This window comes from Aegilops tauschii, chromosome 3, assembly GCF_002575655.3.
Source record: "Aegilops tauschii subsp. strangulata cultivar AL8/78 chromosome 3, Aet v6.0, whole genome shotgun sequence".
NCBI classification, from domain to species: domain Eukaryota; kingdom Viridiplantae; phylum Streptophyta; class Magnoliopsida; order Poales; family Poaceae; genus Aegilops; species Aegilops tauschii.
In genome coordinates, this window is record NC_053037.3 from 8403718 (window position 1) to 8475806 (window position 72089).

General features: G+C 44.5%; 3 protein-coding genes and 1 pseudogene across 3 annotated transcripts; 2 read left to right on the forward strand and 2 right to left on the reverse strand.

Moving 5' to 3' along the window:
- Positions 1–3729: 3729 nt before the first annotated feature.
- On the reverse strand, positions 3730–7724 carry LOC109756752 (receptor-like protein EIX1). Its single transcript, XM_020315587.3, has one exon. It carries the CDS (start codon positions 6622–6624, stop codon positions 3796–3798), a length of 2829 nt encoding a protein of 942 aa, XP_020171176.1. The 5' UTR covers positions 6625–7724; the 3' UTR covers positions 3730–3795.
- A 4059-nt stretch (positions 7725–11783) lies between these two features.
- On the reverse strand, positions 11784–13284 carry LOC109756756 (non-specific lipid-transfer protein 2P-like). The gene has a single exon (XM_020315592.4). The coding sequence runs from the start codon at positions 13208–13210 to the stop codon at positions 12917–12919; it is 294 nt and encodes a 97-aa protein (XP_020171181.1). The 5' UTR covers positions 13211–13284; the 3' UTR covers positions 11784–12916.
- Positions 13285–14737: 1453 nt separating this feature from the next.
- LOC120972564 (small nucleolar RNA U3) lies at positions 14738–14860 on the forward strand (annotated as a pseudogene).
- Positions 14861–15427: 567 nt separating this feature from the next.
- On the forward strand, positions 15428–18416 carry LOC109756754 (protein GID8 homolog). The gene is made up of 5 exons (XM_020315588.4): positions 15428–15791; positions 15909–16015; positions 16837–16968; positions 17134–17290; positions 17951–18416. Exons 1-5 carry the CDS (start codon positions 15629–15631, stop codon positions 18070–18072), a joined length of 681 nt encoding a protein of 226 aa, XP_020171177.1. The 5' UTR covers positions 15428–15628; the 3' UTR covers positions 18073–18416.
- The last annotated feature ends 53673 nt before the right edge of the window (positions 18417–72089 follow it).

Consider the following 72089-nt stretch of genomic DNA (forward strand, 5'->3'; position numbering starts at 1 on the left):
ATAATTTTTTCAAAAGATATACACCAAAATTTTGAATCTTTAAACACAACAGATCATATGGTATACAATTTTTAGAAAGAGTTTGCATAGTAGAAACTTTTTCATGTAGAGTTTTTTTAAATTTAGTCGTCGTTTTATGAGTAGTTTTTAAGAATGTCAAAAATGATGCTGTTTTTTTTCTTCTGTTTTTTGAACATCTAACTCATGGATTTTCATAAACTTCAAACTTTTGTGTCTTTTTAATTCGAACTTCATTTTTAGTAAAGATATTTTATTTTTCAATAATCATCTAATTGATCTATTTTTAATTTTGAACTTCATGCTTGTATTCAATAACAATGAGAGATATCTGAGTTTTTTTATAACCATTGAACTGCTTAATATTTTAATTTGACCTTTATTAGTTTTATTGTTTAGTAATGAAAAATATTCTAGTATGTTAACAAACATCGAACTTCTTTGATATTTGAATTTGAATTTCTATGTTCTTTTATGGAAACGGGAAAAGTTACTTTTATATTCTTTCTTGAACTGTTCCATTATTTTTAACTTGAACTTCTTCGTTTTATTCTTTAGTAAAGAGAAAATCTAAGTTTTTATCAACTTCGAACATCTTTGTTTTTTTAAGTTGAAGTTCTTTGTTTTGTTCTTATAAAAGATGTTTTTAAATAAATATCAAACGTTTTATTTTCTGAATTGAACTTCATACTTTTATTTGTCGAACAAATGGGAAGAATTTGTGTTTTTCATATACATCCAAGCACTCCATTATTTTTAATTTGAACTTGATTTTTTTTCTTTAGTAAGATGGAAAATCTATGTTTTATAAGCATTGAGCTGCTCCATTTTTTTATTTTGGACTTCTTGGTTTTATTCATTAGTAACGGTAAAAGTTCTAGTTTTGTAATAAAAATCGCCCCGCTCCATTATTTAAATTTGAACATCTATATTTCTTTTAGAAATGAGTAAAATCTGTTTTATTATAAACTTTTTGAACTGCTATGTTTTTTTTATTTGCCCTTCTTGGTTTTTGTGATAAAGAACTAACCCCTCCAGTATTTAAATTTGAACCTCTAGTTTTTTTTAGAAAGTGGAACATCCATTTGAATATGTACGAAAAAACTAGTCCTCAAACACATTTAAAGAAAAATTAATTATCTATTTAGAAAATATTAAACATATTTAATTGTTTTTGACAATTTATACAAAAATGTAGTGTGTGGATAAAAGAAAAGTAGACAAAAAAACATATATTTGCAAATTAATTTGAATAACTTATTTGAAAAACCAAGGAAACAAAAAAAAATGGAAACTCAACAAAATAATACAAAAAAGTAAACTGTGAAATCCGGGACGAAACAAAGAAACAAAAAAAGCAAAAGAAAAACATAGAAAAAAATGAAAAGTATAAAAACCATGGAAACCCGAGAAAGAAGCAAAGAAAAACGAAAAAATGTGAAAGAAAATAAAAATCAATAAAGGCATGAAAGAAACAAAGAAAACCAATAAAAGGGTGAAGAAATGTATGAAAAAAAGAAAAAAAAAAGGAAAAACCGGAACACAAACCAATACATTGACCTATGAGCGAGCCACACAAAAGACCTGCGTCGAGCTACCTGTAGCAAGCGAGTCACCTGAGCTGATGTGCTGACCCTTTATACGCGCGCTTCAGGCGAGACGAGAGTTATACTAGCTATAAACAAGATATGACTCATCAGTTGGACCTTTAGTACGACGCCTTAGGCGTCAGTTGGCCCGCTGGCGCTCATGCGCATGGTTAGTTGGCCGGCCATTAAGCAGAACGCTCACTTGATGGTCCGTAGACCAGCAGGTTTGCTTGCGTGCTTGATTTTTTCCTGGCTCAGTCGCTTGTTGACTGGTTGATCAGTTGACCATTGACTCTTCAAAATGTAATTTTTATGAGGAATTTAAATAAAGTTTAAGAATTTCAAAAATAAGTTTATGAGTTTGAAAAAAGTTCATGAAATACGAAAAGTTCACAAGCTTGGAAAAAGTTCACAAACACAAAAATTTCACGGTTTTGAGTTTTTACATAAAATAGGAAAAGTTCATGAATTTGAAAAAAGTTCACAAATACAAAAAGTTTATAAGTTTGACTTTTTCAAATTCCAAGAACAATTTATGGGTCTGAATTTGTTTCATGAATTTGTTTCATGAATTTGAAAACAATTTTGCAAAATAGTTCATGAATAGACACAAAGTTCGCTAAAATGAAAGTAAAAATAACGAAAATTGAATAAAATGAAACCCCAAAACTTAGAAAAAGTCGGTACCAAAAAAAACATAAAGAAACCTGCCAAAAAAAAACGATTGGAACCTGGAACATTCCAAAAATTGGTGCAAAGGCTGACATTTTCTCAAAAAAAGAAGAAGAAGGCTGGCATAGGCGTTCCATTTAACTCACCTACCGTTGAAAGTGTGTGCGCTAATAACGGACAAGGAATTGTTCGAGACCTTAAGCGCCGAATAGGATGCACTGTGTATGGGTCAGGCAAACGTCATGCTTTGGGCAATGGGCACCATTCTATTTAACATTATTCTGTCTTTATTTATTTTTCTTTATTAGTTTAGATCAAGTACGTGAATATATTTTTAGCACGTGAACTATTTTTAAAGCATAAAATATCTTTTCTGAGATACATGAACATTTAGTTAGAAAATTGTTTATCATGTATTTAAAACATGGTCAGAATGTTTCAAAATAAATGTTGACGATGTATTTAGATTTGGAACACTTTAGAAGAATGTTCCTGTAATTTCTAAAAGTCATTTTGGAAAATATTGCTTGAATGTTTGAAAAAGGATCGTCGGGTGATTCTTTATATTATGTGTTTAATAAAATTGTTTACATATTAAAAAACATCATCGTGTATTTTAAAAGAGTTCATCGAATATTTAAAAACGTTCATCATGTATTTAAAAAATCATCATACTGTATTAATAGAAATTTAATTTTGAAAAATATTCACCATGCATATAGAAAACAATGTTGAACACGTGTTTAAAAAAGATTCATTGTATGTTTAAAAAATGTCCACCGAGGATGAGTAGGGCATGGGAGGCGATAGGGCATTGTGTCCCAAGTGGGGCAGTTCATCTCCCATCTTCTACTCTCGTCGCCGGAATCCGCACCTCCACCTCATGGGCCTTGAATCCCGCCGCCTTTATGGAACGGCAGATGAAGAACGTAGTCGTTGATGCGGAATACAAAGGAAGTGGACAACGGCTGCCGTCGTAGGATAGGTTTAGGACCGGGCCGCTTTTTTTTCTCTAAATGTTCGAAATGTAATGAATTTTGTCCTGTTTATAAAAAATTCGCCGTGTTTGCATGAATTTCGTCCGTTTAGTTCAAATAATGATTGAAATATATGCAGGCATCGTTGGATGGCCGGCTCCCGCATCCGTGTCCGCCTGTCCGGATGCCGGAGCTAATTGGTGGGTGAGTGTTGGAGATGCCCTTAGTCACAAGCTAGCTACAACTGCTCGTTCTTGTATTGAGACAGCGGTGTGGCTGCGTTCAGGCCCGGACGACATTGCAAGCATGTGCGCTCTGGATCACTCTGATAGGTTTATTCATTATGCATAAACTTGTACATAGCGAAGGTAATACCAAACTCGGTCGACTGGGTACATACGCCCGGCCCCTTGATTACATACATGTAACATGTTTATTAATACACTTGTACAATACTTACATCAGATGATATTACATCATAAAATCCCCACACATGACAGCATATACCAGAAGAAAAACAGTGATAGCAATATCACGTTCTACCCATCTTTCCTTGTCCAGGAAGCCCAACTAACAGCCACCTTCACATAAACTCGGTTGTACAAGCTGTCACAGAATGCGAACCAGAAAATTCTCCATTTCCTCTTGAACAAGAAGGTGCAGAAGACTACCCAGAGGCCCATTACATATCCAGAGCTCATGGCGATGTAAAACGAGATCATATTGCTTGCATCTTCATGATGTTCCAGAGTAGCTGGAATTAACTCAGTTCCTGGACATTTCTTGGAGATCGTGGGACCACAAAGACCTGGATTGCCCACATAAATATATTCCTGGTCATCAAGTGTTTGAAGTTGATTTCCAGGTGGTATCTCTCCACTCAGATTGTTGTAGGACAGGTTCAAGTGACTCAGTGAGGTGAGAGCCGATAAGCCTGTAGGGATTTTACCGAACAATTCATTATGTGATAGGTCAAGAGACTCGACTTGCACCAAGGCGCCAATCTTCTCAGGAATTTTTGCACTGAGGGCATTCCATGATAGGTTCAGGCTCTTCAGCGCCACAAGAGCGCCCATCTCTTCAGGAATCTCTCCTGTTATGTTGTTACACGACAAATCAAGATTTACCATGTATATGACTTCTCCTGTATATAATCTCTCTTGGCCTTTTGTGACTATTGTGAAATTCTCTGTGTAGTCAACGTCGGAGCGATAAACAACATCTTCAAAATTGAGTACTCCGTTGAATTCATCAGATTTATCTTTGCTTAGAATCATCTGCGTGAAGTTAGCAATAGATTTTGGTATGCTTCCTGACATATTGTTGTTGGAAAGGTCCAAATATTGAAGATTAGCTAGCTTCGTGAGCCCCAAAGGAATGTGGCCATGAAACATATTATATCTCAACCGTAAGAATGCCAAAGATGGCAACTTCTCCCCAATCCATGATGGCAAAGTCCCAAACAATTTATTGTGTGCGAGATCAAGAAATATGAGGTCGGGACAATTTTTGAGGAATAAAGGAAAAACACCAGAGAGGTTGTTGTTTCTTAAGCTTAGATTACTAAGACTTAAACTTTCTGTGTTTGTAGTGGATTGATTGACTATGCAATCAGGAGCTGACCCAGTGAGCTCATTTCTTGATAGGTCTAATAGCTTCAGTGATGTCAACTTGCACAGAGATGATGGAATGGTGCCAGAGATTGAATTGCCAAATAGAAGAAGTACTTCAAGTAGTGGAGTTCCAAATTCTAATGGTAGCCCTGATAGTTTGTTTGTACTAAGATCCAAGTAGGTTAGGTTAATAGGAAGCTTAGGAATTGGACCACTGAATTGATTGGAACTGAGATCCATTGCAGATGTCCTCATATATTCCATTGTAGATGGTAGAAACCCACGAAGTTGATTTTGTTGCATTCTAACCGAGTCCAATGAGGAAACCATTATCCAAAACCAATCCGGAACTATGTCGGAGATGCTTGCATTTGAGATGTCGAGGTATATAGGTGTTTGCCACCGTAGCCACAGCGGAAATTTAGGTCCGAGTAGGCACAACCGGAGTCCAATCATTGTCAGATTAAATGGAGGAACCCAAGTTGAATTCACTGTGATGGCTACTGAATTACCTGACAACAACAACCTCTGCAATCTTGCTAGGCTTGAGAAATGACCTTCATGTATAACACCATCCAGGTAGTTGTTCATTAGGTTCAATGCAGTTAGCTTTCTGAGCTCTCCTATCCATAGCGGCACATGACCTGTGAGTTTGTTTCCACCAAGATAGAGAAAGGTCAGATTGAGCCAGGATTCTTGCAGCTTGGTTGGTAGGCTTCCTGTCAAACTGTTGTTAGATAGATCCAAGGCTGAAAATTTATTCGATGAACAAGAAGGCAACCGTTGAAAGAATTCCGTTATGCTTCCATTGATACCGGCATCATGTATAAACAATGTTTCCAAGTTACAAAGTTTTTTCAGGTTTGATGGTATCATGCCCACAAGATTATTATGTGACAAATAGAGCTCCACCATGGAGCTCATATTCCCAATCTTGTCAGGAATCGGACCACTAAATTGACTCCATGAGATATCAAGCAGCTTAAGGCTAGTCAAGCCCCAAAACCAGTTGGGTGCTAGACGCTTTGGGGCAAGGTTGAAGGAAATGTCGAGAGTTTCAAGAGATGTCAGGTTTGAATGCACAAGAGAATCAGGACTGTTGTTAAGCTGGCAGCTAGTAAGAAGAAGAACTTTGAGGGAAGGAAGCATATTCACGACTGGCAACCAGTTCGGAATGGCACTGAGGTTCACAGAGCTCATGTCCAGGTGTTCAAGGGAAGATAATCGCGACAGCCAGGTGATATCCGTGGAGTATGTGTCGGCGTTACCACCAAGACTCAAGTAACGTAAGTTGGAGAGATTACCCAGCTGTGGTGGTATCCTTCCAACAAAGCCCGAGCTGGACAGGTTTAGATACCTCAAATGGTGGAGAGACGGCAAAGTCTCTGCTAGCTGAAAGCCGCTAAATGCGTTGCCGCTGAGATCGAGGTACCTTAGACGTTCTAGACCAGCCAACGAGGAGCTTATGTTGCCTCCTAGATAGCTGTCATAAGAACCTTGAAGATCGAGCTTGATGACATGGCCGGTTCTCTTGCTGCAGCGGACACCCTTCCACCGGCAGCAGTCGTCGCCCCGCCACGTCGAAAGGAAGTTTGCAGGGTCCGACAAGCCCGCTTTGAAGCGGACAAGGGCGGATCTCTCACTCGCAACACAGCTGCCCGTGTTGTTGGCATGGGTTTCGGTGGAGCTGGTTTGTGTGAGCAGGAACAAGGCTATGGCTAGTTGCACGCACAAGCATCTAAGGACGATGCTCATTGTGTTTAACTTTGTAACAGAAACAACTTTGTATGTCTTTGCCTATGGCGACTTTGTTGTTCGATACTGCTATATATAGCACAGCCCAGCCAGTATCGTTTGCTGTTGAAGTACTAGCATGCATGCATGCTTTTGGCCTCACGTCATGCAGGACTCATGCTTGTGTGGAAAGAACTCTTGAGTTTTTCCTAATGAATACATCTTTGTTTCAACGTTCGACGAGTCTGGGTGAGTGAGACGTGGGCAGATTATCCCAAGTGTTCGTCACCTTTGACAACTGACCTGAAAATACACCACAAACAAATTGCATGGTCAGACCTGTAGACTGTAGTCAAGTCATCTTGGGTGGCCTAGCTTGAATAGATGCGTTCGTCCGTTTCTTTGTTTCTTCCACGATAAATACATAAAGTGCGTGAAATTTCAAGTGAGTCAGAGAGTTCAACTGTACAACACGCACACAACTAACGAATTAGATCGTGAGACCGTCTCGAGATTTCCAAGTGCTCTAGAGCTGCCAGAATAGTCACGTCATAGAAAAAATTGGTTCCTAAAACGTGCGGTGCAGAATTCAGTTGGACCAGACATTCTTTTCATCTTCGTATGCACTGCATTTTATTCCTAGATTCGCTCTGGTATTTCTTGACAACACGGTTGAGGTGGCGCTTCTGTGTATCAAGATTTTTTTTAAAAGATAATATATTAATATCAAGCTGATATCATGTACATCCGGCCTTTGCAACAATACAATGTCAAAATTATTCAAGATATCAAGGATGCACACAACAATAACAAAAAAAAAAGACACCAAATGTCATGGTGCAACAACCGACCGACATGCAGTACCAAACATCAACATCAACTGCCATCTTTGACAACATATTGACTTCGATAGAGATTCTTCGAAAGCAACACATCTAGAAAGGTAATGACACACACGCACAAGCTCCGTTGTCGTCTGATGCAACCATCAATGGTTTTCATTCTGAAGAGCAGGTCTGAATAATATCCAACCAATGCATTCAATAAAGGCACGACCCTTAAGCATTTCCATTGTCAGGTAGAACCAAAGAAGGACGATCCAGCTACTCAGGGCATCTACAACGGGGGACTCCTATACATGCGCTTAGAGAGATAAAATAATTTAAAGAATCATCTAAGAGTCCTTGGCTACAACGCTTGACGCAATAGGAGGCGCTAAAAACTCCACCAGTTATGCTAATCCAGATTTAGCACCAACGTACACTTGTGACCAAGGCATCGAATCACCTGAGTGTCTCCAGTGTGAGGTTATGGCGGTACCGTTCTCTCTCGTCACCTGATGTGTGACCAGCATCATGTGTGCATGGTCGAATGCCAAAGGATCCGCGGAGGGCTATTGGCGGATGGGCTGCCTGCTTGGTGCGTGTATGGTTTTTGGCCACGTGGATGTGTCCTTGTCAAGATCGTTCATGCTTGCATCATCTTCATTGGGTCAACAATTGGTGGAGACATCACATGTGGACTGTGGTTTGGGGTGCTTTCCGTAGCACCTGGTCTCAAGCTATGGGGTGAATACTCTAGGACTGACCTTAATTGTTTGTATCTGCTAATAACGATGTTTTCACATAGTTTCATTGTTGAAGACATTGCTTTGAGTTTCTATTAGAGTTGATCTTTGGGATGAAAACCCATGATCTGACTTGCATGCGTCAGTTTTGGTAACGATGATGCTGACATGTCGTTCTGTTTGTGAAGGCGTTGCTTTTGAAGAACCATGCTCGCAGTCTTGGTTGTGTCAAAGGTGGTTGGTTTGGCTACTTGGCATGGACCACTGCTTTTTTTTTTTATAAATAATTCTGTCTATATGCATTCTTAGTGTGTGGAGTAGCGCTTGATATTGAGTTGTTACATAGGTTAGGTGTAACTGATATCATCTTGATATTGATATATTTTCTTATTTTCTAGAAAAGAGGGGGTCATAGTTGGTGTCCAAATCAGCATTGTGATTCCTCGTTTGGTAGATGATACTTGTCCATTCTACAATATGTAGCTGATACCGTTCTATTCATGGGTTATGAGTTGGAACCCAAAAAAATCTTAAGTTGATCATATGTGCTTTTGAGCAACTTTGTACAATAAAAAGTCAAATTACATAAGAGTGAGTTTGTTTTTTCACTTGGGTGAAGCAAAAAAAATAATCTGAAATGTAGTATGCCGACATTTTCGATTGCTAACAGGGCCAATTTCCTGTTTGGTACTTGGGTACTTTAACCATCATCTAGAAGTTTATAATAAGGAATGAATCATGTGGAAAATATGGAACTAGTGATAGCTTGAATATTTTTTGAGTATTGATCTGACTCTCGTATGGGGTATATTTTTTGATAAAGGCACTTTTATTAACTCAAAACGTAGCATCACGCGGATACAAATCATGATTAGTAACACCCGACCTCTCCATAACTAAGATGCACACAGCTAAACACTAACAATCTGACAAAAGATAATAAAAAAATAGACATATCGACAATAATAAAATATGGGGTATATATAGAGTATAAGACAAATTACACGTAGTTTAAACCTATTCTATCGCTACATCCTTATCTCTAACTTAAACACAATATACATCTAACTTTCCCATTCAAAATTTTCCCAAGTCATAGCGGGAGTGAAGCAGACTATTGCGACTGAATTCGACGTCTTGCGCTTCTGTTGACTTCTTCACTGTGCCATCGTCGACTTTTCAAGCTATCAACAGTTCCACAGAAGAAAGATAAGAAAAACGATAAAGCAGTCGGAAAGACAAGAACCTGTCCTCCTGTCATCATCGACTTTTCAAGCTTATCAACAGTTCCATAGAAGAAAGAAAAGAAAAACCATAAAGCAGTTTGGGAAGACAAGAACTTGTCCTCCGGATGGATGCTTGGTCCTATATTCAAAATTCGTTCTCGTCAGCGTGGTCTTGTACGTATATCTACTTTTTCCAAGCGCTAGAAGGAGTCTTACAAATTGCATAGCCAGACCTGCAGACTGCAGTCAAGTCTCGCCGTTGCTGTATTCATGGTGCCTTGAATCGAAAAGATGCGCGTGTTCATTTGTCACCACGAAACAAGCTTAAAGTGCGTGAAATTCCAAGTGATTCGGAGAGTTGACCTCTGTACAGCACGCACGCAACGACTACTAGCAGATTGGGCTAGTCAGACTGACTAGGGTTTTTCATGCGCTCTTGAAATTGCATGAGCTAGACAGTACGACAGGCAGGAGAAAGTGGTTTATTCGAAACACGTGGTGCAGAATTCAACTAGAGTCAACAATCCTTGCATCATCTTGTGCACTGCGCTTCTGCTTGGTTTTGTCCGCATTTCCACTACAACACGATTGATGTGTCACGGCACTTATATGCCTATATATGACTGAGCTAGAAGCCTCCAGAAGAGGCTTGGGTCAAGGCTTTCCATTAACCTAAATATAAGACGTTTTTAGGTTAAACTAGCCTACAGAAGCATCTTACATTTTAATACAGAGGGAGTAACTTACAAACATATAAATCTATAAATATATGCAGTAGGAATTTCCTACCGTTTTCCTTCAAAAGGAGGCTGCGGACCGGATCTGTAGGAATAGTTTAAGAAACCAGACTAGTGACTGAACTGCTGGTTCAGATTTTCATCGGTCGAACCGTCGGTTGACCATTTCACTGTCTAGGTTTTAGTCCGTAAAATATATGTTATGTATATTAATATAGTATTAATAACAGGACAAATTACGTAATATTCTTTCTTTTGACAGCTGTGTGAGCAATGTGGATTTGGCTATTGGGATGACATGAGGTTTTCATCCTATTTTATGTGTCACTGGATCAAATCCTGATTGTTGCAAGTTATTGTTCTGTTTTACAAATAGCCTGCACCTGGTTCGTCTGGTTTGTTGGCGGATCAGTCCATAGAGATTAAAAGACCTACAAGTGTCTTCGGTCCCATTCTTTTGTGATCTAAACGTTGATCCGGTCCGGTTTGCAAAACTATGCAACCTCTTAAACACATCGGAGATGGGCTCATAGCATGTTCAACTGTGTTCATCTAGAATGCCCCCTCCCCCCCCCCCCCCCCCCCCCAACACACACACACGCAAAAGCAACACAATTGCACACGCCTCCATTGGATCAACATGGAGGGCGGTTGCTTTGCAGCCCAACTGTGATGGTTCAAAATTTTTTTTTGTACCCGACCCTCTGACTTTGGTCCCCCCGCCCTATTCTCATGAGCACTTGCACTGCCATCTCGTTCGTCCTTCGTCGTGAAACGCCCCACCTCCCTCCTTGATACAATGATTCCCTAACCGAGACCAGGGAGCACATACCATCGTTGACACTATCGCCGACCTTAGGGCCCTCGGGTCATGCGAGACAATGCCCTTGAGGTATAGCTAGAACTACATTTTAGAGATTTTAGGTAATGTCAGTTGTAAATATTTTTTCCCTTGTTAATAGCTTCGTTAAGTACATGCATTAAACCTAGTAGGATATCCTCGAGTTAGACTAAGTTGATTTAAAAATAAGTTGTAAATCAGCGACAATTAATATGGATCGGAGGAAGTATATATTAAAAATATTATTATGATACCTTGCATTTTAAAAATATTATGTTTCACAACAATTAATATGATCATAATATGCAACATAAAGAAAACAATGTGTGCAAGATATGATAGTTTATCATTTTATTCACTTATTATGAACACTAAGGATGTTGCTTGCGCATCTGCGTTGACGACTGTGCTAGTTACATTTAGAAAGCACTTGTGCACATGCATACCAACTAACCGATCAATCAGCCTCTAGCCTTTATTTGAACATGTACATTGTGATTTTTTTATTGACATCAACTGCAGTCTACAATAAAAACTTCTTGAGCGATTCTTTTTCATACATATATGTAGTGTTATACTCCCTCCTTTCCGGTTTATAGGGCTTATCTCAAAATTTTAGTTTTTCCATTTTATAAGGCTCAATTTGGTTGTTTCCCATCACATGTTCAGATTTCAAGGTGCATTAAATCATTGCATGCAAGTATTAAGAGAAAATTGACCAATGCATGTAATTTATGCATGCATGCATTGCAATTAATACATTGGTAAACATACTTTTTTGAGGAAAACAAGAGCATTAATTGGGTGCTTTTGCAAACTACAAAAAGTATTCCACCACTCACCATCTACCTTGGTTGGTGAGATTTTTGAATTGAGCCTTATAAACCGGAAAGGAGGGAGTAGATGGAACGGACAACATTTTTTCTTCATCTTCCTCACGGGCATCAAATGCAAGAATTGGCAGGGGAGCAAACCCAGGGCATGTCCATTGAAAGTATGAAAGGAAGTTTAGGGTTGCCAGCATTCACTACGGATGGTATAGGCCAAGGAAATGTCTGTTAAGAATGGGGTGGAAACACGTTGAGATTTTGCACGACGGATGTCCATTATTCATGGACTTTACGAAATTTAAGAAGGAGGACAAAATACCTGCAAATATGTTCAACAAAATCGACAAATGCCATGAACCATCCTATGGTTGGATGTGGTTAGGAGGATAGTGGTATCCCAGTCCACCAGGGTTCAAGTCCTAAACTCGGCATTGATGCTAGCAATTTCTTGGATTTATTTGAGACTTTCTGGCGATGTCCGTCCAGTGGAAAGAGACGTTCCCGCTGACTACAGGGCGTCTATGGTGTCTTCGTCAATCTTAAAATGTTATGCCGGCTTAGTATCTCATATGTGCTCACTAAGGTTCAAGTCCTAGACTTGGCATTGATGCTCGCAATTTTTTCTTGGATTTATTTGAGACTTTCCGGCGATGTTCGTTCAGTGGAAAGAGACGTTCCCGCTGACTACAAGGTGTCTATGGTGTCTTCGTCAATCTTAAAATGTTGTGCCGGCTCAGTATCTCATATGTTCTCATAGCGGTAGAGTGTGCATGCGTGCATTCATAGAGGTAAGTGTATGCTCGTGTTTGTGAGCATCTACGAATGTACCGTGTTAAAAAAATAATAAATTGCACAAATACCCATCCATAAGCTCGCCAGTCGGTACATGATCAATCTTATTATATCAAAACTAAGGCAGCAGCGGCAGCAAGAGCCACACCGCCCTCCATAGATCATCTTCTTATTCTCATAGAGAAGGCATCAAATCATACGACACATCCATACACACGAGCTGACAGCACAGAGTTGCCGAGAGTAATAATAAGCAGTAAAACGTACGTACACAGTGCACACACACACAAACGACCAGCGGTATATGTTGGATCGAGGCACTAGCAGTGTGGCAGGGCGATGCCGCAGGTTGAGACGGTCTGGCGGGTGTAAGGGCTTTGGATGTAGCGGCCGTAGATGGGGTTCTTGGCGAACTGGCAGAAGCAGCCCTGCTGGGCGCGCAGGTTGGAGCAGCACGCGGCGCTCGGCTTGGACCCCGTCATGACCGGCGACGCGCACGCAGCCAGCAGCCCCGCGTTGCACGGCGCCGCGGCCGCGCTCGCTGTGCTTCCCAGAGCCACCAGCCCCAGCACCATCATAGCCGCCACCACGGCCATGTCCTTCCTCACCGCCATGGCTCTGGGTCTCCTAGCCAGCTGCTTGCTCACTCGATGCCGTGCGCCGGGATGAAGTTCTGCGGCGAGTGATGCAGTGGTCGATGGCGAGAACTGTCGAGAGAGTGCGGAGGTAGCTTCGGTATTTATAGCCGCGCTCGCCAGCTCCGTCCATCATAACCGTTCTACACGTTTTCGTCGAAGAAAATTCCGTAGAAACTATGGCGACTATGGGCGAGATCAGTATTACTAGTACTGCTGTTTGTGACTTCCACAGCTCCCACGCCGGGATTGTCATCGTTAATACGGTCCATCAGAACCACTCTACGAGCCGGCATCTTTGATTCTGCAAATTTCGACAAGAAATTCAGAGTCCTTACTAGCATATTTTCTTTTTTTCATTTGGGCTGTTTGATTCATACACAAGTGCAAACTGAGTCCTCGCACACAGTTCAGAATCACTGTTGCAAACAGTTTAGTGAACTATCAACTTATGTCATTCGGGTGCAACTAGCGAAAGATGGTAGCACGAGATACGGACAATCAGTTTGGATGACACAATAGTAAGCTATGTGTGGGTATATATTCCTATTTGGCACTTGAACTCTAACATATATATATATATATATATATATATATATATATATATATATATATATATATATATATATATATATATATATATATATATATATATATATATATATATATAGACACACACACACATTAGAGGAGGGATGGGTTGCACATGGGTGTGACTTAATAAGAGCATAGCTAATAGTAGGGCCGGCTACTGGCTCTACAATCTCAAGATAATAAGAGCATAACTCGAGATATCAACTTCCCCCTTGCATGCCAGAAAAATCTCAAGACAATCAAATTCAAAGATAACATTGGAGCATCCCCACTGGTCTGCTAGCTCCGTACCATTCTTCAACACAAAGCTTCCACAGTGGCACCAAGCACATGTGTAAAGAGAGTTGTTGACCAAGCAAGAGCCTCACCCAGTAGTTCCAAAGAACCTCCGTTGTGGCTCCGATTCCATCTTCTATGAATGATGCATCCACGTTCATTTGATAAAGATTTTGAGCAGGTTTAGACCATTTAACAGCAGGTACACTAGTCGCACTCCTAGCGCCAGCATAATTGGCCGTTATCGCATGTATGGCGAGTGTTGTTTTGGAAGGAGTCGCCACACCTTTGCCCTTCACACTTTCCTTCTCTGTCCCCAGATTTACCAAGCTCCAACCAAGATAGCCTCTTGGAAGCCAAGATGCTCCAATGTGGTTGAATTACGCCTTTGATCTCTGATGATATTCTCAAGCACGTAACTGCTAGATCAGCCCGACATAAGGGCTTGGGCGATCGCTTCCTGAAGACCCAATGTTTTCCGCACTTCTTTAGCTCGAATACACGTATCTAAATTTTCAATCTAAGTGCAGAAGGACAATACATGGGGGATACATGATTTGGGAACAGTACTTTACACTTGCCATCACAGAAAGCACTTGTAATACCTGGTATGAACAAATAAGAAGGTATGAAAAAATGACCTTACTTGAACAAGATCTGTTCTATAGGCTAGTACTGTTGCCTCCTTTACCAATAAGGAGGCAAGCACTCAATCTGGTTGATGCATTCTGACCACTGGGCTAGAACCGGATACAGAGACACACAAAAAAGAAGATAGGAAATAACATACAAAAAAAAACATGAGCAAACTTTTTATACATGATGGGCACTAAAAAAATACATGGTAAAATTTTTTGTATGGGGTGCTCATTTTTTAATACAACAAGATAAACCCTCTTTTGTACGATTGCATTTTTTCCAAAATATGTGAGGGACATTTTTAAAGTATGATGTATATTATTTTAAACCACTATAAAAAATATTTATACATTATAAGCATTTTAAAAAATTACACAATCAACATTCTTTAAATAGGCATTGAATAACCGGGTTGAATTTGTTCTAAAACAAATACAAGCCAAACAATTTTGAAAGCAATGAATTTAAACAAATAAAATAAGAACAAAGATAAAATAAAATTTATTAACTCATAGAAAGGAAAACAAGAAAAGAAAAGCAATATTAAAAAAGGGAAGAAAAAATAGAAAAAGGGAGAAAGCTTGCCAACCGTGTAAAGGTCAGTCAGAGTCCAGGCAGTCAGCCCAGCCCACCATCTGAAAGAAAATTAAATTACCAACCCAACCTCCATCGTTTTCCCCTGCCAACCCAACCAAGCCCAGGCGGTTCTACAGTCCGCCGCCGCCTGCCCTAGCCCCGCCGCCGCGCCGTACCTCACCGCCGACGCCCCAATCCCGCCCCACGCCCCCCTCCCCCAAACACCTCATCCTCTGGCGCGCATCGCCGTCGCCGCCCTCGCCGTTCCCCTCTTCCCCTCATCTCGGCGCAGCCAACCCCTCCCCCGCCCCCATGGCGACCTCGAAGAAGGTGGTGACGCGCGAGGAGTGGGAGGGGAAGCTGCGCGACGTCAAGATCCGCAAGGAGGACATGAACCGCCTCGTCATGAACTTCCTCGTCACCGAGGGCTTCGTCGACGCCGCCGACCGCTTCCGCGTCGAGTCCGGCACCCAACGTACTGTACGCCATTGCCCGCGCGCTCGCACACAATCGAGCCCCTCTCGCTCTCCCGTTCTGTGATCAATGGATTGGGCACGGAGTGCGGTCTGATTGATGCGGTTTCGTGTTGCAGCGGAGATTGACCTGGCGACCATCACGGACCGGATGGAGGTGAAGAAGGCGGTTCAGTCGGGGAACGTCCAGGAGGCTATCGAGAAGATCAACGATCTCGACCCCACGGTTCGGTTCTGCCTCTCTTGCTTGCAGTTTCAGTTCGTATTTCGTTGTTGGACTATCTGAAAAGTGAGATTGGGAAAGGTAGTTTTGGGTAACTTTGCTGTATGCCTGTATGCAACAATCAATTTCAGATAAGAGAAATAATACTCCCCCCTAGCACAGTGAATCAATGTGTGAATTCAGTACCGATGATTGATGTGCTTTGTCTTTGGACTGTACTTGATTACTTGCTTTTTGCTAGAAGTTGTTCTTTTTCTATGTGGAACTTAGGAATATGCGGTTCAGAAATTACATCTTTGTTTCATCGAGAAAACTGCGTTTGTGGCTGGTTTTGGCCTCTGCTTAAAAATTAACTGCATTTGTTGCTTAGAATTTTAGTAAGAATGGAGGAGGGGCGACTATCTTGCAGTTTTTGGGTACTTCGCTGTATGCCTGTATGTGCAAAGGGCATTCTGGGTTCTCCATTATGTGTTGCTGGTGAGCAATGATGTAACAATAATTAATTTCACATTTCATGGTGGTCCAAATTGTTAATCCAGTACTGGTGATAGATGTGGTTTCTTTGGACCATGCTTTTATTTTTGTTAGAAGTTGTTCTTTTCCTTTGTGAAGCTTAGGTATATGCGTATCAGAAATTGCATCTATGTTTGATTGAGAAAACTACATTTGCTTGTTTTTTCAGCCGGTGGTATATTTATATTGTTTGTATACTGCCGAGTGAAGTTTTGTGTTAGTTCTAGAAAGCAGAGGGTTCATTTGTGCATTTTCACAGTGGGGTTCGTTGAATTTTGACTTCATATCCTGACTAGACTTATGACATGCAGATTCTGGATACAAATCCCGAAATATACTTCCATCTGCAGCAACAAAAGCTGATAGAGTTGATTCGTGTGGGGAAAATACATGAAGCTTTGGAGTTTGCTCAAGAAGAACTTGCACCAAGAGGCGAAGAAAATGTAATTTTCAGTAAAAAAAATTAGCCCCCTTACCTTGGTTAAGAGTCAGGGTTCGAACCTATATCAATCACAATGCAATTCCTCCTGGTAGCTAGTTTTTCCCGTTAATACCACTGCATTTAAGAGAATTGTGTGACCTTACTTTTGGTCTGTGAATTTTTGCAGCTAGCCTTTCTCGAGGAAATAGAGAAAACAGTAGCACTCTTGGTTTTTGAAGATGTAAAGAACTGCCCATACGGGGAACTATTGGATGTTTCTCAACGTTTGAAGACAGCAAGTGAAGTTAACGCTGCCATCCTTACAAGCCAAAGCCATGAGAAAGGTATGTACTACGCATGTATATGTTGTGATACCCTTTTTATTTGCTTATCTTTTTGATGATTTATTGTCACTGAAGTGTACCTGCATGCCTGTGTCATATGAAATGATACCATATTTCTTATTTTATAATAAGCTACCTTTTGGTAGAAAAAGATATCAGACTGACAAGTGTATTTCTTATTCTAGAACTATGCACAAAAACATGGTGTATTTAAACTAAATATACCAGAAGGTTACCTGACTTTTTTTTTAAGATGAAGGTTACCTGACTTGACATTAGTACTTCGTATAAGCAAGTACTGCCATGTTCAAAACAGTTTGCCCTTAAGCTTATCATGTGTGACCAGCGGTCAATATAGAAAACACTGATTAACATTGGTGAAATAACTGCGTAGGGATGCTACTTGTTAAACATCTTTTGAGATGTGCTGTTGAAAGAAATCAGGATGAATCTTCTCAAGTTTTTTTATATAAGGTTCATATTAACTACACAAAAATTTAAAACTTTTCATCTCAGTGCTGCTTTTCGATTGCCGTTTCATACATTTGAAGCAGAATGAAACTTTCGTTGCTGAGTTTGGGCTCTTTCAAACTGCTAGCATGCTTGTGCCAGAGTTTTTGTTTTATTGAAGATCCTTGATCTTTGCGTCCATATTGGCAGATCCAAAACTCCCTAGCCTGTTGAAGATGTTGATTTGGGCTCAAAACCAGCTGAGCGAAAAGGCAGCGTATCCACGAATCAATAACCTGTCCACTGCTGACCTAGAAGATCCAGCTATATGATGAGCTGCTGCTGCTGAGGTGTTTACTAGGGACGGGAGCTTAGGCACCAGTAGGCACCAAGTACAAACTGTCTGAGCTGAGGTCTGTTAGTTGTTAGTTACCTGCGGCTGCACTATTTGAACACACTGCTTGTTTCATCAGCGTTGGCAAAAAGCTGACATGGGAACTTTTCGCTCTCTCCTGTTGTTCATATGATGATTCAGAGGATGGTCTCGTTACAGTTTACTAGGTGGTAAGTGTTTCGTTTGATTTTCATAGAACCGCCATGTGTGGTGCTTATGTTACACAAAAGAATGATCGGGCCAAAATTTTGACGTTCAATTCATGTTCTTTCTCCTTGCAAATGATTGTGATTTATCGCACAGTGATTTAGCAGTAGGTGTTCACATGAGGCGGTTGAAATACCAAGCTCCAAATGTTTGTCCAAATTTTGTACTAGCTGAGTTATGCCTTGCACAATGCATCCGTTCTGTTAAATCTTGCACGATGCTTTGTTCTACTGGCATATCTTGCAAATATGAGCATTTTTGTGCATATGTATTTTGCAAGAAATGAAACAGAAATAACAGCTAAATATACATGCACGACTGAAACCATAAGAAACCAGGCAAGCTGGAGCAGGTTTGCTTTTCTCCTTTTAAAATGAAAGCCTTTTTTTTATTGATTCTATGCAAAATCAAAGTCTTAAGCCCCTAAATAGGAGCTTCTTTTTCGGCTTATAAGGCAAATTGGAAAAGCCAAGGGAAAACCCAACCAAACACTAGTGTGAATTTTTGGAGGCTGGGCTCCATATCGGGCCTGTTTTTCTAAATAAAATAATAATCAAAAAACATATTTAAAAGTTTCAAAAAAGATTGAAAATAATAATCCATGGAAGTATATGTCTTCTGCACAAACGTGTGAAAAAATAGTTTGAATTTTTTGTGAATTGTATGCTGTACAAAAAAAAATCTGGCCCAACAAAAAAAATGTCCACCCATTTTGGAAAATGCATATTTATCTTTTTTTGTACGCCACATGTGAAAGTATAATGTTACGGAAATTTGCGCATACATAATATATATGCGTATGTATGTTCATAAAAAAATTGTTTTTTTGCCGTGTGGAAAATGATATTTACAGAAATAAATTTATAGAACCCTGTAAACTTGAACCCAACTTACTTCAGGTTTAGGGGACGTTTTTGCTTCTGTAAACATTTGACGGCAAAGTAACCAACTGAAACTTCACGCCACCGCCCACACCGAACGCCGCCGCGTCACTGCCCACCCGTCGTCCCCCGCTGGAATGCAGCCGCCACCACTGCTCGCCCGTCTCATCGACGCGCCACCACCACTGCCTTCGCTGCAGGGCACTGACGGGCGGGCCCTAGGCCATTATCTAGTTTTGTTTAATCAAAAATAAAATAAAAATATATTTAGGGGAAGAAGTTTCGTGGATCTGCCAAAAGTAGCTCTCAAAAAACTTTCCCTAAAATTTAGGGACATAATGTAGAAGCACTTATATGGGAAGTTTTTTAGAGAAATTGTTAGAGTTATTCTTAGCTCGCTGCCGAAATCTAAAGTCTAGACTGCTAGCCATGGAGGTTAAAGAGCCTGGCCATTGTCTAGTTATGTGCTCGCACTGACTTGTGGTCCCCGCCGGCTGCTGAAGCGTAGACCAATTATGGAACTGAGTGCAGTTTCACTAATCTCAACTTCTGAGTCCCACCCATACAATTTTCCTTCCCCGAGATCCCCAATATCCTGACTCTTTCACTACCTCATTCTTCTCCAGAACTGTAGTTCGACGACCAAATCTCTGTCTCTGAGGCCACACGAGCCCTCCACCACCTGCTGCTCCTCCAAATTGGAGCTCCATAGCTGCCACGACGGGGCAGGGATGGGGAGGGGCTATGAATGTGATTGCACACTCCATTTGTTGTCTACCATCTTGAATAGAAAGAGTCTCGCCAATGCACACGTGACATGCTTTTTTGTCAAGATTCATATTTTTTTTCCTCTCTCTGTTATTTCATGGCTTCTTAGGATGATTTTGACTTGCCTCTATTTCAGGCAAGTCGATTTTTTTTCTCAGGCTGGATATTTTGCTTGCCTCGGTTTGGGGCAAGTTGATTTTCCTAGGCTTGAAGCCAGTTACACATTTCCTTTTTTTTGTATGCATTCTTTCTTTTGCTTTTATTTTTATTTTTAGTCGATTTTTTCTTTCTATATGGGTATTTTAGGCATGTTGGATTAGTCAAAATGTATACACACAAAGTACTATATGGTATGTGTGTAAATTACGCTACAGTGTTAAAATTGCACTATTATACGCTTTTCTTTGCATATTTAAAAGTTTAATTTGAGTGCAAAGTTGTGTTCACAATTTTTAATGTTTTCTTTTCCATTTTCTTTCTTCGTAAAGGGATCCATGTGAAACTTCTTTTTACGAAATTTCACAATTATATGCTTATTCTTACATATTATGAAAACACAATTTTTACGTAATTTACGTGTAATTTTGACATTTTCTTTATTTTCTTTCTACCTAAAGGGTATCAATGCCACTAATTCATTCTTTATTAGAAAACTTCATTATTTTTATTTTTGTTTTAGTTCTTATAGATGCCACAAATTCATTTCTTCTTACGAAACTTTTTTTTTGTAATAATCTCACTATTATATGTTTGTTCTTGCATATAATAAAAAAGTGCAACTTCTGTCTAAATTGTGTGGAAATTTTGTCATTATTTTTATTTTATTTATCATTAAAGGTTAATACCAATGTTATTAATTCATTCCTTTGTAGGAAACTTCTTTTTGTGAAATTCCACTATTATATGTGTATTCTTGAATATTATAAAAAGTGCAATAAATTATGTGCTATTTTTTATTTTTTCCTACAGGGTGAATTCTATGTAAATTTTGTGCAAAAATTTCATTATTTGTTTTCCAGTTTATGTCTTATAGAAGGGTAATACCAACACCACATTCATTTTTTGTTAGAAAACTTTATTATTTTGATTTATTTTTAGTTTGTATTACAATTTCTTCTTCTTTAAGGATAAAATACCAATGGAACTAATTCCTTCTTTCTTATGAAACTTCTTTTTTTTTTTAAAAATATCACTATTATATGCTTATTCTTGCATATTATATTTTTTTTCATTTTTTGTGCAAATTTTGTCATTATTTGTTTCATTTTCTTCCTCTTAAAGTATAATACCATTGCTACTAATTCATTCTTCCTTAGAAAACTTCATTATTTTGATTTTTCTTTATTTTAGTTTTTATTTTATATTCTTCATTTAGAAAACTACACACATTGTATCATAGGTCTGCCTATGCCTTGTCATCATCCTCATATGAATATTAATTGAACTTTAATTTTGTATGTACATACATATACCTTGTATCATAATTATGTTTTGTAAGGTCAATTGATAAATACATACTCATATAAGATATAGCTATGAACTTCAACACTTGTGTAGTTTTCTCAATCACCATGACAAAATATAATACTATAGCTAGGTAGCTTGTGTTGTGGAGCAAGGGCGAGGAAGACATACAGCTGAATCATGCACTATCCAGCTCACCGACGGTTAGTACGTAGGTGCACCCTTTTGTCACTGGCCGAACTTTTAAATTAATTATTTTTTAGGAAAAATATCTTTTTTTCTTTGTTTTTGTTAATGTTAATTTATATTCATTTTTTGTCTTGCATCTTACTAGGTATCGAGTCAATGTTTAGTTATGTTTCAGATCAAGGCCAAGTATCCCTTGAGATTTTGTTTTGTGATTGCAAAGGGCCGAGTGCTCCTCTAAAAAAAATCAACTTACCCAAATTGGTGCAAATCAATTTTTGATTTTAAGAAAAGTCGACATACCCAAATTGTTTTTCCAGGTGACTTATCTCTAGCCAGTCTCCTTTTGTGTCTACCCCACCCATTTTTATTGTTTCATTTACTGCAAAATGTTTTAGGAGATTGGCATCAATATATAAAATTAATAATTGCAAAGCGTAAAATACTAAATTGTATTTTTCTATATTTTTCTATATATTAAGAAAAATTATACATTTTTTCATATTTAACTTGACCTCAATTTAATCTCGATTTCTTATCGCTTTTATGACTCACACTCATTATTTATTATAACTTATTTTTGCATTTTACTTTATGCCCAATCCGGCTGCATTTTACACAATACTATATTAGATAGTAGAAATGATTTTCATTTATTTATAATAATTTTTTTACTTATTCATAACTCATTATCTCGACATACGATCTTTATCGATTTAGCTTCTCAAAAAAGTCACTAAATATTATGATAAATACTCCTGTTATACAATTTTAACATTTACCAGGCAAATTAAACTTGCACTAAATTTATAGAATATAGCATATGCGGCATTTATTGTTTCATTATTCAGACAGTTTCCCTTAAAAGCTCCTAGCAAAACAGAATTCCACCATAGCAGCAAAGAGAAGACAAAAGAGCAAAGTCACATACTTTTACCTATCGAGTGTGCCACTTAGTTAAATGGTAAGTATATCTATATCATTGTGTCTTTTATAGTATCTAAAATATCGTGGGAGAAATATCTAAAGTTGATGAGGTTTCTAGAGTGCATGTTTTTTGTTTTCAGGTGAAAGTAAATAAAAGAAATAATTACAAATCTACTGATTTACACTGTTGCATGATGCTGCTAACGCGACACATGAATCAGAGACCCTTCGACCAAACTGTGTGCGATGCATTTCGCAAACGGTGTTCTAATAAAACCGTTACCAATAAGATGAACTGTGTGCGGTGTCGGACAGCACGATTCCGATTAGAGTTGCGTGTGTGATACGTGGCATACAGTTGATCCACACGAACAGTTTGCGATGACCGGAATAACAGAAACGGCCAGCCAGATCAAGGTGTATGTGATATACGGCATACAATTCACTCGGATGAACTTTTTTGATTAGGCAACACATCAGAAACGATCAACCATATCAAGGTGTATGTGATATACAGCATACAATTACCTGCGAGTGCAGTACTTGAACACACTGCTTGTTTCATCAGCCTTGGCAAAAAAGCTGACATGGAATTTTTCGCTCTCTCATGTTGTTCATATGATGATGTAGAGGATGGTTTCGTTACATTTTACTAGGCGGTGTGGTGCTTATGTTCCACAAAAGAATGATTGAGCCAAAATTTAGACGTTCGATTCATGTGCTTCTCCTTGCAAATGATTGTGATTTATCACACAGTGGTTTAGGAGTAGGTGTTCACATGAGGTGGTTGAAATGTCAGGCTCCAAATGGTTGTCCATATTTTGTACCAGCGGTTATATCTTGCACAATACATCCCTTCTGTTATATCTTTGTTCATGTAGTAATATATGTTGAGCATTTTGTACATTTGTTGGGTTGCAACAAATGAAACAAAATAACAGTTAAATATATATGTACTGCACATACTACAAGAAACCAGGCATGTAGGTAGAGAAGTTTGAAGGCTTTTTTATTGGTTCTATGCAGGCCCACACAAAAGAGTTCAAACTCTTGGTCCGCACATAAGCCACACTACAAGCAACATAGATAACTCGGTTACAAAACCGTTGATTTTTTAATTTTATTTTTTGAAAAGAAAGATTACCCATGGCCTCTACATCAAGTGATGCACACAATCATTTTATTATGTTATTCAACAATAGCCAACAAAACAAATGCATGAATCAACCTAGAGCCACCTTCCTGACAACTATTGTTGCTACACCTATCGGCTATCGCTACACCTACAGGCTTGATGATATGCCATGACCTCGCATTGACACACACAATCTATTCCGGTGGCCTCACACTGGTACGCGTAGGTGCTATGCAAACGGTTTTTAACCCCTTTCCGCGATGGCATTTGGAACCGTCGCCTAGTGTGTGACTGCGATAGGGGGGTCTTTCCCACACGACCCAGAAACCGTTGGGGATATGCCCTCCTGGCACACACGCTTGGCAAAATGAGGTCGTGTGCGACCGGCGAGCGATCAAATATGGTTATACGTACAGTAGTGCTAAAAAAATTCAATTATACAGGCAAAATCGTTTCCGGTCGTAAGTTCATTCCACACAGTCAGTCCCCGGTAAACGTTTCCGTTCGTATATACATCCCACACAGTCGCTCCAAGGAAAACGTTTCTGTTCGCAGGTACATCACACAAAATTTCCCCTGTTAAAACGTTTGTGATAGCGTTTCCACTGCACACGGTATTAACAATTTTATCGTTTGCGTTATTGAATGCATCACATATGGTGCTTAGAAGAAACTGTGTGGCAAAGGTTGTCCATCACGCACAGTTTTTATGTGGTAAACATTTGCGCCAGGTGGCCTAATGCAAACAGTTTTCAAGAGGATGTCGTGTGTGATTGATCATTAATCCAACACGGTTTATTTCTAGAAACTGTGTGCGTTGCCGGAGGTCATCGCCCACGGTGTTTTCTCAATAACCGTTTGCAATAGAAAAACCCAAATAGCAGGCTAATTATCCTATTAATAATCCATTTATTGATCCAATTGACATTTCATATTAAGCACACAATATATTTCATTTACATAACTGAAATACATCAGAGTACAGCATCATATAGCTTCAACACTCAGCTACCCCATTACACAACTGCACCAGCACCAAGTTTCAAATGCAACATCTATAACCTTTCGAAATTAGCATCATAGACGGTACATAGACAGATGTATCTCATTTGGAAAACTGCTGGAGCAGAAGGCGAATATTGAGCCTTCATTGATTTTGAAGGTCTTTGCAACTTTAGGCCAGTGCCTGTGGATGATTGACCATCCATTCTTCGTCCTCTTCAGGAACACTTTAATATTGAACCGTGGGTGTTCTATGAATACCTTCCTCGCCTCCTGACCATACAGGTGGTTTGAGAGGTAATCATCAGTGAACTGCTTTGAAAAGGCCTTAAAATAAGGATGTGCATAAATATCTTCTCTATATTGGAAATGGGGCAAAGGAATAAAAAATGCAAGGTATAATAGTTAGCACCAACCTGTAGTGGACTGATGTCTTCTTCATTATGCAGACAAAGATCTTGTTGTTTTTTGTCGCTAATTTCTTTATCCTAACAATCTTTCTGAGTTTCTTGACTTGACTGATATTCATGGACAACTCATTTCCACATATGCAAAAAGGGTCGAACAGTGGGTCAAAACCTCTCACAACAGGACCTACATGAGCAAGACCAAATTGTTTAAAACCTAAGTATTAGAATGGTTCCTGCAATTGCACAATAATGTGCTATTAGACAAAGGACCATACATGTGCAAACCTCGATTGTAAACCTCAGTGCTTCCCATTGTTTCCCTGCAACACATATAAGGTAGTTAGTGATCAGGTTAAGTGAGGGTTCGCATGCTATTAGTAAAATATGTTGATGAAAAATAAGAACATTGTAGATTCATCAGATTAATTCAAGCCACATGGAAAACCCATTTATCCAAACCAAGCATGATTAAGAACTAGGAAATATAACAATTGTATATGTTTCTCATGTATTAAGTGCAGCCAAATTCGATTATTCCTCACATGCATAACAATACAAAATTCTACCGACGACAATTGGGCATTGCATTGCAGAATTGAACCAAGCAGTTAACTAAGGGTGTGTTTGGTTCAAGAATGAAGTGGAATGGACTGTCATGGTTCCATTCCACAGGAATGGGTCGGTTCCGTTCCTATGTTTGGTTATGAGTATTAGATAGAATGGAATGGTTACGTTCTGGTGTTTGGTTGGGGAGTTGGAATGGTATGATTTTCAGCAACAGGATGAATAACTTTAACTCTTTGTATTTTCAGCAGCAGAGTATTCAAGTTCTGAGAAATATTTGAATTTTATTTGCAACACCAACAATTTATAAATATACTCAAGCATATATCAAACATAAATTCACACTATTTTTCTATTTAACAAGACACATATATAGGCAAAAAATCATTACCCATCAATTCAACATCCACATCAAGCAAAAATCATGAAAAATTAGATGTTGCTGCTATACTAATTAATCCAACATATGCACCAAGCAATTCCTATACTACTGCTATACTCATCTCTGTACTAGCCGATGCTGCTCTTTGTTGCTGCTGCTCCGCTGCCCGCTAGCCACTTCTTGCCCAGGCTCTGCTACTCTACTCCTCCACGTCCGCTGCCGCCGAAGGCAGCCAGGGAATCGATCCGCCGCAAGCCGCTGCTGCTGAGGAGCGCCACCAGAAATCCATCTTCCACAAGCCAGGGAATCAATCCGCAACAGGGAGACGAGGCATGAGCCTCGTATGCCAGATCAGGGACCGGAGGTGGAGCAGCGCTGCAGATCGAGAGAGGAGGAGTTGGCCGGTGGTGAGGGAGGGAATCGGGGCGGGGCGGTTGCGGCGCAGATCGAGGGAGTGAGAGATGAGGGGGAGGCGGCGCACCAGGGAGGAGAGGCGATAGGACTGGTAGTGTGAGGAGAGAGCCCGTTCCGCACCGTCTGCTCGTTTTGGAGGTCTCACCCGGTTCCGCATCTGGGGAGAATATTCGGCCCGTGGGAATGAGGTGGTCATACTCTATCTGTCAACTGAACACGAGAACCAGGCTCGGGAATGGGTCAAACCCGTGACATTCTAGCCCGTTCCAGCAAGTAAACACACCCTAAACACCACAACAAATGAACCAAACATTAACTGAGGACCACATTGCACAATATAACATACTCCTAATAGAAGACCAGACAGTTAACCAAACCAAGCATGCTTAACAACTTGGAAATATAGCAATTGTATTTGTTTCTCATGTATTTAGTACAACCAAATTCGATTTATTTCTCACATGGTATACAATAACAGAATGCACCCACAACAATTGAACATCACATTGCAGAATGGAACCAAACAGTTAACTAAACACCACAACAAATGAACCAAACGTTAACTGAGCACCACATTGCACAATGTATAACATACTAGAAGATCAAACAGTTAACCAAACCAAGCATGCTTGACAACTTGGAAATATAGCAATTGTATTTGTTTCTCATGTATTTTGTAAAGAAAAATTCTATTTATTTCTCACATGAAAGACAATACAAAATTGCACCCCGAAGAATTGAACATCACATTTGCAGAATTGAACCAAACAGTTAACTGAACACGAAAACTAATTAGCCAAACAGTTAATAAGTGAGCACCACATTGCACAACATATAGAACATATACACTAGAGCAACGGATTGCATGGTAAAAGTAGAGCACAGTTCACTAGAATTTGTTAAGGAAAGGCAGTAGCTAGCAAACTGAACATGGGTCCTTATAGTGAGCTAGTAAGACAAGCTACTCCTCATTGTCGGAGATATCGATGACAATTGGCTCCTTGGACATGGAAGAGGGCGAGGCCTCCACATCGTGGGTGCCCTCATCTTAGTGGTGAGTTGCCTGAGCCGCTCCGGGCACCAACCTTCTGGCTCTCGAGTTGAGGTAAGCACGTGCACGCTGAGAAAACACCTCGTAGTCTTCGTCGAAGGCACCGAGAGTGGCCTCGAGAAAACTCCACGAACTGTCATTTAAAGCAGCCAACCGCGTCGTAGCGTCGGCGCGCGAGGCATTGATGGTGGCCTCGACGGCGAGGTGCTCCTCCAAGATCTGGGGGTTGGCACGAATGGAAGCCATCGCGACCTCATCCGCACGTGCGACCGCGATTTGCTTCTCTGCTGCCAAATGCTCCTTGAGCTCCTGGCTATACTGCGTGCACCATGGCTTAGGGCGGCGCTTATTTGGTGGAGGGGTCGGTGATTTGGGTGGAAGGTGTCGCGCCGGCGGTCGGGGCATGTGGGATGTGGAAGGAGGAGGAGGATGGGGGTCTGGTGTGGATTACCTGCCTGGATAGACGAAGCCGAGCAGCGTGAAGGAGGGTCGCCCGCGAGGGGGCAGCGCTGCAAGCAAGGAGTAAAGGTTTCAGCTTGGAAAGGAAGGCAGAAACTGTCGGCATTCTGGATACGGGGGTACCCAGACTTGCCTGCCTGCGGCCCGCGGTGTGGCTCCACCAACAGCCTGGTACGGCCCAATTTCGACATCGACAACTCAAGACCCTCGGGAGGGGCCTAGCCTCGCTAGGCGGACGACACCAAGACCTCCAGGGGGATCAACCTCCTCAGGCTGGCTCCTGAGGAGCGTAGATTTCTATGCAAGGCTCACCTCATGAGGTTCGGGTGACGTGAGCCATGACGATCGAGGCCAGGTGGTCGCCAGGGGGGCGCATGCGGACGCAGTGTACCAGTTTCCTCTTCGGTGCAAAGGAGGCGAGCAGTAGGCGCAGAGTCCCGAGGAAGCAGCTAAACGTTTCCATTCCTGTGCAACAGGACCAAGACCGCCAGGACGGAGGTCATCGCCGAGCCCACCGCAGCGTCACGACTAGAGGCTTTTGCAGTCGAAGATCATTTTAGTCAGGATAAGGTGTACTTGTTGTCTCCGTTCAAATTTGGCCATTGTGGGATCCCTTCGTGCCTCCATTCGGGAAGAGGACCAATGCCACTATAAATAGGACCTAGCCACCACCAAGGAGAGGGATCGGATCCATTCCACCCTCACCAGCTCACTTGAGCCCAAGAACACACCTCCTGAGGTTGTTCTCCACTGTACTAGTTCTTCCTCAGCCCCTCGAGGCAAATCCACCACAAAGCAGGAGTAGGGTTTTACACCGCAAGGTGGCCCGAACCTGGGTAAATTGCTGTGTCCCATTTCCTTTGAGATCGACGTGCTAGGCTGTGAGATCGGCGAGTAGGCAGGATGGGGAGAGTGAGATCTTTGCACGCACCCCAAAGTTCGAACCTCTCAAGGGTTTGCGGAACCCGTAATCCGACATTTGGCGTGCCAGGTAGAGGTGCGTCGGAGCTTCTCTTCCTTCGATCGATTTGCCACCGCTCCACCGCCTCCATGGCTGACGCTCCGAGGGCTCGCATTGAGCACTGGGTTGTTCGACTAGCCCAGGCAGCAACAACCGACCAGGAAGATCTCCACTCCGCGCTGCTCGCGGCCCGCAGGCCTACTGGCGCCGTTGGTTGCGGACGGCGTGGGCCGCCGCCGTCCTCCCTCATGCCGCGCGCTGCGCGATCTTCGAGCTATGCCATGGCGACGACACCGCACACTCACCGGGAGCAGGCGAACATGCGAGCCGCGCTCATCATGGCCCGGGAGCTGCTATGATGCAGGCTGGCGGAAGGCGGCCGCGACGCCCTGCTGGAACGGGTCGCCGAGCTGCTGGACGTCGCGTGCCAGGGAGCGGCACCGTTCTGCGCCTTGTCTACATCACAAGCTGTGGCGGGGGCGCACGCACGCCCCCGCCATAACCACGCGCCCCCTGGAGCTCCTGGGGGGCCTCTTGGCATCACCCGTCCTACTCCGACCGCGCTGCCTCAGGGTGAGGCAGACCCAGGCGGCCTCCCCTGGGGTCGCGCCGGGGCGCCAGCCTGCGCCCCTCGGGACCTGGAGCTAGGCCCGGAGGGCAGCGGCATGAGGCACACGGGCAGCGGCTCGGGTGCGGCCAGCCTGGAGGCCTACGTACCAACCGCGATGGATCTGCGATACACGTCAAGGGATGGCCCCAGCCGGCTCCCCTCACCAGGCTGGGTGCTGGAAGCGCATGAAACCGAGGCTCTCCGCAAGCCGCCCCAGAGCTTCACCGACACCTTCAACGACGACAGTCACTAGGTACAGCCGATACCTCAAGAGCACGATTACGCTAACCATGAACCGCAGGTGAACCCAGCCACAACCGTCACCAGGGCCCCCAGGGGCGATGGCCCCGTCGTGCACGGGAGGAGAGCCCTGGGGGCAGTGCGAGGGGAGCCCGGGGGCGGGGCCTCCCCCGCGCCGCATGGAGCAAGGTGCGACACGGAGGTAGGTCCTCTACCGGGGAATGCGCCGGTGATCCCTTCCCCCCGGAAGATGGCCTATGGTCGCCGAGGGTGCCGCCAGCGTCCTCCTTGCCCCTTGGTATCGTCCTGGTGTCCGGACGCCCCAATGGTGGTTGGCGGTGGCGCAGGGCGGCCCCTCATCGGGCGACATGAAGCAAGGCCCCGTGCCTTTGAAGGTCTCCGCTCGTGACACTCTCACGTAATAATGAGTGGGGCTGTACACGCTCCGGAGTCTCCTGAGTGCCGCCCTGGGGCCTCACGGGGGCTCCCACCCACGTCCAAGTGGAAGCACCATGCTCCGCGCTGGCCGTTGACACTGTCCCCCAATGACTATGCCCACATCCAGTGGAAGCACTAAGTTCCGTGCTGGTGAGAAGACCAGATGCTAGCTAGGCGTCAGACACGGCTATTTGCTTTTGCCCCTTTTTGTGTAACCCAATTTGCTGTCTCTTGGAAAGAATTTGGAGTTTCGTGTGCTTATCAAAAGAAAAACGGGGGAAACTTTTCTTGACTCGTGCCGTTTTCTCGCTTTCTGGCTTCGTGCTTAAAAGCAAGGCTCACGCCTGCTTCCCTCCCGCGAGCGCCCCGCGAGCGGGGGTTGGGTGTGGTACGCACGCATCGAGCATGTTTGGGCCAGCCCTGAATATGCTAAGGCCCTTCCCGGGGGTCAGGAATACGACCACTATGCGCATACCTTACCGTGACCCGGCAACTGGCTCCTCGCGAGGCACCCCAGGGCAGGTCGGCAGGCTCCTCGGGAGGCCAAAAACCTCGCGAGCCCGAGGTAAGCTCACCTCGGGGAAGAATGCTACTACCACATCAGGACCCACTCGAGAGCTGTAGAACCAAAAATAAGTCGCAATAATTACCCCACTTCGGAACCCGCAGGCTCGCTGGGGCACACTCCGGGCCCTACTTCAAAAGCATTGCATCATTCCATACATCGCAAGGGGCCCCCCTTTAAAAATGCTCTCACGCCCCACAAGGCTATGTCTGGAAATTCTTCATACAGGTCAAAGTAAAGAAGAAACACATGCCTAGTTGGATGCGCCGTCTTCATCGCCTCCGTCCGAGCTATCATGATCAACCCCCTCATCCTCGCCACCCGCGCCGTCTCCTTCAGCTGCAATCACGGCTGCATCATCCTCAGGAGCAAATTCCGCTACCAAGGCATCCACATGATCATCCACCCAGCCGGCCAGGTTGTCCTAGATGACCACGGGCACGGGGGCTAACACGACGTCGAAGTTGAAGTGAGGATCACAGTTTAGGAGGTGGCCGAAGACGCGCGAGAACGTGCGACCAAGAAGACCCCGACTGCTCTCTTCAACAAGCTCGCGAGCCCCCGCGGCCCAATCCTCCAGGCGGGTCACGACGTCGGTGAAGGTGCGGAGGTGGCTGCCGTAGTCGTCCTTGTGCGGGTGAGGGGAACTCTCATCACAAATGGCGCCCAAGGCTCGGTTGGCTCTGACTCTGAGGTCCTGGAGCATCAAGGCGTGCTCACGCTGCATCGTCCGGCGGCGGTTCGCTTCATCTGCGGTCTTCTCCGCAAGAGACGTGACGTCCTCGATCTGCTGCTGAAGGGAAGACAGGTCGGCGCGAGCAGAGGCCAAGGCAGACTCGGAGGAGGTCAGAGCTTCCTTGGCAGCTCTCTCGCGCTGCTCCGCAGATTCCAGCTTCGTCTTCAAGGCGGCGGTCCTGCCCTCAAGCTCGGCCTCCAGGAGCTCCAACTTCAGGCGATATTCGTCTGCAAGAGCCACGCGAACCCCCGCCACCTTCTGATTGACCTCCTGCTGAACCCTGGCCTCCCGGGCGGTAAAGACATCCTCAACAGTGGTTGCCTGACGGTCCCTCACCTCCGGTCGTTCAAGATCTAGGCTGCGCTCCACAGCGTCCAGCGCCAGCTCCTCCTCGCGCTTCTGGATTTCCGCCTCGACAGGAAGCGCCTCGCCTGGTGACGCAGCCAAGGCGGCCCTGCGCGCTTCAACCTGCCGCTCAAGGGCAGCGTTTGAGGCCTGAAGTTCCCGCTTGCGCTCCTCGGCTGCCTTGCGACGACGGTCGGCGGCCCTGGCCTCCTCCTTAGCCCGGGCGCAAGCTGCGCGAGAAATTGCAAGGGATGCTGCGGCGCTGGCGCTTGCTTGCTCATGCTAAAAACGCCCAAGGTTGATGGCAACCTTCAGTTGGTGCCATTCATGCGCCAGGTGAAGACCCTCCATCTCCAGGCGGGCATCGACGTCAGCAAGGTCTCCTCCAAGTCAAAGCAGAGCGCACATCGCCTGGCCAAAAAGCTCATGGCTGACAGCGCTGCGCCCACGCACAAACTCCAGCGCGCGGCCAGGCCCTCCCTCCATGGCGGGGGCTGACAGAGGGGCGTGGCGCGTCTCGCCTGCCTCCGGCGGGGGGCTTGGAGGCGCGGTCCTGCTGTTTGAAGATGAGGCCGGTGCCAAGAGTGCCCAACTGTCGGTGGTGGCTAACGGAGGGGCCCTTGGCGCGCCTCCTGCATCCCAGACCAGGCCGTGAAGCAAGGATGATGGAAGCTCAAGGCTGCGGCCCCCAGCAGCGCGTCAGCCGCTCGAGTTGTCCCCGTGCCTCGCGCAGGAGTTGGGCACGGGGGGCTTGGAGTCAGGAGCGGGCCAGGGGCCCCCGGATGATGCCTCTCCTGAGGTATCGTCGCCGCGGCCGAAGGGATACTGCGGAGCCTTGGTCAGGGAAAGACGCAACACGCAAGAAGTCACTGGAATAAGGTACTTACTCGTCCATGGCTATGTACTTCCTCTGCTTCAGCAGCCGGTAGGCATCACCATTGCAGCTCGGAGACCCTTTCCTCTGGCGGAGTGCTTCAAGATTCAGGCGAAGCCGGCCGGGCTTCGAGGAGCGATCCTCAGCAGCTGGAGCGCTCGGCAGGGCTCGTTGGGCGGTAGCCTCAGGAGCGCCAGGAGGCACCTGCCCCTCAGCCACCGCCTCGGGACTGCTCGCCTGAGCCTCGGTGGTGGTCGCCTTAAGGGCATCGGGTCGCACCAGCCCCCCGGTGGCCCCTTCCGGGGCCCTCACCAGGACCTCAGGAGCATCGGCCTCTTGGGCAACCGGCGGCGCCTGACCCCCGGAGGTCGCCCCGGTGGCACACGGTGGCGTGCGCCCCCCCCCCCCCCCCCGAGTCCACATTCGGGGCACGCGCCACAGGGTCGAGAAGCAAGGGATCCACGAGGATAGGATTCTCGCGAGGCCCTTCGAGGCCTGCCGGGCACAACCCCCACTCGTCGAAGAGGGGCATCTGCTTCACGAAGTCCACCTTGTTCGAGCACTAGGTACAGGAGGCAGCCCTCCCCTGGAAGCGCGGCAGGCTCTGGGTCGCCCGTCAGAAGCCTGAGCAGCATGCGCAGCGTCTTGGAAGGAAGCACAGGCACTTGGATCCTCATGGGGTCCTTGGCGCCGGTGAAGGCCCACATTGGGCGGGAATGGCGGGCGATGCGCCACTGGATGAATTCCTACACCATCATCGGCGCCGTCACCCCGAGCTTCTTCAGCCTGGTCAACCGAGTCCAGACACGGGCAAGCCGATGGTTGACAAGCTTCACGTGCCACCAGCCGGAGCTGGGCACCGCTGGCGCTCGAGGGGTCAAAAGCAGGGGGATGCGCGTGCCGGCGTCTACAAACAGCCACTGCTTCTGGAACCCCTCTACATCTGGCGAGAGCTCGAAGTCGATCCTCGAGCCAGCCATCGCCGCAACAGCCTGGAAGGCCACGCACCGCGAGCACTGGCGGGTGTCGACCAGACGAAGCAAGAAGAAATGGCGGAACAAGGCTACGGAAGGAGCGATGCCGACCATGGCTTCACAAAGGAAAGCGAAGACAGCGAGCAGGATGATGGATCGGGGATCCAGGTGCAGCGCATGGATCTGGTAGTGCGAGATTATGGCGTTGAAGAAAGGGGATAAAGGAGGAATCAGGCCCGCGAAGAGGGCGTGAAGATGGATAGGGATCTCGGTGACGTTCATGTCAACCGCGGACCAAGAGGCAGGCCGGGCAATCATTGCCTTCCACTCATAGGAATCGGCGGCAAGAGCTGGGCGGACCTTGGCCAGCCCATCTCGGTTGATCACCATCGACTGCTTGAGAGCAGGTTCCAAGACCGGCAGGGATTCGGCCGGAGCATGGGACTTCCCTTTCTTCTTCTGCTGCTGCGGGGCCATGGCGGAAGCAAGGAGGGGGAAACACTGACGCCGGATCCGCGAGAGGGATTGCAAGTTAGGGGAGAGAAGGAGCCAAGGCCAAGCGCGACAATCAACAGAGGCGGACTGCACTAGCAACGGGCGGCCGCCAGGCCTGGCGGATTTCAAGGCGGCGTGGGGAAGTGGAGACGCCTATGTCCCATCAATCGCCACGCATCGCCCAAGGCCACAGGCGGTTGGGGCCAGCGGTGCTCCGCACTTGCCCTTTGGCTTCGCCTAGAAGCCAAGTCCGAGCGCGCCTTGGGCCCGGGGGCTACTGTCGGCGTTCTGGATACGGGGGTACCCAGACTTGCCTGCCTGCGGCCTGCGGCGTGGCTCCACCAATGGACTTGTACGACACAGTTTCGACATCGACAACTCAAGACCCTTGGGAGGGGCCAAGCCTCGCGAGGCGGACGACACCAAGACCTCCAAGGGGATCAGCCTCTTCAGGCTGGCTCCTGAGGAGCCGAGATTTCTATGCAAGGCTCACCTCGTGAGGTTCGAGTGATGTGAGCCATGATGATCGAGGCCAGGCGGGTGCCAGGCAGGCGCCAGCGGGCGCAGTGTACCAGTTTCCTCTTCGGTGCAAAGGAGGCGAGAAGCAGGCGCAAAGTCCCGAGGAAGCAGCCAAAGGTTTCCATTCCCGTGCAACAAGACCAAGACCGCCAAGATGGCAGGACAGAGGTCATCATCGAGCCCACCGCAGCGTCACGACCAGATGCTTTTGCAGGCGAAGACCACTTTAGTCAGGATAAGGTGTACTTGTTGTCTCCCTTCAAATTTGGCCATCATGGGATCTCTTCCCGCCTCCATTCAGGAAGAGGACCAAGGCCACTATAAATAGGACCTAGCCACCACCATGGAGAGGGATTGGATCCATTCCACCCTCACTAGCTCACCAGCTCACTTGAGCCAAGAACACACCTCCTGAAGTTGTTCTCTATTGTACTAGTTCTTCCTCAGCCCCTCGAGGCAAATCCACCACAAAGCTGGAGTAGGGTTTTACACCACAAGGTGGCCCCAACCTGGGTAAATTATTGTGTCCCATTTCCTTTGAGCTCGACGCGCTAGGCCGTGAGATCGGCGAGTAGGCAGGCTGGGGAGAGTGAGATCTTCGCACGCACCCCAGAGTTCAAACCTCTCAAGGGTTTGTGGAACCCGTAATCCAACATTTGGCGCGCCAGGTAGGGGTGCGTCGGAGCTTCTCTTCCTTTGATCGATTTGCCACCACTCCACCGCCTCCATGGCTGACGCTCCGAGGGCTCGCATTGAGCACTGGGTTGTTTGGTGATAACCCACAAGTATAGGGGATCGCAATAGTTTTCGAGGGTAGAGTATTCAACCCAAATTTATTGATTCGACACAAGGGGAGCCAAAGAATATTCTCAAGTATTAGCAGTTGAGTTGTCAATTCAACCACACCTGGATAACTTAGTATCTGCAGCAAAGTATTTAGTAGCAAAGTAGTATGGAAGTAACGGTAACGGTAGTAAAAGTAACGATAGCAGTTTTGTAGTAATTGTAACAGTAGCAACGGTAAAGTAAATAAGCAGAGCACAATATGTGAAAAGCTCGTAGGCATTGGATGAGTGATGGATAATTATGTCAGATGCGATTCCTCATGTAATAGTTATAACATAGGGTGACACAAAACTAGCTCCAATTCATCAATGTAATGTAGGCATGTATTCCGAATATAGTCATACGTGCTTATGGAAAAGAACTTGCATGACATCTTTTGTCCTACCCTCCCGTGGCAGCGGGGTCCTAATGGAAACTAAGGGATATTAAGGCCTCCTTTTAATAGAGAACCGGACCAAAGCATTAGCACTTAGTGAATACATGAACTCCTCAAACTACAGTCATCATCGAGAAGTATCCCGATTATTGTCACATCGGGGTTGTCGGATCATAACACATAATAGGTGACTATAGACTTGCAAGATAAGATCAAGAACTCACATATATTCATGAAAACATAATAGGTTCAGATCTGAAATCATGGCACTCGGGCCCTAGTGACAAGCATTAAGCATAGCAAAGTCATAGCAACATCAATCTCAGAACATAGTGGATACTAGGGATCAAACCCTAACAAAACTAACTTGATTACATGGTAAATCTCATCCAACCCATCACCGTCCAGCAAGCCTACGATGGAATTACTCACGCACGGCGGTGAGCATCATGAAATTGGTGATGGAGGATGGTTGATGATGACGATGGCGACGAATTCCCCTCTCCGAGTCCCGAACGGACTCCAGATCAGCCCTCCCGAGAGAGATTAGGGCTTGGCGGCGGCTCCGTATCGTAAAACGCGATGAAACTTTCTCTCTGATTTTTTCTCCGCGAAAGGGAATATATGGAGTTGGAGTTGAGGTCGGTGGACATCCAGGGGCCCACGAGGCAGGGGGCATGCCCAGGGGGAGGGGGCACGCCCCCACCCTCGTGGACAGGGTGTGGGCCCCCTGGCCTTGATTCTTTCACCAGTATTTTTTATATTTTCCAAAAGTAATCTCTGTGGATTTCTCAGTCATTCCGAGAACTTTTGTTTCTGCACAAAAATAACACCATGGCAGTTCTGCTGAAAACAACATCAGTCCGGGTTAGTTTCATTCAAATCATGCAAGTTAGAGTCCAAAACAAGGGCAAACGTGTTTGGAAAAGTAGATATGACGGAGACGTATCAACTCCCCCAAGCTTAAACCTTTGCTTGTCCTCAAGCAATTCAGTTGATAAACTGAAAGTGATAAAGAAAAACTTTTACAAACTCTGTTTGCTCTTGTTGTTGTAAATATGTAAAGCCAACATTCAAGTTTTCAGCAAAGATTATGAACTAACCACATTCACAATAACACTTAGGTCTCATGTTTACTCATGTCAATGGCATAATCAACTAGCGAGCAATAATAATAAATCTCGGATGACAACACTTTCTCAAAACAATCATAATATGATATAACAAGATGGTATCTCACTAGCCCTTTCCGAGACCACAAAACATAAATGCAGAGCACCCTTAAAGATCAAGGACTGACTAGACATTGTAATTCATGGTAAAAGAGATCCAGTCAAGTCATACCCAATATAAACTAATAGTAATACATGCAAATGACGGTGTGCTCTCCAGCGGGTGCTTTTTAACAAGAGGATGATGACTCAACATAAAAGTAAATAGATAGGCCCTTCGTAGAGGGAAGCAGGGATTTGTAGAGGTGCCAGAGCTCAATTTTAAAATAGAGATGAATAACATTTTGAGCGGTATACTTTCACTGTCAACGCAACAACTATGAGATCTCGATATCTTCCATGCTACATACATTATAGGCAGTTCCCAAACAGAATGGTAAAGTTTATACCCCCCACCACCAACAAGCATCAATCCATGGCTTGCTCGAAACAACGAGTGCCTCCAACTAGCAACAGCCCTGGGGGAGTTTTGTTTAATTATTTTGATTTTCTTTTGATCTTTGTGATCATGGGACTGGGCATCCCGGTTACCAGCCATTTTCTCGTGAATGAGGAGCGGAGTCCACTCCTCTTGAGAATAACCCACCTAGCATGGAAGATACAAACAGCCCTAGTTGATACATGAGCTGCTCGAGCATACAAAACAGAATTTCATTTGAAGGTTTGGAGTTTGGCACATACAAATTTACTTGGAACGGCAGGTAAATACCGCATATAGGAAGTTATGGTGGACTCATATGGAATAACTTTGGGGTTTATGAAGTTTGGATGCACAAGTAGTATTCCCGCTTAGTACAGGTGAAGGCTAGCAAAATACTGGGAAGCGACCAACTGAGATAGCGACAATAGTCATGAACATGCATTAAAATTAATCAACACCGAGTGCAAGCATGAGTAGGATATAATCCACCATGAACATAAATATCGTGAAGGCTATGTTGATTTTGTTTCAACTACATGCGTGAACATGTGCCAAGTCAAGTCACTCGAATCATTTCAAAGGAGGATACCACCCTATCATACCACATCACAACCATTTTAATAGCATGTTGGCACGCAAGGTAAACCATTATAAGCTCCTAGCTAATTAAGCATGGCATAAGCAACTATAATCTCTAATTGTCATTGCAAACATGTTTATTCATAATAGGCTGAACCAGGAACGATGAACTCATCATATTTACAAAAACAAGAGAGGTCGAGTTCGTACCAGCTTCTCTCATCTCAACCAGTCCATCATATATCGTCATTATTGCCTTTCACTTGCGCGACCGAACGGTGTGTATAATAATAATAGTGCACGTGCATTGGACTAAGCTGGAATCTGCAAGCATTCAATTCAAGGGAGAAGACAAGGTAATATGGGCTCTTAGTTAAATCAACAATCATGCATATGAGAGCCACTAAACATTTTCATTATGGTCTTCTCCTCTCGACCCCCAAAGGAAAGAAAAGAAAATAAAACTATTTACACGGGAAAACTCCCAACAAGCAAAAGAAGAACGAGAAATCTTTTTGGGTTTTCATTTTAATTACTACTACAAGCATGGAAATTAAACTAACTATTTTTTTGGTTTTTCTTAAGGTTTATCAAACACACAAGAAGAAAGCTAGAAAAAAAATAAACTAGCATGGATAGTACAATGAAAGAGTATGAGCACCGACAACTAGAATAGTGCGTGAACATGAATGTAATGTCGGTGAGAAATACGTACTCCCCCTAGCTTAGGCTTTTGTCCTAAGTTGGTCTATTGCCAAGGATAACCTGGCTGATATCCGAAGTTGTAACTGGGGTTGTACTGAGATGCAGCAGCCATTGCCTCCTGAGCTGCGGCATGGCGGCGAGCTGCCTCCGCTCTCCTCTCGTATTCGGTTGCCTCCTCCCTAGTTACAACATATCTTCTTTTTGCCTGGTAATCAAAAGGAGCAGGAGCAGGGAGAGTAACATGGACAGAGCGACGTCTGTAAAAAATTAGTCGATACTAGAGGAATTGTTCATTCCTCACAAGAAAATGATGGCTGACCATAGCATCGTAATCTAAATAAGCGGGAGGCAACTCTCTATCACCCTCACGTGGAGGTATACCAAGATAATTAGCAACACGGGTCGCATAAATACCTCCAAATAAATCTCCAACTAAACCATTATTATGCAACCTACGTGCAACAATTGCCCTCAAGTTGTAATCTTTATTGCCTAATATAGCACTTTTGAGAACACAAAGATCAGGGACACACATGTGACATGCCTCATCCTTACCGTTAATACATCTACCAATGAAGAGAGCAAAATAATGTATAGCAGGAAAATGAATGCTCCCTATGGTAGCTTGTGCTATATCTCTAGATTCTCCCACAGTAATACTAGCAAGAAAGTCTTTATATTCAGATTTACGGGGTTCATTAACACTACCCCACTGTGGGAGCTTGCAAGCAGTAGTAAAATCTTCTAGGTCCATGGTATATGATTGATCATAAATATCAAACAGGACACTTTGAGAATTACGCGAAGATGAAAATTTAAACCTTCTCACGAATGAATCAGTCAAATAGTAGTACCGAGGACACTTATCTTGCATGAAGTCCTCAAGACCGGCATTACGCACATATGCATCAAATTCATCCTTGATACCTGCTTTGACCATAAACTCTTCTGACGGCCATTCATAAGGCCACACGTCGGCTTCCCTTGGTGGTTCATCGTCTTGCTCACGCATAGCGTGCCTGGGTCCTTGCTTTCTTGAAGAACCACCTTGGTACATTTTCCTAGACATATTTCTTCCTCTGAAAAATTTCTGAAATTTTTAGTAACTCAAAATAAAAGTGAATCAAACTAAACACGATTGATAACAACTACTCCCATAAGTGCCTAGAGCCTATATCATGCATTAGAATTACTTGGGACCTCATAAATTTGACATGCAAGCTCAAGAACAGGGTCACCTAGGCAGCAAAAATTTGCAATGAATAAAGCATTAGAACAAAAACTAATTGGACCATTGGAGGAGTCACATACCAAGGAACAATCTCCCAAAGCGGTTTTGTGAATGGAGCTTTGAGCAAGGAGATCAAAAATCGCAGCAAAATGAGCTAGAACTCGTGCTTGAGCTGGATGGGGATTTTTTGGGAGGAAGATGGAGTGTGTGGGTGCAGGAATAAGTCGAGGGGGGCCACCATGGGCCCACGAGGCAGGGGGCGCGCCCTGGACCCGCGTGGCCAGGTGCTTGCCCCCCGTGCTGTGTTCTCAGTGCCTAAAATCCTCAAATATTCCAGAAAAAATCATACTAAATTTGCAGGGCATTTGGAGAACTTTTATTTTTGGGATATTTTATATTGCATGGATAATTCAGAAAACAGACATAAAATACTATTTTTGCCTTATTTATTCTAAATAACAGGAAGTAAAAAGAGGGTACAGAAGGTTGTGCCTTCTAGTTTCATCCATCTCATGATCATCAAAAGGAATCCACTAACAAGGTTGATCAAGTCTTGTTAACAAACTCATTCCGAATAACATGGAATCGGAGAAATTTCGAATAACACTAGGTTACCTCAACGGGGATATGAACATCCCCAATAATAAGAATATCATATTTTTTCTTGATAGTAGGAAGAGGAAATTCAAAACCTCCAATAATAATCGATGGAATTTTTCCAATAGAATTGATGCTATGAACTTGAGGTTGTTTCCTCGGAAAGTGTACCGTATGCTCATTACCATTAACATCAAAGGTGACATTGCCTTTGTTGCAATCAAGAACAGCCCCTGCAGTATTCAAAAAGGGTCTACCAAGGATAATCGACATACTATTGTCCTCGGGAATATCAAGAATAACAAAGTCCGTTAAGATAGTGACATTTGCAACCACAACAGGCACATCCTCACAAATACCGACAGGTATAGCAGTTGATTTATCAGCCATTTGCAAAGATATTTCAGTAGGTGTCAACTTATTCAATTCGAGTCTACAATATAAAGAGAGAGGCATAACACTAACACCGGCTCCAAGATCACATAAAGCAGTTTTAACGTAGTTTATTTTAATGGAGCATGGTATAGTTGGTACTCCTGGATCTCCAAGTTTCTTTGGTATTCCATCCTTAAAAGTGTATTTAGCAAGCATGGTGGAAATTTCAGCTTCCGGTTTCTTTTATTTGTGATGATATCCTTCATGTATTTAGCATAAGGGTTTACTTTAAGCATATCAGTTAAGCGCATACGTAAGAAGGTAGGTCCAATCATTTCAGCAAAGCGCTCAAAATCCTCATCATCCTTTTTCTTGGATGGCTTAGGAGGAAAAGGCATGGGTTTCTGAACCCATGGTTCTCTTTCTTTACCGTGCTTCCTAGCAACAAAATCTCTCTTATCATAACGTTGATTCTTTGATTGTGGGTTATCAAGATCAACATCAAATTCAATCTCTACATCATTATTATTGCTAGGTTGAGCATCAACATGAACATTATCATTAACATTATCACTAGGTTCATGTTCATCACCAGATTAAGTTTTAGCATCAGAGATAGAAATATCATTGGGATTCTCAGGTGTGTCTACAACAGGTTCACTAGAAGCATGCAAAGTTCTATCATTTTTCTTTTTCTTCTTTTTAGAGGGACTAGGTGCATCTAAATTATTTCTCTGAGAATCTTGCTTAATTATCTTAGGGTGGCCTTCAGGATACAAAGGTTCCTGAGTCATTCTACCAGTTCTAGTAGCCACTCTAACAGCAAAATCATGTTTATTATTTAATTCATCAAGCAAATCACTTTGAGCTTTAAGTACTTGTTCTGCTTGAGTGGTAACCATAGAAGCATATTTGCTAATGAGGTTAAGTTCACCTCTAACTCTAGCCATATAATCACTCAAGCGTCCAATCATGTAAGCATTGTTCTTTAATTCTCTACCAACATAAGCATTGAAACTTTCTTGTCTAGCCATAAAGTCATCAAATTCACCTAAACATTGTCTAGGAAACTTAGTAGACGGGATTTCAACTTTATCATATCTATAGAGAGAATTTACCTTTACTACCTGTGCCGGGTTATCAAGACAATGTGTTTCTTCGACAGGCGGTATATTAAGACCATGTATTTCTTCAATAGGAGGTAAATTCTTAACATCTTCAGCTTTAATACCTTTTTCTTTCACAGTTCTTTGCCTCTTGCAAATCTTAAGGACTTAGAAATAGAACACCTCTCTTCTTCGGAGTAGGTTTAGGAATTGGCTCAGGAGTTGGCTCAATTGGCTCAGGAATTGGCTCAGGAAGAGTCCAATTATTTTCATTAGTCAACATATTATTCAATAATAATTCAACTTGGTCGACTGTTCTTTCCCTGAAAACACAACCAGCACAACTATCCAAGTGGTCCTTGGAAGCATCGGTTAGTCCATTATAAAAGATATCAAGTATTTCATTTTTTTAAGAGGATGATCAGGCAAAGCATTAAGTAATCGGAGAAGCCTCCCCCAAGCTTGTGGGAGACTCTCTTCTTTAATTTTCACAAAGTTATATATTTCCCTCAAGGCAGCTTGTTTCTTATGAGCAGGGAAATATTTAGCAGAGAAGTAATAAATCATATCCTGGCCACTACGCACACAACCAGGATCAAGAGAATTAAACCAAGTTTTAGCATCACCCTTTAATGAGAATGGAAATATCTTAAGGATATAATAGTAGCGGGATTTCTCATCATTAGTGAACAGGGTGGCTATATCATTTAACTTAGTAAGATGTGCCACAACAGTTTCAGATTCATTGCCATAAAAAGGATCAGATTCAACCAAAGTAATTATTTCAGGATCGACAGAGAATTCATAATCCTTATCAGTAACAAAGATAGGTGAAGTAGCAAAAGCAGGGTCATGTTTCATTCTAGCATTCAGAGTTTTCTGTTTAAGTTTAGATAATAACTTCTTAAGATCAGATCTATCATTGCAAGCAAGAAAATCTCTAGCAGTTTCTTCATCCATAACATAACCCTCAGGAACAATAGGCAATTCATATTTAGGGGGAGAACCTTCATCATCACTATCTTCAATAATTTCATCATCTATAATTTCATTCTCTCTAACCCTAGCAAGTTGTTCATCAAGATATTTACTTAATGGCACAGTAGTATCAAGCATAGAAGTAGTTTCATCGTAAGTATCATGCATAGCAGAAGTGGCATCATCAATAACATGCGACATATCAGAATTCATAGCAGTAGCAGGTTTAGGTGTCGCAAGCTTACTCAAAACGGAAGGAGAATCTAGTGCAGAGCTAGATGGCAGTTCCTTACCTCCCCTCGTAGTTGAGGGAAAAATCTTAGTTCTTTCGTCCTTCAAGTTCCTCATAGTGATCAGCAGATGTAAATCCCAAGTGACTCAAAGAATAGAGCTATGCTCCCCGGCAAGGGCGCCAGAAAATAGTCTTGATAACCCACAAGTATAGGGGATCGCAACAGTTTTCGAGGGTAGAGTATTCAACCCAAATTTATTGATTCGACACAAGGGGAGCCAAAGAATATTCTCAAGTATTAGCAGTTGAGTTGTCAATTCAACCACACCTGGATAACTTAGTATCTGCAGCAAAGTATTTAGTAGCAAAGTAGTATGGAAGTAACGGTAACGGTAGTAAAAGTAACGAGAGCAGTTTTGTAGTAATTGTAACAGTAGCAAAGGTAAAGTAAATAAGCAGAGCAATATATGTGAAAAGCTCGTAGGCATTGGATCAGTGATGGATAATTATGTCGGATGCGATTCCTCAGGTAATAGTTATAACATAGGGTGACACAGAACTAGCTCCAATTCATCAATGTAATGTAGGCATGTATTCCGAATATAGTCATACTTGCTTATGGAAAAGAACTTGCATGGCATCTTTTGTCCTACCCTCCCGTGGCAGCGGGGTCCTAATGGAAACTAAGGGATATTAAGGCCTCCTTTTAATAGAGAACCGGACCAAAGCATTAGCACTTAGTGAATACATGAACTCCTCAAACTACGGTCATCACCGGGAAGTATCCCGATTATTGTCACTTCGGGGTTGTCGGATCATAACACATAATAGGTGACTATAGACTTGCAAGATAAGATCAAGAACTCACATATATTCATGAAAACATAATAGGTTCAGATCTGAAATCATGGCACTCGGGCCCTAGTGACAAGCATTAAGCATAGCAAAGTCATAGCAACATCAATCTCAGAACATAGTGGATACTAGGGATCAAACCCTAACAAAACTAACTTGATTACATGGTAAATCTCATCCAACCCATCACCGTCCAGCAAGCCTATGATGGAATTACTCACGCATGGCGGTGAGCATCATGAAATTGGTGATGGAGGATAGTTGATGATGACGACGGTGACGAATCCCCCTCTCCGGAGCCCCGAACGGACTCCAGATCAGCCCTCCCGAGAGAGATTAGGGCTTGGCGGCGGCTCTGTATCGTAAAACGCGATGAAACTTTATCTCTGATTTTTTCTCTGCGAAAGGGAATATATGGAGTTGGAGTTGAGGTCGGTGGACATCCAGGGGGCCCACGAGGCAGGGGGCGCGGCCCCCACCATCATGGACAGGGTGTGGGCCCCCTGGCCTTGATTCTTTTGCCAGTATTTTTTATATTTTCCAAAAGTAATCTCCGTGGATTTTCAGGTCATTCCGAGAACTTTTGTTTCTGCACAAAAATAACACCATGGCAGTTTTGCTGGAAACAGCGTCAGTCTGAGTTAGTTTCATTCAGATCATGCAAGTTAGAGTCCAAAACAAGGGCAAAAGTGTTTGGAAAAGTAGATACGACGGAGACGTATCATTTGGCTAGCCCAGGCAGCAACAACCGACCTAGAAGATCTCCACTCCGCGCGCCACCTGGCGCCGTTGGTCGCGGACGGCGTGGGCCGTCGCCGTCCTCCCTCGTGCCGCACCGCTGCACGATCTTCGAGCTATGCCACGGCGATGACACCGCACACTCGCCGGGAGCAGGCGAACATGCGAGCCGCACTCATCGTGGCCCGGGAGCTGCTACGATGCAGGCTGGCGGAAGGCGGCCGCGACGCCTTACTGGAACGGGTCGCCGAGCTGCTGGATGCCGCGTGCCAGGGAGCGGCGCCCTTCTGCACCCTGCCTGCATCACAAGCTGTGGCGGGGGCGCACGCACGCCCCCGCCTTAACCACGCGCCCCCTGGAGCTCCTGTGTGGGGGGGTCTCGGCGTCACTCGTCCTACTCCGACCATGCTGCCTCAGGGCGAGGCAGACCCAGGCGGCCTCCCCTGGGGTCGCGACGGGGCGCCAGCCTGCGCCCCTCGGGACCTGGAGCTAGGCCCGGAGGGCAGCAGCATGAGGCACACGGGCAGCGGCTCGGGGGCGGCCAGCCCGGAGGCGTACGTACCAACCGCGATGGATCTGCGATACACGTCAAGGGAGGGCCCCAGCCGGCTCCCCTCACCAGGCTGGGTGCTGGAAGAGCATGAAACCGAGGCTCTCCGAGAGCCACCCCAGAGCTTAACCGACACCTTCAACGACAACAGTCACTGGGTACAACCGATACTTCAGGAGCACGATTACACTAACCATGAACCGCAGGTGAACCCAGCCACAGCCGTCGCCAGGGTCCCCAGGGTTATTGTCCCTCCGCGCGCGGTAGGAGAGCCCTGGGGGCAGCGCGAGGGGAGCCCGGGAGCGGGGCCTCCCCCGCGCCGCATGGAGCAAGGCGCGGCATGGAGGTAGGTCCTCTGCCGGGGAATGTGCCGGTGAGCCCTTCCCCCCGGCGGAGGGCCTACGGTCGCCGAGTGCACCAGCAGCATCCTCCTTGCCCCTTGGTCTCGTCCTGGTGTCCGGACGCCCCAATGGTGGTCGGGGGTGGCGCAGGGCGGGCCCTCGTCGAGCGACATGAAGCAAGGCCCCGTGCCTGTGAAGGTCTCCGCTCGTGACACTCACGTAATAATGAGTGGGGCTGTACATGCACCGGAGTCTCCTGGGTGCCGCCCTGGGGCCTCACGGGGGCTCCCACCCACGTCCAAGTGGAATCACCACGCTCCGCGCTGGCCGTCGACACTGTCCCCCAATGACTATGCCCACATCTAGTGGAAGCACTTAGCTCCGCGCTGGTGAGAAGACCAGAAGACTAGCTAGGTGCCGGATGCAACTATTTGCTTTTGCCCCTTTTTGTGTAACCCAATTTTCTGTCTCTTGGAAAGAATTTGGAGTTTCGTGTGCTTATCAAAAGAAAAACGGGGGGAACTTTTCTTGACTCGTGCCTTTTTCTCGCTTTCTGGCTTCGTGTTTAAAATCAAGGCTCATGCCTGTTGCCCCCCACCACCCCCCCGCGAGCGGGGGCTAGGTGTGGTACGCGCGCATCGAGCATGTTTGGGCCAGCCCCAAAGATGCTAAGGCCCCTCCCGGGGGTCAGGAATACGGCCACTCGCGCATACCTTACCGTGACCAGGCAGCTGGCTCCTCGCGAGGCACCCCAGGGCAGGTCAGCAAGCTCCCCGGGAGGCCTAAAACCGTGCGAGCCCGCGGTGAGCTCACCTCGGGGAAGAATGCTACTACCACATCAGGACCCACTCGAGACCTGCAGAACCAAAAATAATTCGCAATAATTACCCCACTCAGGAACTCGTAGGCTCGCTGGGGCACACTCTGGGCCCTACTTCAAAAGCATTGCATCATTCTGTACATCACAAGGGCCCCCCCTTTAAAAAATGCTCTCACGCCCCGCAAGGCTATGTCTGGAGTTTCTTTTCATACATGTTAAAGTAAAGAAGAAACACAGGCCTAGTTGGATGTGCCGTCTTCATCATCTCCGTCCGCGCTATCATGATCTTCCCCCTCATCCTCGCCACCTGCGCCGTCTCCTTCAGCTGCAATCACGGCCGCATCATCCTTGGGAGCAAATTCCACTACCAAGGCATCCACATGATAATCCTCCCAGCCGGCCAGGTTGTCCTGGATGACCACGTGCACGGGGGCTATCACGGCGTCGAAGTTGAAATGAGGATCACGGTTGAGGAGGTGGATGAAGACGCGCGAGAATGCGTGACCAAGAAGACCCCGACTCCTCTCTTCAACAAGCTCGCGAGCCCTCGCGGCCCGATCCTCCAGGCGGGTCACGACGTCGGTGAAGAAGCGGAGGTGGTTGTCGTAGTCGTCCTCGTGCGGGTGAGGGGCACTCTCATCACAAATGGCGCCCAAGGCTCGATTGGCTCTGACTCTGAGGTCCTGGAGCATCAAGGCATGCTCACGCTGCATCGTCCGGTGGCGGTTCACTTCATCTGTGGTCTTCTCAGCAAGATACGTGACGTCCTCGATCTGCTGCTGAAGGGAAGACAGGTCGGTGCGAGCAGAGGCCAAGGCGGACTCGGAGGAGGTCAGAGCTTCCTTGGCAGCTCTCTCGCCCTGCTCTGCAGATTCCAGCTTCGTCTTCAAGGCGGCGGTCCTGCCCTCAAGCTCGGCCTCCATGAGCTCCAACTTCAGGCGATATTCATACGCAAGAGCCATGCGAACCCCCGCCACCTTCTGATTGACCTCCTGCTAAACCCTGACCTCCCGGGTGGCAACGCATCCTCAGCAGTGGCTGCCTGACGCTCCCTCACCGCCAGTCGTTCGAGATGCAGGCTGCGCTCCACAGTGTCTAGCACTAGCTCCTCCTCGCGCTTCTGGATTTCCGCCTCGACAGGAAGCGCCTCGCCTGGTGACGCAGCCAAGGCGGCCCTGCACGCTTCAACCTGCCGCCCAAGGGCAGCGTTTGAGGCCTGAAGTTCCCGCTCGCGCTCCTCGGCTGCCTCGCGACGACGGTCGGCGGCCCTGGCCTCCTCCTGAGCCCGGGTGCAAGCTGCGCGAGAAATTACAAGGGATGCCGCGGCGCTGGCGCTTGCTTGCTCATGCTGAAGGTTCCCAAGGTTGATGGCAACCTTCAGTTGGTGCCATTCACGCGCCAGACGAAGACCCTTCGTCTCCAGGCGGGCGTCGATGTCAGCAAGCTCTCCTCCAAGTTGAAGCGGCGCGCACATCACCTGGACAAAAAGCTCCTGGTGGACAGTGCTGAGCCCACGCGCGAACTCCAGCGCGCGGCTAGGCCCTGCCACCACACCGGGGGCTGACGGAGAGGCGTGGAGCGTCTCGCCTGCCTCCGGCGGGGGGACGGGGGGCTTGGAGGCGCGGTCCTGCTGCTTGAAGACGAGGCCGGCGCCGAAGGTGCCCAACCGTCGGTGGTGGCTAACGGAGGGGCAGGTTATGCTATAAGCTTCTCGCAAACCAGAGCTTCTCTCACAATAAGCATGATGGTTTCGGTAGGGAACGTGCCAACTTGGGGGACGAAACAATATTTGTTGTCTCTTCTTACTTTCATTTCTCGTGTCAACATAGAACAACAGGAGTGTTGTTCATTTTTTTGGGATTTTTTGCGGTTCGCGTGGACATTTTTATACATTAACTGAGTTTTTTATGCATTCATGTGCATAATTCAAATTTGAACTACATGCACGTGCTCTAGTGCATATAAACGGGTTGAAAAATCAAATGTGTGTCCTTGGTTGCAACTTAGGTCACATGCAAGAAATGGGAATGAATGTCAAACACCTTTGCCACCATCGCTCGGCCGCTAACATTGAGATACATGGTTTTAAAATTATAGTAAATCAAAAACTCGTCTGAAATTCATGAAACTTGACATGCTATCATGGAACGGCAACAACATGCAGTGGTAAAAATATTGTTCCATTTGGGGTAGGTTGGGGTATAAGCTTCTCACAAACCAGAGTTTCTCGCAACAAGCCTCATGGTTACAGTAGGGAACGTTTCAATTTCTGGAAGAAACGATATACATTGCCTCTTCTTGATTTCAATTTTTTCTCAAGTGTCAACATAGAAGAACAGGAGTGTTGTGTTAAATTTTGGAATTTTTTGGGGTTCGTTTGGACATTTTTATGCATTAATTGAGTTTTCAATGCATTTATGTGCATAATTCAAATTTGAACTACATGCACATGCTCTAATGTATATAAATTGGTTGAAAATTCAAATCTGTCTCCTTGGTTGCTTGCTTAATTAGGTCCCATGCAAGAAATGGGAATGAATGTCAAACACCCTGCCACCGTGACTCGGCCACAAACATTGAGATACCAGATTTTTAAATTCTAGTAAATCCAAAACTTGTCTGAAATTCATGAAACATGGCATTGCTATCATGGAGCGCCATTAACATGCCGTCGTAAAATTTTTGTCCCATTTGGGGCAGGTTTGGGTATAAGCTTCTCACAAACCAGAGCTTCTCACAACAAGCCTGGTGGATTCGGTAGGGAACGTTTCACCTTTTTGGACGAAACGATAGCCGTTGCCTTTGCTTCATTTCAATTTTTTCTCTAGTGTCAACATAGAACAACATGAGCGTTGTGTTAAATTTTGGAATTTTCGGGGTTCGTTAGGACATTGTTATGCATTAATTGAGTTTTCAATGCATTTATGTGCATAATTCAAAGTTGAACTACATGCACATGCTCTAATGCATATAAATTGGTTGAAAATTCAAATATGTGTCCTTGGTTGCATGCTTAGGTCCCATGCAAAAAATGGGAATGAATGTCAAACACCCTACCACCGTCACTCGGCTGCAAACATTGAGATACCTGGTTTTTAAATTCTAGTAAATCAAAAACTCGTCTAAAATTCATGAAACCTGGCATGCTATCATGGAATGGCACTTGACATGCAGTGGTAATTTTTTTGTCCCATTTGCGGCAGGTTTGGGTATAAGCTTCTCACAAACCAGAGCTTCTCACAACAAGCCTGATGGTTTCAGTAGGGAACGTGCCACCTTTGGGGATGAAACGATACCCGTTGCATGTTATTTTCAAAAAATTTCTAGTGTCAACATAGAACAACATGAGTGTTCTGTTAAATTTTGGAATTTTTCGGGGATCGTTTGGACATATTTATACATTAACTGGGTTTTTTAGGCATTTTATGTGCATAATTCAAATTTGAACTATATGCACATGCTCCAGTGCATATAAATTGGTTGAAAAATCAAATATGTGTCCTTGGGTGCATGCTTAGGTCCCATGCAAGATATGGGAATGAATTCAAACACCAGGGCACTATTGATTGCCGGCAAAACGTTGAGATACTTTGTTTTTAAATTCTAGTAAATCAAAACTCGTATGAAATTCATGAAACTTGGGATGCTATCATGGAATGGCACCCGACATGCTGTGGTAATTTTCATGTCCATTTTGAGAGAAGGCGCACTCGAATAACAGTCAACAAAGACATTTTGAAACAACTAGCTGCCACTCTAACATCGCAAACGTTTTAGGTAGAACACTCGTATGTACACTGACAGCTTCCCCAGTAAGCCAATGGAAATGTGCCGAGCAGGATTTGTGCAGCTCTTCATCGCAAAATGTTTTAGATAGAACATCTGTATGCAAAGTGAGAGCTATGGTCTTCCGCAGTAAGCCAAGGGAAAATTCACTTCGTAGGATTTGTGCATCCCTTCAACGCAAACGGTTCAGATTGAATAAGGTATGCAAAGCGAGACTTTGACGCTAAGCCAAGAGAAAATTTGGCAAGCAGGATTTGTACCCCCCTTCAACGCAAACGATTTTTTTGGCTGACTCGTGTGCAACCACGTAAGACAATTCGGTAAGATTTGCATTTGTCATATTGGGTATATTGCCATTTGTCAAAAAGATTGACATTTGTTGATCTAGTAACATTGCCATTTGTCAATCCTTGTAACACTGCGATTTGTCAAAATATACGGCTAAAAATCGCTAGCACTATCTAATTTTTGCAACTAAAATTCAGTAATTAAGCATAGATTTCATTCATAGATTAAGCAGTCGTGCTTAATTTATACAAACAGTTCAACTCGACAACTGAACCGACCAAACTTTTCCCCAGCTGTTGCCAAACACGTACTGAAATAGCTAGTTCAACTATATATACTAGCTAATTTTAAGTACGTTGTACAATTCAACCACATCTATAGTCAGATGAACTGAACAAAATAGCCCCTAAATACTACTACTACGGAGGGGCTTTGTACTACTTCCAGCAGCCTCTCCTCTGCCGAGCGCGCTCAGTAAGAGGAAGAGGAGGAGGAGGAGCCTACCGACGAGCTGGACAATTGCAATATGGTGCCTGCCGCTGCCGCACCTTCAGCGACGCTCACCTCGAATGCCCTCTGCCGCTCCAGACGACCCCTCTAGAAGTGGCCGGACTGCTTGTAGATCTCCTGATTCCTCGCCTCTGCGTCGGCGTGTGCCGCGGCCACGGCGGCGGTAAGGCTCTTTGCGTGCTCGACCAGGCGCTCCTCCTCCTCCGTAGGAACTCGATGTAGCGCGCAAGGTCACTGCCGCACGTGCGGGCCTCCACCTCCGCCTCCCTCATTCTGGCGGCGGTGGCGGAGCGGGTGATGATCACGGCGGTCGACGGTGGGCTGGCGGCCACGGCGGCCGACGATGGGGTGGTGGCCACGACCACCACCTCCCGCCTTCGGGTCGTGGTGCCGGAGCGGGTGATGGCCACGGTGGCCGGCAGTGGGGTGGCGGCAACGTGCCCACCTCCCGCCTTCGGGCCGCGGAGGCGGAGCGGGCGATGGCCCTGGCTTTCGACGGAGCTGTGGCAGCAACGACGGCCGGCAACAACTGCCGACGGGCACCGGCAGCCGAGCGTGTGGTGGGTCTTCCGCGCACACCCAACAGGGATGCCACGGGCACTACACTACGCCAAGGAATGCGCCGCCGCCGCGGTGTAGCCTCCCTGCTAGAGCTGTGCTCTGATGACGGCGGAGTGGCTGAGCGAAGACGACGGACCGGTGCCATTGGCGATTGTGGGAGAAGCAGACGAGATAAGCTACAGGGAGGGAGGCGAAAATGCGACACAGGACTCGCTGACCGTGAGGGTTTATATAGTAGGCTGGTAAGCATTGGGATTTTGGGGGATTTCACCGAGTCGGGTGGGAGGCTTGCGCGGGAACCTACGCGGTTGCGCGGGAACGGGCTCACCAACGTTTGGCCAAAAGAACGCCCCAACGCGCTACTCAAGCTTGCGCTCGAACCGTCTGGGGCAGGCCGGCAGCAGGGTGACAAGATGTGCGAGAGGAGGAAGAAAGGACACGTACACATACGTTTAATAAAAAAATGTTTGCCATTTATTTACCGACTATACCCCCATCCTGGTTTATAAGTAGGGTTTAATTAATAAAATACGAATGCATGTCGCCAAGGATTATATCGTTGGATTCGTATTTGAACATAGTTTCTAGTTATATAATTTTTGTAACATGCATTAACATTTTGTTGGTTAAATTTGAGGTTATATACCAGCAAGCGTTTGCCCACAACACTGCTACCTCTTGAGCATGCTTTGGTTTTCCCTTGAAGAGGAAAGGGTGATGCAGCAAAGTAGCGTAAGTATTTCCCTCAGTTTTTGAGAACCAAGGTATCAATCCAGTAGGAGGTTACACGCAAGTCGCCTTGTACCTACACAAACAAATAAGAACCTTGCAACCAATGCGATAAAGGGGTTGTCAATCCCTTCACGGCCACTTGCAAAAGTGAGATCTGATAGAGATAATAAGATAAATATTTTTGGTATTTTTGTTGTATAGATTGAAAAGTAAAGATTGCAAAATAGTAAACGAGATGCAATATAAATAAAAGAGATATAATACGATGGAAAAGAGACCCGGGGGCCATAGGTTTCACTAGTGGCTTCTCTCAAGATAGCATATCTTACGGTGGGTGAACAAATTACTGTTGAGCAATTGATAGAAAAGCGCATAGTTATGAGAATATCTAGGCATGATCATGTATATAGGCATCACGTCCGTGACAAGTATATCGAAACGATTCGGCATCTACTACTATTACTCTACACATCGACCGCTATCCAGCATGCATCTAGAGTATTAAGTTCATAAGAACAGAGTAACGCATTAAGCAAGATGACATGATGTAGAGGGATAAACTCAAGCAATATGATATAAACCCCATCTTTTTATCCTCGATGGCAACAATACAATACGTGCCTTGCTGCCCCTGCTGTCACTGGGAAAGGACACCGCAAGATTGAACCCAAAGCTAAGCACTTCTCCCATTGCAAGAAAGATCAATCTAGTAGGCCAAACTAAACTGATAATTCGAAGAGACTTGCAAAGATATCAAATCATACATATAAGAATTCAGAGAAGAATCATATATTGTTCATAGATAATCTTGATCATAAACCCACAATTCATCGGATCTCGATACACACATCGCAAAAAGTATTACATCAAATAGATCTCCAAGAAGATCGAGGAGAACTTTGTATTGAGAATCAAAGAGAGAGAAGAAGCCATCTAGCTAATAACTATGGACCCGAAGGTCTATAGTAAACTACTCACACATCATCGGAGAGGCTATGGTGTTGATGTAGAAGCCCTCCATGATCGATTCCCCCTCCGGCGGAGCGTCGAAAAATGCCCCAAGATGGGATCTCACGGGTACAGAAGGTTGTGACGGTGGAAATAGGGTTTCGTGGTGCTCCTGGATGTTTTTGGGGTATATGAGTATATATAGGCGAAAGAAGTAGGTCGGTGGAGCCACGAGGGGCCCATGAGGGTGGGGGGCGCGCCCTCCTACCTCGTGGCCGCCTCGTTGCTTTCTTGACGTCCACTCCAAGTCTCCTCGATTGCGTTTGTTCCAAAAACGATTCTCCCAAAGGTTTCATTCCGTTTGGACTCCGTTTGATATTCCTTTTCTGCGAAACACTGAAATAGGCAAAAAAATAGCAATTTGCATTGGGCCTCCGGTTAATAGGTTAGTCCCAAAATTACTATAAAAGTGCATAGTAAAGCCCATTAAACATCCAAAACAGATAATATAATAGCATGGAACAACCAAAAATTATAGATACGTTGGAGACGTATCAAGCATCCCCAAGCTTAATTCCTGCTCGTCCTCGAGTAGGTAAATGATAAAAACAGAATTTTTGATGTGGAATGCTACCTAACATAATTTTCAATGTAATTCTCTTTATTGTGGCATGAATGTTCAGATCCAAAAGATTCAAGATAAAAGTTTAATATTGACATAAAAATAGTAATACTTTAAGCATGCTAACCAAGCAGTTTATGTCTTATCAAAATAACATAGCCAAAGAAAGCTTATCCCTTCAAAATCATATAGTTTGGCCATGCTTCATTTTCGTCACACAAAATGCTCCCATCATGCACAACCCCGGTTTCAGCCAAGCAATTGGTTCATACTTTTTAATGCTCTTCAGCCTTTTCAACCCTCACGCAATACATGAGCGTAAGCCATGGGAATAGCACAATGGGTGGAGTAGAGTATGATGATAGGGATTATGTGAGAAAACAAAAAAGGAGAAAGTCTCACATTGACGCAGCTAATCAACGGGCTATGGAGATGCCCATCAATTGATGTCAATACGAGGGGTAGGGATTGCCATGCAACGGATGCACTAGAGCTATAAATGTATGAAAGCTCATCAAAAAGAAACTAAGTGGGTGGGCATCCAACTTGCCTCCTCACGAAGACCTAGGGCATTTTGAGGAAGCCTATCATTGGAATATACAAGCCAAGTTCTATAATGAAAAATTCCCACTAGAATATGAAAGTGACAAAATAAGAAACTCTCTATCATGAAGATCATGGTGCTATTTTGAAGCACAAGTGTGGAAAAAGGATAGTAACATTGTCCCTTCTCTCTTTTTCTCTCATTTTTTTATTTGGGCTTCTTTGGCCTCTTTTTTCTCTTTTTTTTTATTTCGTCCGGAGTCTCATCCCGACTTGTGGGGAAATCATAGTCTCCATCATCCTTTCCTCACATGGGACAATGCCCTAATAATGGAAATCATCACACTTCTATTTATTTACAACTCAAGAATTACAACTCAATACTTAGGACAAAATATGACTCTATGTGAATGCCTCCGGCGATGTACCGGGATATGCAATGAATCAAGAGCGACATGTATGAAAGAAATATAAAGGTGGCTTTGCCACAAATACGATGTCAACTACATGATCATGCAAAGCAATATGACAATGATGGAGCGTGTCATAATAAACGGAACGGTGGAAAGTTGCATGGCAATATATCTCGGAATGGCTATGGAAATGCCATAATAGGTAGGTATGGTGGCTGTTTTGAGGAAGGTATAAGGAGGTTTATGTGTGATAGAGCGTATCGTATCACGGGGTTTGGATGCACCGGCGAAGTTTGCACCAACTCTCAAGGTGAGAAAGGGCAATGCACGGTACCGTAGAGGCTAGCAAATTGCAGAAGGGTAAGAGTGCATATAATCCATGGACTCACATTAGTCATAAAGAACTCATATACTTAATGCAAAAGTTTATTAGCCCTCGAAGCAAAGTACTACTACACATGCTCCTAGGGGAAGGGTTGGTAGGAGTTAACCATCGCGCGATCCCGACCTCCACTCATAAGGAAGGCAATCAAAGAACACCCCATGCTTCAAATTTGTCACACAATACCATATGTGCATGCTACGGGACTTGCCAACTTTAACACAAGTATTTCTAAATTTTATAATTACCCAACTAGCATGACTCTAACATTACCACCTTTATATCTCAAAACAATTATCAAGTATCAAATTTATCATAGTGTTTAATGCACTCCATATGAAAGTTTTTATTTTACCCAACTTGGATGCCCATCATATTAGGACTAATTTTATAACCAAAGCAAATTACCATGCTATTCTAAAAGAATCTCAAAATAATATAAGTGAAGCATGAGAAATCAATAATTTCTACAAAATAAAACCACCACCGTGCTCTAAAAAGGTATAAGTGAAGCACTAGAGCAAAATTATCTAGCTCAAAAGATATAAGTGAAGCACATAGAGTATTCTAATAAATTCCGATTCATGTGTGTATCTCCCAAAAGGTGTGTACAGCAAGGATGATTGTGGTAAACTAGAAAGCAAAGACTCAAATCATACAAGACGCTCCAAGAAAAACACATATCATGTGGTGAATAAAAATATAGCCTCAAGTAAAGTTACCGATAGACCAAGACAAAAGAGGGGATGCCTTCCGGGGCATCCCCAAGCTTAGGCTTTTGGTTGTCCTTGGATTTTACCTTGGGGTGCCTTGGGCATCCCCCAGCTTAGGCTCTTGCCACTCCTTATTCCAAAATCCATCAAATCTTTACCCAAAACTAGAAAACTTCACAACACAAAACTCAACAGAAAATCTCATGAGCTCCGTTAGTGCAAGAAAACAAACCACCACTTTAAGGTACTGTAATGAACTAATTATTTATTTATATTGGTGTTAAATCTACTGTATTCCAACTTATCTATGGTTCATACCCCCCGATACTAGCCATAGATTTATCAAAATAAGCAAACAACACACGAAAAACAGAATCTGTCAAAAACAGAACAGTCTGTAGCAATCTGTAACTCTCGAATACTTCTGGAACCCCAAAAATTCTACCAAATTAGGAAGTCCTAGGTAAATTGTTTATTAATCTTCTGCAAAAAGAATCAATTGAAAAACACGTTTCTGAGATTTATGAAAACTAATCTCGTGTGCGCAAAAGTTTCTGTTTTTCAGCAAGATCAAATTAACTATCACCGTAGGTTATCCTAAAGGTTTTACTTGGACAAACACTAATTAAAACACAAAACCACATCTAACCAGAGTCTAGATGAATTATTTATTACTAAACAGGAACAAAAAGTAAAGAACAAAAATAAAATTGGGTTGCCTCCCAACAAGCGCTATTGTTTAACGATCCTAGCTAGGCATATAGATTTCAATGATGCTCACATGAAAGACAAGAATTGAAGTGCAAAGAGAGCATCATGAAACACGTGACAAACACATCTAATTCTAACATACTTCCTATGCATAGGCATATTATAGGCAAACAAATTATCATAGCAAGCAAAAACTAGCATATGCAAGGAAGCGGAAAGAAACAATAGCAATCTCAACATAACGAGAGGTAATTTAGTAACATGAAAATTTCTACAACCATATTTTCCTCTCTCATAATAATTACATGTGGGATCATAAGCAAATTCAACAAAATAGCTATCACATAAAATATCTTCAACACGATCCACATGCATGCGAAGTTGGCACTCTTTCAAAATAGTGGGATTAACATTAACTAAAGTCATGACCTCTCCGAACCCACTTTTGTCAAAAATTTCATAAGATTGAACATTCTCCAATTATGTGGGATCTAAAGTTGACACTCTTCCAAACCCACTTTCAATAGTATTGCAAACACTATTATCAATCTCATATTCATCATGGGGCTTAAATAAATTTTCAAGATCATAAGAAGAATCACCCCAATCATGATCATTGCAACAAATAGTAGACATAGCAAAACTAGCATCCCCAAGCTTAGGGTTTTGCATATTTTTAGCACAATTGACATCAATAGAATTTATATTAAAATCATTGCAATCATGCTTTTTATTAAAATATCTACCGTGAATCACTTCATAAAGTATTTCATCACAATTTTCAGATTCACGAATTTCAAGCAAAACCTCATAAAGATAATCAAGTGCACTCAACTCACTAGCAATAGGTTCATCATAATTGGATCTCTTAAAAAGATTAGCAAGTGGATGAGGATCCATAAACTTTTAGCAAGCGAAGATGCAAGCAAAAAGGAGGCACATGGATACACAAGCAAACATCAGATCGAACGAAAGAAGGGCGAAGAAAAAGGCAAAGGTGAAGTGGGGGACAGGAAAACGAGAGGCAAATGGAAAATAATGTAATGTGAGGGATAAGAGTTTGTGATGGGTACTTGGTATGTCTTGACTTGTGCGTAGATCTTTCCAGCAACGATGCCAGAAATCGGCGAGTGGTCGAGAGATCAAATCTTGACTTGACTTGGCGTAAGCCTCCCCGGCAACGGCGCCAGAAATCCTTCTTGCTACCTCTTGAGCATGCATTGGTTTTCCCTTGAAGAAGAAAGGGTGATGCAGCAAAGTAGCGTAAGTATTTCCCTCAGTTTTTGAGAACCAAGGTATCAATCCAGTAGGAGGTTACACGCAAGTCGCCTTGTACCTGCACAAACAAATAAGAACCTTGCAACCAACGCGATAAAGGGGTTGTCAATCCCTTCATGGGCACTTGCAAAAGTGAGATCTGATAGAGATAATAAGATAAATATTTTTGGTATTTTTGTTGTATAGATTGAAAAGTAAAGATTGCAAAAGAGTAAACGAGATGCAATGTAAATAAAAGAGATATAATACGATGGAAAAGAGACCCCGGGGCCATAGGTTTCACTAGTGGCTTCTCTCAAGATAGCATATCTTATGGTGGGTGAACAAATTACTGTCGAGCAATTGATAGAAAAGCGCATAGTTATGAGAATATCTAGGCATGATCATGTATATAGGCATCACGTCTGTGACAAGTAGATTGAAACGATTCTGCATCTACTACTATTAGTCCACACATCGACCGCTATCCAGCATGCATCTAGACTATTAAGTTCATAAGAACAGAGTAACGCATTAAGCAAGATGACATGATGTAGAGGGATAAACTCAAGCAATATGATATAAACCCCATCTTTTTATTCTCGATGGCAACAATACAATACGTGCCTTGCTGCCCCTGCTGTCACTGGGAAAGGACACCGCAAGATTGAACCTAAAGCTAAGCACTTCTCCTATTGCAAGAAAGATCAATCCAGTAGGCCAAACCAAACTGATAATTCGAAGAGACTTGCAAAGATATGAAATCATACATATAAGAATTCAGAGAAGAATCAAATATTGTTCATAGATAACCTTGATCATAAACCCACAATTCATCGGATCTCGACAAACACACCGCAAAAAGTATTACATCGAATAGATCTCCAAGAAGATCGAGGAGAACTTTGTATTGAGAATCAAAGAGAGAGAAGAAGCCATCTAGCTAATAACTATGGACCCGAAGGTCTGTAGTAAACTACTCACACATCATCAGAGAGGCTATGGTGTTGATGTAGAAGCCCTCCGTGATCGATTCCCCCTCCGGCGGAGCGCCGGAAAAGGCCCCAAGATGGGATCTCACGGGTACAGAAAGTTGTGACGGTGGAAATAGGGTTTCGTGGTGCTCCTGGATGTTTTCGGGGTATATGAGTATATATAGGCGAAAGAAGTAGGTCGGTGGAGCCACGAGGGTGGGGGCGCGCCTACCCCCCTGGGCGCGCCCTCCTACCTCGTGGCCGCCTTGTTGCTTCCTTGACGTCCACTGCAAGTCTCCTGGATTGCATTTGTTCCAAAAACGATTCTCCCGAATGTTCCATTCCGTTTGATATTCCTTTTCGGCGAAACACTGAAATAGGCAAAAACAACAATTTGCACTGGGCCTCCGGTTAATAGGTTAGTCCCAAAAATAATATAAAAGTGCATAGTAAAGCCCATTAAACATCCAAAACAGATAATATAATAGCATGGAACAATAAAAAATAATAGATACATTGGAGACGTATCAAACACACACGGCTTATTCCATCACAAACAGCTAGGATGGATCAACTGTATGCCACGTATCGCACACGCAACTCTAATCTGATTCGTGCTTGATGTCTCCGACATTGCTCGCACGGTTCGTCTTATTTGCCATGTATCACTGTGTTGGCCTCTGCTCGCGTCCCTCGGCAAGCTCTGCTCACTGTTAGGCACCGCAGCGCGCTGTGCTCGCTGTTAGGCGCTGCGGCGTGCTCTGCTCGCGTCCGTCGGTGCGCTCGGGTTGTGGACAACTTTTCCTTGCGTGTTCAACTGCTCGGTTGAGGCAACCGCGGAGCGCTCTGCTCGCGTCCCTCCGCGCGTGCTCTGCCAGCGGTTGGTCCTGCGCACGATTACGTCGGGAACCCATATGCATGCGGTTGCGCCGCGTGCGTTGCCACGCGATGTAGTTATGTGCGGCATGATGGAGTTACGCGCTGCGAACTACAACTGCCATCAGGGCGTGCCGATCGATATTCCAGGCCGTCCGGCTTCCCCTTTAATTCCCGCGGCCATTATAACCTTAGTCTCTTCAACCTTTCGATCGCACCCCACAACACAACAAGCACACCCATGACGACACATAGAGAGGGGATGTCTAGCGGCGCTCCAATGGAGTTCGACGAGCATCAAGTGGAGACCCATGCGAGGGAGACGGATCTCTCGGTGGTGTACACCATCGACCCAGCCGTGGTGGACGACTACATCAACACCGTTGAGTAGTTGCTTGCTGGAGACAAGTACAAGGTGGTCGGCATCGACCTCCAGTACACCGCCGGTGTTCCCGACAAAGATCAGAAGGTTGTTGTCGCCGAGTTGGGTGTGCGCCATCATGTTCTCATCTACCAATACTGCATGGCCACAGAGCCTTGCGTCCGTTTGGCCAGGTTTGTCAACAACACCGACTACAAGTTCGCTATGGTGGAAACCATCGACGATGTAAAAGCGCTCAGGGTTACGGGCTTGGCCTGCAAGAACCTTGTCGAAATCTGTGAGCACTACAGGGTCTGGGGCAGCACGAAGAAGGACTCCCTGGTTGAACTCGCCGCGGCCATCATCGACCCCTATTACGATAAGATGAAGCAGGATGCCCAGAGAACAACTCCCGTATCCTGCCACTGGGCCTGGATGCGGCGACTGGATGAACCTCACCTCAGGTTCGCGGCCAAGGGCATGTACACATGCTACGAGATGCACATGCAGATCATTGACATGAGGAAGTGCCTCGTTATCCAAATCGACGAGTTCGGATCGAGCCACAAGCAGAGCATGCGTCACAAGCAGTAGATGATGATCAGATGATCGGTTATGCTAGTTAATCATGCATGTAATATATAGTTTACTTTGGTGTGTGGAAATGGCATGTGTGTAGTAGCCACCTATGTAATTATGCATGTAATAGTTTACTTTGGTGTGTGCAAATGCCATGGTTGTAGTAGCCACCTATGTAAGTGGATGTTCAATTTTGTTTAATTTGGTTATGCAACCATGTCCTTATAAGTGTGTGTGTGTCTATATATATATATATATATATATATATAGGATACCTAGGTGCCCAGACTCCTTGCCTTTCGAGCGCTCGATTGCATTTAGATGTGTGTTCATGTATTACATCACAATTGACTGATTTGGAAATAATTATGGCAGAATACCTACCATAAATATGGCCATTAGTAGCATGCAAGGCAATAATTATGTAGTAGTAGCAAATAGGAAAGAGAATGTCACGCATGGCAACGTTGCATATTTGAGAGCTATTAATACAAATAGGAGAGACAGAAATCAGAAATTAATGTGTATGAAGACATTTTTCATACGTGTATTAGTAAGAGGTATGTTCTACTCATCCGTGGAACATGATCTTTTTATACATTAGGTATATGATATATTGGGTATATGATATCATGGGTATACCCAATGTATACCTAATAGGACATATGATGTACTCTTATCGTCGTTGGGTACGGCCCGATCTTAATTTTTATCTAAATGCCATATACCTTGAAAATTAATTCATTAGAAACATACATAGGAACATCCATTGGGTATACGATACCATAGGTATATCCAATATATACCTAATAGGTATATATTTACAATTTGGACATTAGGATATACGATAAATTGGGTATACAAAATCGGAGGTATGTTGTACTCTTATCATCGTAGGGTATTTTATAGCATGGGTATCATACATTAGTCATATGATATCCTGAATATATATTAGAAACATACATACGGACAAAATGTAATAGTTCAAAAAATAAATTATTGAATATATATACGTATCTGCGTATAGATATAATTTTTTGGTAGGTATTAGATAGCCGTATTAGGAAACAAAAATATGTGTACTAGATAACCGCAGCAATTCTAAACAAAACAAATCAACATTAATATGATTTATTGTATGGGAAGTCTTGCATGCCTAATATTTAGAAAACAAAAATAAAATGTAAGCATGGAAAGTCTTGCATGAAGAATAATTAGGAAACAAATTAAATATATCACACTTTCCAACATAATCATGGTGCCCAGGCACCTAGGTGCCCCATCTATATGTTGTTATTCTGTATGCAATCCCATCGCACAACACACACGTCTTATTAGCAGCAATCGTCTGTGTTATTATCGGTCTTCGCACACATTTCTGATTACAGACCTGTCTGCGGCGTATCACACACATCTTGTTATATTGAACCGTTTATGTTCTCTTGTCTCAACACAAACAGTTCATCCGAGTGAACCGCATGCCGTATATCGCACACATCTTGATCTGCCTGATCGTTTCTTTTGTGTTGCCTAATCACAAACAGTTCATCCTAGTGAACCGTATGTTGTTTATCGCACACACCTTCATCTCGCTGCCCGTTTCTTTTGTTGCTCCTCATCGCAAACAGTTAATTGCACTGAACCGTATGCCCTACATCACACACGAAACTAAAATATGAACCGTGTTTGATGCATCCGTCACCGCAAACGTTTTGCACGTTTTTGACAGTTTTTTACACCACCGTTTGCGATTAATGCATCACACACAATTTCGTCAAAGGGTCTCTGATTGTAGTGTCGCGTTAGCAACATCCTGCACTAGTGATTGCTGCAAGATGGAGGAGAACATTTATGTCAGTGAACACATACCTAGAATGTTTGGATATCATAATCACTTGACTCAGCTGGGAGTTAATCTTCTAGTTGATAGTGTTATTGACAGAGTTCTCCAATCACTGCCACCAAGCTATAAAGGCTTCGTGATGAACTATAATATGCAAGGGATGGAAAAGACAATTCCCAAGCTCTTCGCAATGCTCAAAGCTGCGAAGGTAGAAATCAAGAAGGAGCATCAAGTGTTGATGGTTAACAAAACCACTAGTTTCAAGAAAAAGGGCAAGGGAAAGAAAGGGAACTTCAAGAAGAATGGCAAGCAAGTTGCCACTCCCGGGAAGAAGCCCAAAGCTGGACCCAAGCCTGAAACTGAGTGCTTCTACTTCAAAGGGACTGGTCATTGGAAGCGGAACTGCCCCAAGTATTTGGCGGATAAGAAGGATGGCAAAGTGAACAAAGGTATATTTGATATACATGTTATTGATGTGTACCTTACCAATGCTGGTAGTAGCGCCTGGGTATTTGATACTGGTTCGGTTGCTCATATTTGTAACTCGAAACATGAGCTACATATTAAACGAAGATTGGCTAAGGATGAGGTGACAATGGACGTCGGAAATGGTTCCAAGGTCGATGTGATCGCCGTCAGCACGCTACCTCTACATCTACCTTCGGGATTAGTTTTAGATCTGAATAATAGTTATTTGGTGCCAGCGTGGAGCATGAACATTATATATGGATCTTGTTTAGTGCGAGACGGTTATTCATTTATATCAGAGAATAATGGTTGTTCTATTTATATGAGTAATATGTTTTATGGTCATGCACCCTTGAAGAATGGTCTATTTCTATTGAATCTCGATTGTGGTGATACACATATTCATAATATTGATGCCAGAATATGCAAAGTTGATAATGATAGTGCAACATATTTGTGGCACTGCCGTTTAGGTCATATTGTTGTAAAGCGCATGAAGAAATTCCATGCAGATGGACTTTTTGAATCACTTGATTATGAATCATTTGATACTTGCGAACCATGCCTCATGGGCAAGATGACTAAAACTCCGTTCTCCGGAACAATGGAGCGAGCCAATGACTTATTGGAAATAAACATACTGATGTATGCGGTCCGATGAGTGTTGAGGCTCGCGGCGGGTATCGTTATTTTCTGACCTTCACAGATGATTTGAGCAGATATTGGTATGTATACTTAATGAAACACAAGTCTGAAACATTTGAAAAGTTCAAAGAATTTCAGAGTGAACTGGAGAATCATCGTAACAAGAAAATAAAGTTTCTACGATCTGATCGTGGAGGCGAATATTTGAGTTACGAGTTTGGCCTTCATTTAAAACAATGTGGAATAGTTTCACAACTCACGCCACCTGGAACACCACATCGTAATGGTGTGTCCGAACGTCGTAACCGTACTTTATTAGATATGGTACGATCTATGATATCTCTTACGGATATACCACTATTGTTTTTGGGTTATGCATTACAGACAACTGCATTCATGTTAAATAGGGCACCGTCTAAATCCGTTGCGACGAAACCGTATGAACTATGGTTTGGCAATAAACCTAAGCTGTCGTTTCTTAAAGCTTGGGGTTGCGACACTTATGTCAAAAGGCTTCTGCCTAATAAGCTCAAACCCAAATCGAAGAAGTGTGTCTTCATAGGATACCTTAAGGAAACAATTGGGTACAGCCTCTACCACAGATCCGAAGGCAAGATCTTTGTTGCCAAGAATGGAACCTTTCTAGAGAAGGAGTTTCTCTCGAAAGAAGTGAGTGGGAGGAAGGTAGAACTTGATGAGGCAATTGTACCTTCTCTCAATTTGAAAAGTAGCTCATCAGAGAAATCCATTCCCGTGATGCCTACACCAACTAGAGAGGAAGCTAATGATGATGATCATGAAACTTCAGATCAAGTTACTACTGAACCTCGTAGGTCAACCAGAACACGATCGACACCAGAGTGGTACAGTAATCCTATTCCGGAAGTCATGTTACTAGACCATGGTGAACCTACGAACTATGAAGAAGCTATGATGAGCCCAGATTCCGATAAATGGCTTGAAGCTATGAAATCTGAGATCGGGTCCATGTATGAGAACAAAGTGTGGACTTTGGTGGATTTGCCCGATGATCGGCGACCCATAGAAAATAAATGGATCTTCAAGAAGAAGACTGGCACTGATGGTAATGTTACTGTCTATAAAGCTCGACTTGTCGCAAAAGGTTTTCAACAAGTTCAAGGAGTTGAGTACGATGAGACTTTCTCACCCGTAGCGATGCTTAAGTCTGTCCGAATCATGTTAGCAATTGCTACATTTTATGATTATGAAATCTGGCAAATGGACGTCAAAACTGCATTCCTTAATGGATTTCTTGAAGAAGAGTTGTATATGATGCAACCAGAAGGTTTTGTCGATTCTAAAGGTGCTGACAAAGTGTGCAAGCTCCAGCGATCCATCTATAGACTAGTGCAAGCAGCTCGGAGTTGGAATATACACTTTGATGAAGTGATCAAAGCATATGGTTGTATACAGACTTTTGGAGCAGCCTGTATTACAAGAAAGTGAGTGGGAGCTCTATAACATTTCTAATATTATATGTGGATGGCATATTATTGATTGGAAATGATGTAGAATTTCTGGATAGCATAAAAGGATACTTGAATAAAAGTTTTTCAATGAAAGACCTCGGTGAAGCTGCTTATATATTGGGCATCAAGATCTATAGAGATAGATCAAGACGCTTAATAGGACTTTCACAAAGCACATACCTTGACAAAGTTTTGAAGAAGTTCAAAATGGATCAGACAAAGAAAGGGTTCTTGCCTGTGTTACAAGGTGTGAAATTGAGTCAGACTCAGTGCCCGACCACTTCAGAAGATAGAGAGAAAATGAAAGTCAGTCCCTATGCCTCAACCATAGGTTCTATCATGTATGCGATGCTGTGTACCAGACTTGATGTGTGCCTTGCCATAAGTCTGGCAGGGAGGTACCAAAGTAATCCAGGAGTGGATCACTGGATAGCGGTCAAGAATATCCTGAAGTACCTGAAGAGGACCAAGGATATGTTTCTCGTTTATGGAGGTGACAAAGAGCTCGTCGTAAATGGTTACGTCGATGCTAGTTTTGACACTGATTCGGATGACTCTAAGTCACAAACCGAAAGCGTATTTATATTGAATGGTGGAGTTGTCAGTTGGGGCAGTTCCAAGCAAAGCGTCGTGGCGGGATCTACGTGTGAAGCGGAGTACATAGCTGCTTCGGAAGCAGCAAATGAAGGAGTCCGGATGAAGGAGTTCAAATCCGATCTAGTTGTAATACCTAGTGCATCGGGTCCAATGAAAATCTTTTGTGACAATACTGGAGCAATTGCCTTAGCGAAGGAATCCAGATTTCACAAAAAGACCAAACACATCAAGAGACGCTTCAACTCCATCCGTGATCTAGTCAAGGAGGGAGACATAGAGATTTGCAAAAATACATACGGATCTGAATATGGCAGACCCATTGACTAAGCCTCTTCCACGAGCAAAACATGATCAGCACGAAGACTCCAGGGGTGTTAGAATCATTACAATGTAATCTAGATTATTGACTCTGGTGCAAGTGGGAGACTGAACGAAATATGCCCTAGAGGCAATAATAAAGTTGTTATTTTATATTTCCTTATTTCATGATAAATGTTTATTATTCATGCTAGAATTGTATTAATCGGAAACTTGATACATGTGTGGATACATAGACAAAATACCGTGTCCCTAGTAAGCCTCTAGTAGACTAGCTCATTGATCAAAGATGGTTAAGTTTCCTAACCATAGACATGTGTTGTCATTTGATAAACAGGATCGCATCATTAGGAGAATGATGTGATGGACAAGACCCATTCATTAGCTTAGCATTATGATCGTTCAGTTTTATTGCTATTGCTTTCTTCATGTCAAATACATATTCCTCCGACTATGATATTATGCAACTCCCGGATACCGGAGGAATGCCTTGTGTGCTATCAAACATCAGAACATAACTGGGTGATTATAAAGATGCTCTACAGGTATCTCCGAAGGTGTTTTTTGGGTTGGCATAGATCGAGATTAGGATTTGTCACTCCGAGTATCGGAGAGGTGGCCTTCTCGGTAATAGTTCTCGAACCCATAGGGTCCGCACACTTAACGTTCGATGACGATATTGTATTATGTGAGTTATGTGATTTGGTGACCGAATGTTGTTCGGAGTCCCGGATGAGATCAAGGACATTACGAGGAGTCTCGAAATGGTCAAGAGGTAAAGATTGATATATAGGATGATAGTATTCGGACACCGGAAGTGTTCCGGAGTGTACCGGGTACATATCGGAGTACCGGAGGGGTTACCGGAACCCCCGGGGAGAAGATATGGGCCATATGGGTCATAAGAGGGGAGCGCACCAGCCCACAAGGGTGGCGCGCCCCCCTTAGGCAGGATGCCGAATTGGAGAAGGAATAGGGGGGGGGGGGTTCGCCCCCCCTTCCTTTCTCTCTTCTCTCTTCCCTTTCTTCTCCGGTAAAATAAGGAGGGGAGGCCGAATTGGGGAAGACCCCAAGTAGGATTCGGCCTACTTGGGGCGCCCCTTGGTTGGCTCTCCTCCCCTCCAACCTATATATGTATGTGGGGAAGGGGGCGCTTGTCGGTGTCAAAACCGGCGGATCTCGGGTAGGGGGTCCCGAACTGTGCGTCTAAGGCTAATGGTAATAGGAGGCGGGGGACACGATGTTTACCCAGGTTCGGGCCCTCTCGATGGAGGTAATACCCTACTTCCTGCTTGATTGATCTTGATGATATGAGTATTACAAGAGTTGATCTACCACGAGATCGTAGAGGCTAAACCCTAGAAGCTAGCCTATGATTATGATTGTTGTTGTCCTACGGACTAAACCCTCCGGTTTATATAGACACCGGAGGGGGCTAGGGTTACACATAGTCGGTTACAAAGAAGGAGATCTACATATCCGAATTGCCAAGCTTGCCTTCCACGCAAAGGAGAGTCCCATCCGGACACGTGACGAAGTCTTCAATCTTGTATCTTCATAGTCCAACAGTCCGGCCAAAGTATATAGTCCGGCTGTCCGAGGACCCCCTAATCCAGGACTCCCTCAGTAGCCCCCGAACCAGGCTTCAATGACGATGAGTCCGGCGCGCAGATTGTCTTCGGCATTGCAAGGCGGGCTCTTCTCCAACTCTAGAGTACCTGTTGTAACGAGTAGTGTCCGGCTTCCCATTAATGTTGCACTCCTCGGCTTCTGTACCTTAATAATGGTCTCCACGTGTCGAGCGAATGCGAGAAGTCGGGGCATTTTTTACACCTGCCACCCTGACCATGTTAGTAAATCGTCTATTAAAGAGACGGGGATCCTCAGATCCAAATCACACCATCTTCCCCAGGCGAGGAATCACCAGAGCGCGCCCGAAAAACCATCCCACCATGGCCGGCCAATGCAGCTCCTCCTCTCGCTCCCGTAGCGCTAAGCTAGGCGATTGGGTGAAGTGTACCGTACCCAACGGCCGATTAGTGGAGTTGCAGACCCAGGGGTTTCTCCCTCCCGCATACATGGTCCCTGTCCGAGCCGGACTAGCCACTTACAATGGCGGGGAGCAAGCGGAGAGTTTTCCTAACCCATCCAGGGGGGAGCGAGTATGCCTTGTCCCTTACTTGCTGAGGGGCCTCGGATTTCCAATCCATCCATTCCTCCGCGGGCTCCTGGAGTTTTACGGCCTCCAGCTGCATAACTTCACCCATGCCTCCATACTGCATATCGCAGTTTACGTCGCCCTGTGTTAGCTATTCCCGGGCTGCGAAGCTCATTTCGAGCTATGGAAGAGGCTATTCTGCCTCGTCCCTTGCAATCAGGAGGGATCAATATATCAAGTGGGCGGAGCCAAAATATGGCGCATCGCCAGGACCGGATACCTGTCCGGTACTCCGAAGAAGACATCTGAAGACTGGCCTTCGGAGTGGTTTTATATGGAGGACGTTCCCCTTCCGGACCCTATTCGGATGGGCCTTCCTGAGTTCGCTAACGCCCCGCTGAAGAAACGCCACAGCTGGCGCCCCCGGAGCCCCCAGGAGGAAGATAACAGAGAAGTCCTTTACCTGATGGGCAGGATAAGAACGCTTGCCAAATCAGGACTGACAACAGTCGAGGTTATGTCAATATGTATAATGCGGGGGGTACAGCCACTTCAGTATCGGGGGAAACCCATGTGGCACTTCAATGGAGAAGACGATGCCACCCGCTGCGGTCGTAAAGGTCCGGACTCCGCCACCGCTCTGGCGAAAATATTGTCCGATTTGTACAAAGGAGAAGAAGAGGAGTTTATCCGTATTAAGCCACGGGATGGATTTTCGATGTACAACCCCCCAAGCTGGGTGAGCCGCTATCTTTTACTCAACTCCATTCATTCCGCATTCCTTATCACAAATATTTATCTTGCTACTTCATAGCAGGAACTGAGAAGAGCTGTGAGGGAGGTCCACTGCCCGCCTCCACAGCCAGAGGACCCTGACCGGGCCCTCGACCCCGGACTCGAAGAAGATCCGGACGTATTTGTGGAGCTCGTCGACAGGACGTTTTATCAGTCAAGTCGTGACGATGCTTTGGTGGCCATCATAGCCGATTATCCCGGCCTACTCCCTGCATCACATGTTAGTAAAACCGGAGTCCTAACTTCCGAGAAGGATCCCCTCTCTGCACCTTATCAACCGCATATGCATTGCGTTTCACAGGGAAGGCCATCGGGGCACCGTGCCGAACCCGCGGTGACTCGCCAACAAGGGGCACCGAAGCCGGGTAGGCTTAAAAGGAAGGCAGTCAGGACCGAGACGCCGTTGCAAAGGTATGATTTAAAACCTGCTCTGTAATTGTCGTCTTTAAAATATAACAATGTCCCTTGTCCCCTGGCAGAAAAAGTGCTCGCCGGACTGTGACCGGAGATCCTGCTAGCCACGCCTCCACTAGCCGGACTCAAGAACCGGACTCGAGGGCGGAGGCTAACGTGGGGACAACGCCGGACGGTCCTCCTATAGAGGATGCGGATAGAATATCCGCTACAGATTCGAAGGTGGAGAGCGCCATGGATCACCGGCGTCGTCGGGCCGTGCTCCGCGAGCCTAATTTCTCCGAAGACGCATTTAATGCCTTCAACTCGGGGGACGCGTACATCCGGGCTGCTCAAGGTGGGCTTGCTAGAGCCACAGACCAATATTTGAAGGATATACAGGTAAGAAAAATCTGATAATTATATATATCAGTAGCCCCTGAGACTTGAAACAGTTGGCACAACGAATTTAAGGATCATTGTATGCCTAGGTTCTTACAGAGAAGAATACCCATTTGTCTCAAGAGCTGGAGGAGTGCAAAGCCCAGCTAAGGGCCGCAGTTGCCGAAATAGAGGAATCCAAGAAGGCCTCTTCTGGTAATACTTGTCTTGATCAACAAGAATGTAATAACATGTACCCGTGAGTATTCGGCATGTGCGCAAATCTAACAATAGATTCTGCAGGCAATCCCAGAGTGAATCCGGATATAGTGCCAGGGGATGGGCAACATGCTCAACGACAGTTAGAGGCTGGCGAGCGCGTGCTTGCACGGGTTATTCGAGAGAAAAATGATCTCCAGGATGCCCATACCCGGCTGGGCGTTGAACTAAAAGATGTTCGGGCCCAGCTTGCTGACTCCGTGAAGGAGAATAAGAGGCTTCGACGCGGCATTTTTAGTAAGTGCTCGAACGACCCTTTATACAGTTCGGCGAAGAAACGGGTTAACATAGTTATGTCTGTAGGTATGCTGACAGGTCGCCCTGAAGAGGAGATGCCCGGATCCGCAGGCGATCTGCTACAAAAGCTTGCACAATTCCACGAACGAGTTCGACAAGTGATGCAGGGTATTGCCCAAGCCTTGTGTCCATCCGCCTCCTTGCCAGGAGGCATGGAAGAGCTTGTAGAGATGCTCAAGGGAGCACGGCGGCGCTTCCGGTTATGGAAGATATCGGCCTGCCGACAAGGTGCGAGGGAAGCCTGGGCTATGGTGAAGACACGGTACACCAAGGTTGATCTGAATCACATGGCACAGGTCGGACCTGTAGGGTCAGATGGGAAAGAGATTCCCGTAAGTCTGGTATATGACCAGGTAGGATTAGCCGCAAAGTATTCCCAACAGGATTGTAGGCTAGATAGCCTGTTGGATGGTATAGAAGAAGAATTTAGCCAGTCTAAATGACTATGTACTTCAATGTACATATTTTGTCCCTAGCCGGATTGTAAATCATTTGTCATGGCGGACCTTTTCGCTTCAACCTCCAGACCCGACAGTCCAAAGTGTATCCGAATACCCGCTCGGTTATGTAAACCGGGGTACGCGTGGAAAACAGGCGTAGGGGTCATAAATGCTTGAACAGACAAGTACCCAACTAGTTATGTTATATTACATGGATAGTAAGAAACATCTTCCAGGGAGAATAGTTCCGTTAAGGGTTCCTTTCCCTGTGTACGCATGCGTCAATGTGCATGTCCGAACTGCGAACAGAGACGCAGGACGTAAAACATCTAGGGGCTTATTTTGTAATAGGTAGAAAACATATTTTGTTCACCGACCGAATATTCCCTTAAGAATGCTAGCTTTCGGCTTCACCCAGTCTGAGGTACACATCCGGCTGACCCAGCAGTAACAATCGCAGAGGTGCTCCCCTTATGCCCTAACCGAATTAACGGGAACGTAGGGCATAAACACAAGAGCCAGGCAACCCAGCTTGGCCAAAACTTAAGTCATATCGATGCATATAATGGCGAAGAAAAGGTACATATGGAAAAAGTGACACATATGTAGTGGGCATGAAGCCCGAAAGATAATTATATTAAGCTTCTATATAAGAAGCCCCCAGGTATATTGAGCGCGCATAGCGCCGCAAGGGTGTGCGGTCGAGGCACACTTGAAGCCTGTAAGGCCATAAAAAAAGAAAGAAGAAAGAAATAAAGAGGGTATAACTTAAAAAAGAAATGCGAAGGGAAGGGGACGAGCACGGAGTTCAGCACTAGGCATAGAATCTTCGGAGTCTGGTCGTGTTCCATGGGTTCGGCTCAAGTCGATTATCTGATGCATCTCGTAGATGGTACGCTCCTCCGGTGAGCACTTGGGCTTGAGCTTGTCCTTTTTCTTCTCTGGTAGGCGTAGAACGAGTTCGCCAACGTTATAAGTTTTGGCCCGTACTTCCCTGCTTTGATAC

Bases quoted from the DNA above. Each gene is read 5' to 3' on its own strand.
- LOC109756752 (XM_020315587.3), bottom strand. From the start codon at position 6,624: ATGAGCATCGTCCTTAGATGCTTGTGCGTGCAACTAGCCATAGCCTTG.
- LOC109756754 (XM_020315588.4), top strand. From the start codon at position 15,629: ATGGCGACCTCGAAGAAGGTGGTGACGCGCGAGGAGTGGGAGGGGAAG. The intron at 16,969-17,133 runs GTAATTTTCAGT...GAATTTTTGCAG, and splicing joins CACCAAGAGGCGAAGAAAAT to CTAGCCTTTCTCGAGGAAAT. The intron at 17,291-17,950 runs GTATGTACTACG...CCATATTGGCAG, and splicing joins AAGCCAAAGCCATGAGAAAG to ATCCAAAACTCCCTAGCCTG.
- LOC109756756 (XM_020315592.4), bottom strand. From the start codon at position 13,210: ATGGCGGTGAGGAAGGACATGGCCGTGGTGGCGGCTATGATGGTGCTG.